The sequence below is a fragment of the Salmo salar genome, unplaced genomic scaffold, assembly GCF_965601325.2.
Source record: "Salmo salar unplaced genomic scaffold, fSalSal1 ptg000956l, whole genome shotgun sequence".
Classification (NCBI taxonomy): Eukaryota; Metazoa; Chordata; class Actinopteri; order Salmoniformes; family Salmonidae; genus Salmo; species Salmo salar.
In genome coordinates this window covers 192,947-260,636 of record NW_027675567.1, presented here as the reverse complement: position 1 = coordinate 260,636, position 67,690 = coordinate 192,947, and the positions used below count along the sequence as shown (strand labels likewise).

Here is a 67,690-nt window from a genome sequence, read left to right as displayed (position 1 = left end):
ACAATAACATAGCAAGGCAGCAACACATGACAACACAACATGGAAACAAAAAGGGTTCTTCTATGGGGACAGCGGAAGAATCCTTTTAGGTTCTAGATAGCACCTTTTTTCCTGAGAGTAGACCTATATTGCCGTGGTTTTCTGTAAAAATAAATGCAACAGGCCCTCTGGTGAATCTAGCAAGACAGCGAATCATTGCATCACCGACTAAGTATGAATATAATGAACATTTATGACTTGCACCGTTATGCAATTATTAAGAGACTAGATACAAAGAGCTAATCCTGGCAACCAATGTTCTAGCATTCATTAATGGAGGCAAGCAGATCAGAGATGTCAAGGTGGCATCCAATAATATGCTACAGTATGTGTACTGTATAGTGTACATAACAACTACCAATAGACCTTCTAAATAATAAGCATTTGGTCAATCAAATAATTACTCTGTAAAATGAGGAATGCAGTTACTCTATTTAACTAATTGGATGAAAGAATTGACACTCAAACAATTACAGTGTACTGTACATTAAATACATTATACATTACAGTATTACACAGAGTATATGACTATCACCAATAGGCTTAAACAATGTGGTAACACATGTCTTCAGTTCAGAATAGTCTCTAAGAGAAAACACAATGTGTGTCTGATACACACGAGCTTGGTAGCAAGTTCTCAAAGGTTGAACAAATTCACTGTCCTTTTAACCAAATTCAAGCAGAAACTCACGCCCAACCTGAATTAAGACTTCTTTGCACTTTGATAGTTATAACAAAAGGCAGGAAAACAGCCAGATTCGAATCTAATCAATTCAATGTAAGTAACGTTAGCTAGCAATCTAAATCCAAAAACAGCTTAAATTATTTATTCCTATTTAACAATATTTTAGAAGGCTTACATCAGCCTGCCTAGTCAGCTAGCCAGACAGTTATGTTTAGCCAACGTTAGCTAGCTAGCTAATTGTTTTTGTAGCTTTCATTTTGTATGTAACGTTAGCTTGCACTTAAATGGAATCTCTTGAGGAGATGTTATTTTATCTTTCCAACCAGGCAAAGTACTATGAAGGCACCAATGATCTCGACAAGAAGCACAACATTCGTAGGGGTCAGAAATTCACTATTCAAGGAAGGCACCAGTTCGCTTCTATTACATGACTGGAAGGATTTAGCTATGAACAACCATTTTTCAAAAACCGTTAACCCTCTAGGTTGTTGGTCATCTAGAAGTTGCTAGCTATACATTTGTCATCTTGAGGTATCTAGCTATAAGTTAACTCAGATCAATCAAATTGACAGGTTTAAGCATTTTTTTTTATTTAACCTTTATTTAAACTAGACAAGTCAGTGAACTAGGCAAGTCAGTTAAAATACCAAATTCTTATTTACAATGACGGCCTAGGAACAGTGGGTTAACTGCCTTGTTCAGGGGCAGAATGACAGATGTTTACCTTGTCAGCTCGGGGATTCAATCCACCAACCTTTCGGTTACTGGCCCAATGCTCTAACCAGTGCAGGACATTAAGCACACGGAGGAGATAATCCAGACCTTCTCAGAACCATTGTCTCCAAGCTGCCTTCAAAGCTCAGGGAGAAGTGGAGATCAGCTGTGTGGGATTTTCAGGATCAACACAGCAGAGGAACAAAGTCTGAAGACTTTGTGGAGAAGCAGGCCTGAATTGCATTGGATCCAGTATTCTTTTAAACCTTTTTTATATTCATAAGTATATAGAGTTTTTTTTTTAACACAATATACTTGCAGTGAAGCCGCTCAACAACTACATCATATTGGTCATCTAACAGACTCCCATCCAGAGCGACACACAGAGGCAACCAGGGTCAACGCCCTGCTCAAGGGCACGTTGACAGATCTCCCACAGGGTCAAAAACGGGGACCCGAACCAGCCATCCATTAGCAACTGGCCCAAGCTCCCAACCGCCAGGCCACCAGCCCTCCAAGATCCCCCCCCCCCACAGTTCCCCAAGAGCTGCCCCTCAACCATCCAAGACCCACCCACAGCCCCCCCAAAGAAAAATAAAATACTATATATATATATATTCCATTCCCCACCCCAAGATCTCCACCCCCTCATTCACCAACAACCAACAAAATGAACAAAAGAGAAAAAATAGAAAGACAAAGGAAACAGAAAACCACCAGGCAAAAAACAAAAGACATCCAGGACAACAACAATCACAACAACAAGGCAAACTGAATATGTTGTGCATGTATGGCACTATTTACATGTGTGTGTGTGTGTCTGTGTATGTGCACATGTGTGCATTTGAATGAGAGTGTGTCAGCCTCAGACAAACCAACATTAGCTGTAACAACACTGCCCCTCAGTGTCATTCAAACTGGCTTTTTGTTATGTTTATTTTGACTTTATTTTTTATACTTATATACTTATATATTTTTTATACTTTTATCTTTGACCGTCATTCTATCCCGGTACCCTGCAACTCCACTCCCACTTGTCTCAGCTTCCCTCAGCCCATCCCACCTATCTCTGCAGGCCAGCCTGTTCGGATTTCTACGCAACATATATCTTTCAATGATGATGTGATGTTTAACATTGTCACGCCCTGACCTGAGAGAGCCTTTTTATGTCTCTATTTAGGTTTGGTCAGGGTGTGATTTGGGTGGGCATTCTATGTCTGTATTTCTATGTTGGGGGATTGCTTTGTTTCGGCCGGGTATGGCTCCCAATCAGGAACAGCTGTACATCGTTGTTGCTGATTGGGAGTCATACTTAGGCAGCATGTTTTTCCTTTGGGTTTTGTGGGTAGGTGTTTTCTGTTTAGTGTGTTAGGATACCTGACAGGACTGTTTGGCTGTCGTCTGTGTTTCTTTGTGAAGTGCCTTTTTCATCTAAAATAAAAGATGAACAAATTCCACGCTGCACCTTGGTCTACTACTTCAGACAGCCGTTACAGGGATGCTGCACCTTGGTCTACTACTTCAGACAGCCGTTACAAACATACCATTTCTATCGAATATAATGTACAGAATGCGTATTGAAGATAAATACTTTTACGAGGAGTATTAGTAATTGACTGACCCGGTCTCTCCAGATCTCCTAACAGTACTATTTCTAGGCTCAATTTTAGATCAATGCTATGCATTTTCAGCCATTCCTGAACCTGAGACCAGAAACAGGCTACCTGAGGGCAATACCAAAATAAATGGTCTATTGAATATGTAGTCTCACAACAAAATCTGCAGAGCTTTGATGATTGATTTGATGATATGCCCCAAATATTCAACATTTTGTTGGTAGCAAGAATTCTAAATAATAATTTCAGCTCAAACCATGAAGTCTTGAATCTTGCGTCGTTTTATATATCAACTCATACACCTTGTACCATGGAATCGGTACATCAAAAATCTCTTCCCAACTATTTTGCAATCTGTATGGCACAACATCCTGGTCCTCAAATGAAACTGGTATACTTTCCTATTTATGCTATTTTTATTCCTCCGCCAGTTTTGATCCTTTATATTGGGCAGACAGACCAGTTCCCTACATCCTCCCACTGGCACCCGCCTCCTCCATTTTTGGGGGTAATGCTGTAATCAATTGGTTGTAATCTTGGATTGAACAGACCTTCCCAAACAATTCTGATAACTCTATGAAGGACATAACTCTACCATTCCAATTTACAATATAATTTAAAAACAGAATACCCTTTTCAAACATCTTTCCCATAAATACAGGTATTTTATCAACCAGCACATTTGAGTTCAGCCATAATATTTGTTTTATCTTTTCAGGGGTGATGACATTGAAATTGTATCCAGCTCTGTAATGCTCGTTTGAAAAAGAGATACTTTGAAAAAAGTATAATTCTCAATTAATCTAAAATGAGACATGGCAATCTGCAAAAAGGCAAAAAGGCCATTTTTAAACAATGGATGAGCTTTTCTTAGTAATCTACTGGAGAACCATTTAGGGTTCAAGTAAAACTGTTGAATAAGTGAAGCTTTTAGAGAGAGGTTTAGTGCTTTTATATTTAATCATCTCGACCCACCCAAATCATATTCATTATATAGATAGTCACGCTTTATTTTGTCTGGTTTAGCATCCCAGATAAAGAAAATATTTTTTGCTCATTGGATTTGAAAAACAAATCATCAGGAGTAGCAGGGGCATAAACCGAGATAAGACTAAGGAGTTAATCAGGGCATTTTTCCATAAATAGACTAGTATTTACCTCTCCATGGTTGCAGGATCTAATCTATTTATTTTTTCTGGTCATGTGACATTAACCTTGTTTATAGTGTTCTCTGCATGTTTGTTACAGATGATGTCTACTCTCTGCAGAATCACATGCTCTGTTGATGTAAAAAATAATAATTGTACCTTTATTTAACAAGGCAAGTCAGTTAAGAACAAATTCTTATTTACAATGACGGCCTAGGAACAGTGGGTTAACTGCCTTGTTCAGGGGCATAACAACATATTTTTACCTTGTCTGCTTGGGGATTCAATCTAGCAACCTTTCAGTTACTGGCCCTCCACTCTAACCACTAGGCTACCTGCCGTCCCTCCACTCTAACCACTAGGCTACCTGCAGCCCCCCACTCTAACAACTAGGCTACCTGCCACCCCTCCACTCTAACCACTAGGCTACCTGCCACCCCTCCACTCTAACCACTAGGCTACCTGCTGTCCCTCCACTCTAACCACTAGACTACCTGCCACCCCCTCCACTCTAACCACTAGGCTACCTGCCACCCCCTCCACTCTAACCACTAGGCTACCTGCCACCCCCTCCACTCTAACCACTAGACTACCTGCCACCCCCTCCACTCTAACCACTAGGCTACCTGTCACCCCCTCCACTCTAACCACTAGACTACCTGCCACCCCTCCACTCTAACCACTAGACTACCTGCCACCCCTCCACTCTAACCACTAGACTACCTGCCACCCCTCCACTCTAACCACTAGACTACCTGCCACCCCCAACACTCTAACCACTAGACTACCTGCCACCCCTCCACTCTAACCACTAGGCTACCTGCCACCCCCAACACTCTAACCACTAGGCTACCTGCCACCCCCTCCACTCTAACCACTAGGCTACCTGCCGCCTCTACACTCTAACCACTAGGCTACCTGCCACCCCTCCACTCTAACCACTAGGCTACCTGCCACCCCTCCACTCTAACCACTAGGCTACCTGCCACCCCCTCCACTCTAACCACTAGGCTACCTGCCGCCTCTACACTCTAACCAGTAGGCTACCTGCCACCCCTCCACTCTAACCACTAGGCTACCTGCCACCCCCTCCACTCTAACCACTAGGCTACCTGCCGTCCCTCCACTCTAACCACTAGGCTACCTGCCACCCCTCCACTCTAACCACTAGGCTACCTGCCACCCCCAACACTCTAACCACTAGGCTACCTGCCGCCCCTCCACTCTAACCACTAGACTACCTGCCACCCCTCCACTCTAACCACTAGACTACCTGCCACCCCCAACACTCTAACCACTAGGCTACCTGCCGTCCCTCCACTCTAACCACTAGGCTACCTGCCACCCCTCCACTCTAACCACTAGGCTACCTGCCGTCCCTCCACTCTAACCACTAGGCTACCTGCCACCCCTCCACTCTAACCACTAGACTACCTGCCACCCCTCCACTCTAACCACTAGGCTACCTGCCACCCCTCCACTCTAACCACTAGGCTACCTGCCACCCCCTCCACTCTAACCACTAGACTACCTGCCACCCCTCCACTCTAACCACTAGGCTACCTGCCACCATGCCCCCATCTGTGTTGGACATTGTGTTCTTCATAGAGGCTACAGTTTTTATATGATTATATTTAATAACATGACTTTAGGTCTCTTGGTTTCTCAGTGAACTGGCAAAGCAGCTTGTCACTGGGACATGGACTGAAACAACTGACCTGAACTTTATTAAAGGTAATAGTTAGCATTGAGTGTTTTTTGCATTCAATGTTATTATTTGATTTCAAATATTTAGTTGCATATTTTGTAACTGTAAGTGTTAACTCTTGAAACAGGGACTTCCTGGAACCATAAAGCAGTGATTGTGGTGTCTTTATGCTCATGGTCAGATTTCACTGTTCTAATATCATCATTTTTTACTAACATACATTTATAATGAGTAATTAACATTATGTTTTACTAACATACATTTATAATGAGTAATTAACATTATGTTTTACTAACCTACATTTATAATGAGTAATTAACATTGTGTTTTACTAACCTACATTTATAATGAGTAATTAACATTATGTTTTACTAACCTACATTTATAATGAGTAATTAACATTATGTTTTACTAACCTACATTTATAATGAGTAATTAACATTATGTTTTACTAACCTACATTTATAATGAGTAATTAACATTATGTTTTACTAACCTACATTTATAATGAGTAATTAACATTATGTTTTACTAGCCTACATTTATAATGAGTAATTAACATTATGTTTTACTAACATACATTTATAATGAGTAATTAACATTGTGTTTTACTAACCTACATTTATAATGAGTAATTAACATTATGTTTTACTAACCTACATTTATAATGAGTAATTAACATTATGTTTTACTAACCTACATTTATAATGAGTAATTAACATTATGTTTTACTAACCTACATTTATAATGAGTAATTAACATTATGTTTTACTAACCTACATTTATAATGAGTAATTAACATTATGTTTTACTAGCCTACATTTATAATGAGTAATTAACATTATGTTTTACTAACCTACATTTATAATGAGTAATTAACATTATGTTTTACTAACCTACATTTATAATGAGTAATTAACATTATGTTTAACTAACCTACATTTATAATGAGTAATTAACATTATGTTTTACTAACATACATTTATAATGAGTAATTAACATTGTTTATTCATTATTGTCATGACTTCCGCCGAAGTCGGTCCCTCTCCTTGTTCGGTGGTCGACGTCACCGGCCTTCTAGCCATCATTGATCCACTTTTCATTTTCCATTGGTTTTGTCTTGTCTTCCATCACACCTGGTTCCAATCCCATCAATGACATGTTGTGTATTTAACCCTCTGTTTCCCCTCATGTCCTTGTCGGAGATTGTTTGTTGTATGTAATGGTGCATTTATGCTCTGGTGTGCGACGGGTTTTCTACCCACTTCCTTTATTTTGTATATGTTGGTTTTCGGAATTTGCGAGCACTTATTAAACGATTCCGTTTATACCAAGTTCGTTCTCCTGCGCCTGACTTCCCTGCCACCAACACGCACGCTTTACAATATGTTTCACTAACATACATTTATAATGAGTAATTAACATTGTGTTTTATTCATTATGTGTTTTCTTTCCAGTACACATGATATTTTGCCACAGACACTCCATTTGATTACTTGATCGTAAGTGGTATTATGTCAAATGCAGAAAAGGTATTAATTTAGAATTTACAGATTCTCGAAATGAGCAATTGGAAATGCATTGTGACTGTTCTCGTCCTTCAGCCTGATATACCTGGTCTGAGGAGATGGTGGTGTGTGGTCCTTCAGCCTGGTCTGAGGAGATGGTGGTGTGTGGTCCTTCAGCCTGGTCTGAGGAGATGGTGGTGTCTGGTCCTTCAGCCTGGTCTGAGGAGATGGGGGTGTCTGGTCCTTCAGCCTGGTCTGAGGAGATGGTGGTGTCTGGTCCTTCAGCCTGGTCTGAGGAGATGGTGGTGTCTGGTCCTTCAGCCTGGTCTGAGGAGATGGTGGTGTCTGGTCCTTCAGCCTGGTCTGAGGAGATGGTGGTGTCTGGTCCTTCAGCCTGGTCTGAGGAGATGGTGGTGTCTGGTCCTTCAGCCTGGTCTGAGGAGATGGTGGTGTCTGGTCCTTCAGCCTGGTCTGAGGAGATGGTGGTGTCTGGTCCTTCTGGGGAACCTGGAGCTGGACAGGTACAATCTGTTATTTGAATAAAAGTCAATGTCTTTGGAAGATTATCCCAAGTGATATTTAATTTTGAAGTGTTGGTACTTTTTTCTGAAAATATCCAGGCATGGCAGAAGGCTTGTCCACTGGATAGACTAAGGCAAGGCTTTGTTAAGGGGGATCTCCAGCATAGATTATGAATTTAACGGAAAAAGGAGACGTGGAAGTCACCCATGTCAGTGTCATGTCATGAAGTTGGTCATTTCTGATAACGAAACCATTTGGAAAATATGACATTATGTCCTGTTCCCAAATGTACTAGTTAAAGGTTTTAGACTACAGTATGTTATACTGTAACTAAAATGGTTTTAGACTACAGTATGTTATAACTACAACTAAAATGGTGTCATGATTTTTACAAACAGCATCAAATATACACTACATGACCAAATGTATGTGGACACCTGCTCACCGACCATCTCATTCCAAAGTCAAGGGCATTAATATGGAGTTGGTCCCCCCTTTGGTGCTATAACAGCCGCCACTCTTCTGGGAAGGCTTTCCACTAGATGTTGGAACATTGCTGCGGGGACTTGATTCCATTCAGCCACAAGAGCATTAGGAAGGTCGGGCACTGATGTTGGGTGATTAGGCCTGGCTCGCAGTTGACGTTCCAATTCATCCCAAAGGTGTTCAACGGGGTTGAGGTCAGGGCTCTGTGAAAGACAGTCAATTTCTTCCACACCAATCTCGACAAACAATTTCTGTATGGACCTCGCGTTGTGCACAGGGACATTGTCAATCAGAAATAGGAATGGGCCTTCCCAAAATGTTGCCACAGTTGCCAGCACAGAATCATCTAGAATGTAATTGTATGTTGTAGCGTTACGATTTCCCTTCACTGGAACTAAGGAGACTAGCCCGAACCATGGAAAAACAGCCCCAGACCATTATTCCTCCTCCACCAAACTTTACAGTTGGCAGTATACGTTGGGGCAGGTAGGGTTCTCCTGGCATCCGCCAATCCCAGACGTGACAGTCGGACTGCCAGATGGTGAAGCGTGATTCATCACTCCAGAAAACACGCTTCAGCACTTGGCTGCCCCGTTCTGTGAGCTTGTGTGGCCTACCACTTCACGCTTGAGCCGTTGTTTCTCCAAGATGTTTCCACTCCACAATAACTGCATTTACAGTTGACCAGGGAATCTCTAGCAGGGCAGAAATGTGATGAACTGACTTTGTGGAAAGGTGGCATCCTATGATGGTGCCACGTTGAAAGTCACTGAGCATTCTACTGCTAATGTTTGTCTATGGAGATTGCATGGCTGTGTGCTCAATTTTATACACTTGTCAGCAACGGATGTGGCTGATATAGTCGAATCCACAAATTTGAAGGGGTGTCTACATACTTTTGTATATCTAGTGTGTGTGTATATATATATATATATATATATATATATATATATATTTTATTTTTTATTTTTATATATATATATATATATACACACACACTAGATATACAAAAGTATGTAGAACTGAGCATGTGCAGGCAGTCAAACCAAAGACACTCCTTCGATATAAAGTCGTTTTTGACTAAAATAATAACGTGTCAGTTTGTCTCTTTCACGAAGTTGGAGTAATAACATGTTGAAATACTTAAGACATTGGCTCCAATCTAGGTTTTGCCTTTAGATTTAGAGAAAATGTACAACTAAGGAGGAATTTTTCACTTCTGACTTCTCAAACCCCAAATCACAGCATCGGTCTACTTCCTACAGTCTGCTTCCCCAGCGGTCCCAGTAGACTCGGGATGTTGGTCTCTGGGTTTAGGAATTCTGTTATGTCATTTCCTCATGAAGTTGAAAGGAAGTTCGTGGGCTAATGCACGTACGAAATGGATGTTGAAACTGTGGCGCACATTTCTCGGCAACAGAAGTCGGGTAAAAGTATTGATTTGAAGGAAAGACGAGCAGACTGGTAAGTCTAGAAGCTACTTACACACTATTATAAAGTTAGGTCGTAGTCAGACATTTAATAGTCAAGAGTAGGTTTGATCTATGATCTCTTATCACCATGGGTGTAGTGCTGAGGAGCGCGAGGGAGCACTTTCAATTTGAGAATACAATAAACATTATTCTGATCAATTCTAAATAAATTATATTTAATTACCAGGTAAATGGTAACGTTACTGTTACAAAAAAAAAACTGATTTCTAATAAGATTTTAGCACGGTTAGCTGAAGCTGAATAGTCAGAAAAAATTGGAGGATGGATTTCATGCATCTTTTAAAACAGGGCTCCCGATCCTGTTCCTGGAGAGATACCATCCTGTAGGTTTTCATTCCTATTCAAAACTAGTCACCTGATTAAAATAATTATTTGGTTTATAAGATAAATCAGGTTAGTTACAGCTGTGGTTGGAGTGTAACCCTACCGGAGGGTAGTGCTCCAGGAACAGGGTTGGAGTGAGACCCTACCGGAGGGTAGCGCTCCAGGATCAAAGATCCCCCTCAGATCAATCATGTCCGTTTTAGCCCTTCTGTCTACATTCTCAGATACATTTAGAAAATAACAGATTGAAAGACAATAAATAGTCTACTGTTAGTGAATACAAATAATTGTGAGACATGGCCTTGTGTTGCTGTACTGTCTATAACTACCTTAACAAACAGTGACTTATTATTATTATTATTATTATTATTATTATTATTATTATTGTTGTTGTTCTGTCTATAACTACCTTAACAAACAGTGATTTATTATTATTATTATTATTGTTGTTGCTGTACTGTCTATAACTACCTTAACAAACAGTGACTTATTATTATTATTATTATTATTATTGTTGCTGCACTGTCTATAACTACCTTAACAAACAGTGACTTATTATTATTGTTATTATTATTATTATTATTATTATTATTGTTGTTGTTCTGTCTATAACTACCTTAACAAACAGTTACTTATTATTATTATTATTATTATTATTATTATTATTATTATTATTATTATTATTATTATTATTATTGTTGTTGTACTGTCTATAACTACCTTAACAAACAGTGACTTATTATTATTATTATTATTATTATTATTATTATTGTTGCTGCTGTACTGTCTATAACTACCTTAACAAACAGTGACTTATTATTATTATTATTATTATTATTGTTATTGTTGCTGTACTGTCTATAACTACCTTAACAAACAGTGACTTATTATTATTATTATTATTATTATTATTATTATTATTATTATTATTATTATTATTATTATTATTATTATTATTATTATTATTATTATTATTATTGCTGCTGTACTGTCTATAACTACCTTAACAAACAGTGACTTATTATTATTATTATTATTATTATTATTGTTATTGTTGCTGTACTGTCTAGAACTACTTTAACAAACAGTGACTTATTATTATTATTGACAGTTACCATGGAGATGTCATTTCACAACTACATGTTCACTTGATGCATTAAATCACCTGACTGTTTCTATGTCTGTTAGGAAATGTTTTATAGGAGATAATTAATTAATGATAACAATTGACATTAAAGAATTACTGTGTTGACCACAACCAACATGTTGGATCTCTGTTTAGTTGTCACTGTGTTAACCACAACCAACATGCTGGATCTCTGTTTAGTTGTCACTGTGTTAACCACAACCAACATGCTGGATCTCTGTTTAGTTGTCACTGTGTTAATCACAACCAACATGTTGGATCTCTGTTTAGTTGTTACTGTGTTAACCACAACCAACATGCTGGATCTCTGTTTAGTTGTCACTGTGTTAACCACAACCAACATGCTGGATCTCTGTTTAGTTGTCACTGTGTTAACCACAACCAACATGCTGGATCTCTGTTTAGTTGTCACTGTGTTAACCACAACCAACATGCTGGATCTCTGTTTAGTTGTCACTGTGTTAACCACAACCAACATGTTGGATCTCTGTTTAGTTGTCACTGTGTTAACTACAACCAACATGCTGGATCTCTGTTTAGTTGTCACTGTGTTAACCACAACCAACATGCTGGATCTCTGTTTAGTTGTCACTGTGTTGACCACAACCAACATGCCGGATCTCTGTTTAGTTGTCACTGTGTTAACCACAACCAACATGCTGGATCTCTGTTTAGTTGTCACTGTGTTGACCACAACCAACATGCTGGATCGCTGTTTAGTTGTCACTGTGTTAACCACAACCAACATGCTGGATCTCAGTTTAGTTGTCACTGTGTTAACCACAACCAACATGCTGGATCTCTGTTTAGTTGTCCCTGTGTTGACCACAACCAACATGCTGGATCTCTGTTTAGTTGTCACTGTGTTAACCACAACCATCATGCTGGATCTCTGTTTAGTTGTTACTGTGTTAACCACAACCAACATGTTGGATCTCTGTTTAGTTGTCACTGTGTTGACCACAACCAACATGCTGGATCTCTGTTTAGTTGTCACTGTGTTAACCACAACCAACATGCTGGATCTCTGTTTAGTTGTTACTGTGTTAACCACAACCATCATGCTGGATCTCTGTTTACAGGGGACAGTGCTCTAAAATGAGTCTCTCTGGGGAGAGAGAGGAGGGGGGCCCTGCCTCTAAAATGAGTCTCTCTGGGGAGAGAGTGGAGGGGGGCCCTGCCTCTAAAAGGAGTCTCTCTGGGGAGAGAGAGGAGGGGGGCCCTGCCTCTAAAAGGAGTCTCTCTGGGGAGAGAGAGGAGGGGGGCCCTGCCTCTAAAATGAGACTCTCTAGGGAACATGACACCAAAGCCAAGAGGTGAGATGACAATTTTTGAAATAATTATTAAGAGTTTATTTCCAAAATATTCACATTTGTTTTTTAATCAGAAATGGTTGTTTATGGGTACCTTCAATATTACTGTTCTCAGATTTTCAACTAATAGATTTTTGATGGGTATATATTTTTGTAATTATTATTATTATTATTATTACTGCATGTCCTCTTTTTGTTGTGATGTGATGTGGCCCATTTAAACAGCCAAAATGCTATTTTTAAAATTAGATTTTTTTTTTTACGACATCTTGTTTCTAAATGGCTGCTTGAAATTTGATATGCATCGAAATCTTCATTTGTAGGCATCGAATTGAGTGATTGCTGCTCAGGTTCACTGAGTTGCAAACCAAATGGACAGGTCTAGCTCATTGATTTGTAGATCTGAAGCAGTTGCTACCTCAGATTATGAGCCAAGAAGGTGTCATGAATGAGTTATGTAGAACCCACAGAAGGACACAGGGGTAAGAGAGCTATAAACCCAGAATGTTTTATACCTTTAAAACCCGAAACCTAACAATCAATCTAATGTATTTATGAAGACCTTTTTACATCAGCAGATGTCACAAAGTGCTGTACAGAAACTCTAACCCTACGTATAACCTATTTTAGCCTTAACCCCTAACCCTGTTTCTAGGGTAGCGTAGAACACTTCTAGAAACTATTATAGTACTAAATAGCATTTTGATTATTTTGTTATTCAAAACCTGTATAAGCATTTTGCTTTTATTGTTTTGTTATTTTATTACATTTATTATTTATTATAAACAAGCCACATTCGTTTTATTTTTCAAAAATGTGGTTTGAACTGGGTGACCTAGTAATCTCTATTTGAAAGTGCAACAATTGGTGTAGGATAGGTGGGGCAGGTTTGAGACTGATCTAAGGAATTAATGGGAAAAATACACTTTATTTCTCAGCTGCCTCACCAATGTCCTTACGTGAATTAATAACTTTTAATTGGTAAATATTTCCAATAGATGGCAGCATAAGACCACGAAGCATCAGTTATAGGCTACAAGCAGCAATATGATTGACATAAAATAGCATGCAACCACTGACTATGTGTCCCATGATTTTCTAAAATGGTCACTCATTACTTTAGTTAGTTATATATCTCGTGTTAGGGCTGTGTTGCTTTTGGGAGAGCAACAAATAGTGATTATAGCAGGTATTGAACCCTGGGTAAATAATTACTAGTCAGACCCTCAACCTTAGTATAACATTACATGCATTATAAAAAGTAATCTTAATATCTGATATTGCGAGTAAACAACCTCGGAATAGAAAAGACAAGAGTGCATCTTCCAGCCCTCCAATCAATTACATCATTCAACCCTCCCGGTTAGTAAATTTACCTCAACATTTTACCTTTATATTAAATTTACCTCAACATTTGACCTTTAAATTAAATTTACCTCAACATGCCCATTGGCTGCGCGAGAAGACAAAGCAGGTCGATGCTGGTTGATGAATTAGAGAATGAATGTACTGGGAAAATATGTTTTTCTCGACCAGAGGTGACTGAATTAATGTTCAGGCTTAATGATAATCGTTATATTAATGAAGTGTAAAACATGAGCATAAAACAGGTCATAATAAACATGAATCATCGTTATATTACTTCACAGTAATGTGTTAAATGTTTTTTCAGTCCTTCCTCTTGTGTTAGCAGTGTGGAAAGGGACAGAAAGAAGCGCAGGGAGTGGTGGTGTATCCAGGGAGAAAACTAAACTAACCTTCTGAAATGTCATTGTGGTCTTATGCTTCCATCTATTGGAATTATTTAGCAACTGCAGTAGTACTGAAAAATGTGTTATTCCTTACTAAAGTAGTAATTACTCAGAATTACTAGTTAATTTTATCACTTACAATCATAAAATAACAACTTATACCATAACAAACAATTAAACTGACATAAACCAAAATCACTATATATGTAGTTATTTAGTTAATTACCAAATTGAGCCGGTCGGTCACATTTGAGAGTGAGGGAGATATATAGCATTTTGCATAAAAAAACATGATTTTTGTCTCTGAAATGAAACCATCAAGTGATAGATTTTAAACAAATCCTTGTCTGTGAGAGATGTAATAATTAATACATAATTTCTTTAAACAATAAAAGCTGCTTTCTGTAAAGTGATATATAGCGTTTTGTAATGAAACCAGTGACCAGTCTATGGATCCTCTTATAGACTTTAGAGAGGGAGACTTTTCTACTGAACAAAGGTAAGAAGAACTCATGGGTCATGGTCAGTGAGTTAAACAACACTGTCTCTAGTCATTTCTCCTCTCCCATTTTCACATTTCTTTTGGTTGTTTTCATAATCCATAGGCTAATCCTTTTGTCCATTTTCATAGTCCTAAAACAATATTAAACAAACACAATATTCCCTCCCTGTGTGTGTGTGTGTGTGTGTGTGTGTGTGTGTGTGTGGGTGTGTGTGTGTGTGTGTGTGTGTGTGTGTGTGTGTGTGTGTGTGTGTGTGTGTGTGTGTGTGTGTGTGTGTGTGTGTGTGTGTGTGTGTGTGTGTGTGTGCGCACTCCCTGGATGAAGAGATATAATCTCTATCCTGATTGCCTAGTCACTTTTACCCCTACCTACATGTACATATTACCTCAACTACCTGGTACCCCTGCACATTGACTCAGTACTGGTACTCCTTATAGCCTCATTATTACCTCAACTACCTGGTACCCCTGCACATTGACTCAGTACTGGTCCTCCTTATAGTCTCATTAATACCTCAACTACCTGGTACCCCTGCACATTGACTCAGTACTGGTACTCCTTATAGTCTCATTATTACCACAACTACCTGGTACCCCTGCACATTGACTCAGTACTGGTACTCCTTATAGTCTCATTATTATCTCAACTACCTGGTACCCCTGCACATTGACTCAGTACTGGTACTCCTTATAGTCTCATTATTACCTCAACTACCTGGTACCCCTGCACATTGACTCAGTACTGGTCCTCCTTATAGTCTCATTATTACCTCAACTACCTGGTACCCCTGCATATTGACTCAGTACTGGTACTCCTTATAGCCTCATACCTCTAACTATCCGTATAGCCTGATCTCTGAGAGTGAGACAGAAATATACTATTATTACTGTGTTAAACCTAGCAGTACTACTGATTTCTCTGACAGTGAGGCATATATATTATTACTGTATTAAACCTAGCAGTACTACTGATTTCTCTGAGAGGCAGATATATATTATTACTGTATTATACCTAGCAGTACTACTGATTTCTCTGAGAGGCAGATATATATTATTACTGTATTAAACCTAGCAGTACTACTGATTTCTCTGAGAGTGAGACAGATATATATTATTACTGTGTTAAACCTAGCAGTACTACTGATTTCTCTGAGAGGCAGATATATATTATTACTGTATTAAACCTAGCAGTATTACTGATTTCTCTGAGAGGCAGATATATATTATTACTGTGTTAAACCTAGCAGTACTACTGATTTCTCTGAGAGGCAGATATATATTATTACTGTATTAAACCTAGCAGTACTACTGATTTCTCTGAGAGGCAGATATATATTATTACTGTATTAAACCTAGCAGTACTACTGATTTCTCTGAGAGTGAGACAGATATATATTATTACTGTATTAAACCTAGCAGTACTACTGATTTCTCTGAGAGTGAGACAGATATATATTATTACTGTGTTAAACCTAGCAGTACTACTGATTTCTCTGAGAGGCAGATATATATTATTACTGTATTAAACCTAGCAGTACTACTGATTTCTCTGAGAGGCAGATATATATTATTACTGTGTTAAACCTAGCAGTACTACTGATTTCTCTGAGAGGCAGATATATATTATTACTGTATTAAACCTAGCAGTACTACTGATTTCTCTGAGAGGCAGATATATATTATTACTGTATTAAACCTAGCAGTACTACTGATTTCTCTGAGAGGCAGATATATATTATTACTGTATTAAACCTAGCAGTACTACTGATTTCTCTGAGAGGCAGATATATATTATTACTGTATTAAACCTAGCAGTACTACTGATTTCTCTGAGAGTGAGGCAGATATATATTATTACTGTATTAAACCTAGCAGTACTACTGATTTCTCTGAGAGTGAGGCAGATACATAGCATTATGCACAAAAAAGCATTTGTTTCTTAAATGAAACCATCAAGTGATAGATTTTAAACAAATAAATGTCTGTCATTGAACAACCCCATGCCATGATTAGATAGTGAAAAAACACACCAATCTCTTTCATAATGTCTTTAAGACATAAAAGCTAATTTCCGAACATTTCTGTAAAGTGATATGTTGCGTTTTGGAATGAAACTCTTCTTATGTTTCCCCATCTGAGATCAGAGTAGATGAGAGATGTAATGTTTTTCTCTGTTGTGTTGAAGTCCAATCAAGCAGGAGAGACCAGCCTCCCCTGTACCCAGCTGTGTGTCCATGAAGAGTGACCAGTCCATGGGTCATCCTATACATTTTAGGGAGGGAGACTTTTCTACTGAACAAAGGTAAGAAGAACTCATGGGTCATGGTCAGTGAGTTAAACAACACTGTCTCTAGTCATTTCTCCTCTCCCATTTTCCCATTTATTTTTGTTGTTTTCATAATCCACAGGCTAATACTTTAGTCCATTTTCATAGTCCTAAAACAATATTAAACAAACACAACATTCCCTCAGTGTGTGTGTGTGTGTGTGTGTGTGTGTGTGTGTGTGTGTGTGTGTGTGTGTGTGTGTGTGTGTGTGTGTGTGTGTGTGTGTGTGTGTGTGTGTGTGTGTGTGTGTGTGTGTGTGTGTGTGTGTGTGTGAATCTCATGTTTTGTCCACAGAAACCAACAGGAGAGATCAGAGTCAGAGATTCTCAGTGGTCAGTCTTCCCAGAGTCATCAAACAGACCTGGACTCTATATTCAGTGTATGTGGTCCTGTTATGTACATTTGTTTTTGTTTACCTCAAGTAAAGTTGATCTGTCAATTATTCATTATTGTGTTAATGAGAAAGCATTTCTTCTCTTGCTTAACTTATTTACTTGATTTATTTCAGTTGCTTGAAGAGAAAATGATGACATTTGTGAAGAACGAGCTGAAGATGTTCAAGAGGATTCTTAGTCCAGAACTCCCAGAAGGCTTTGAGAGTCAGAAGCAGGATGAGGAAGTGGTGGACGCTGAAGATGAGAAGCAGGAGAGCAGTGCCAGAGAGGGGGCTCTGAAGATCACACTGCACGTCCTGAGGAAAATGAACCAGAAGGAGCTTGCTGACACACTGGAGAAATGTAAGATCTGTCTGCCTCATGTTGAATGCTGTTTTATAACATTTAAAAGCTGTGGCTAAAGTACAGCTAAAGTAGCTGTGTAACTCAATGATATTGTAGCAGCCTTAACACAACACCTAGTGGCCTCAACAAGTAGCAGAAGGGATGTGTTGTGGTGATTAATTTAGAGAGAGAGACAGAGACAGAGAGAGAGAGAGAGAGACAACATTAATAATACCATCAATAACACCAATAATAATACAATCAGTCACACCAGTCTGTAATGCATTATGAAAACATTTACACATTTATACAGACAGTTAAGAGAATAAATGATTATAATTTCAAATGTTATAACAGTCCTACAATACTGTAGGCATTAAAACAGACGTAATATTAATATCTTCTGTGTTATTTCTAGATTCAGATGAGCTTGCTGTGATTTGCCAACGTGAACTCAAATCTAATCTAAAGAAGAAGTTTCAATGTGTATATGAGGGGATCGCTAAACAAGGAAACCCAACACTTCTCAATAAGATCTACACAGAGCTCTACATCACAGAGGGTGGAACAGGAGAGGTCAATAATGAACATGAGCTGAGACAGATTGAGACAACAACCAGGAAACAAGCAAGACCAGAGACTGCAATCAAATGTAACGACATCTTCAAACCCTTAACTGGACAAGACAAACTTATCAGAACTGTGCTGACAAAGGGAGTCGCTGGCATTGGAAAAACAGTCTCTGTGCAGAAGTTCATTCTGGACTGGGCTGAAGGAAAAGCAAATCAGGATGTTCAATTTGTATTTTCATTCCCTTTTCGGGAGCTGAATTTGATGAAAGGGGACAAACACACTTTCATTGAACTTCTTAATCACTTCTCAATGGAAACCAAACAATCAAGAATCTCCATCTACAACAAGTACAAAGTTCTGTTCATCTTTGATGGTCTGGATGAGTGTCGACTGCCCCTAGACTTCCAGAAGAACAAGATCTGTTGTGACGTCACAGAGTCAACCTCACTGGATGTTCTGCTGACAAATCTCATCAAGGGAAATCTGCTTCCCTCTGCTCTCCTCTGGATAACTACCCGACCTGCAGCAGCCAATAGGATCCCTTCAGGGTGTGTTGACCAGGTAACAGAGGTACGAGGGTTCAATGACCCACAGAAGGAGGAGTACTTCAGAAAGAGATTCAGTGATGAGGACCTGGCCAGCAGAATCCTCTCACACATAAAGACATCAAGGAGCCTCCACATCATGTGCCACATTCCAGTCTTCTGTTGGATTTCTGCAACAGTCCTCAAACACATGCTGAAACATAAGAGAGAAGAGATGCCCAAGACTCTGACTGAGATGTACACACACCTTGTGGTGTTTCATACCAAACAGAAGAATGAAAAGTATCTTGGGAAAGAAGAGACAGGTCCACACTGGAATAAAGAGAGCATTCTGTCACTGGGAAAACTGGCTTTTCAACAGCTAGTGAAGGGCAATCTGATTTTCTATGAAGAAGACCTGAAAGAGGCTGGCATTGATGTCATTGAAGCCTCAGTGTACTCAGGATTGTGCACACAGTTCTTTAAAGAGGAATGTGTTCTGTACCAGAACAAGGTGTACTGCTTCGTTCATCTGAGCATTCAGGAGTTTCTGGCTGCTGTCTATGTGTTCCTCTCATTCATCAACAACAATGAGAATCTAATGGACAAACTGCAAACAAAAGACAAGCCTGAAGTTACTGTCTACAAGAGTGCTGTGGATAAAGCCTTACAAAGTGAGACAGGAAACCTGGACCTTTTCCTCCGCTTCCTTCTGGGCCTCTCACTGGAGTCCAATCAGAAGCACTTACGAGGTCTACTGACAAAGACAAGAAGCAGCTCACAGAGCCATGAAAAAACAGTCAAGTACATCAAGGAGAAGATCAGGGAGAATCCCTCTCCAGAGAGGTGCATCAATCTGTTCCACTGTCTGAATGAACTGAATGACCATTCTCTAGTGGAGGAGATCCAAAGCTACCTGAGATCAGGAAGTCTCTCAAAACCCAACCTGTCACCTGCACAGTGGTCAGCTCTGGTCTTTGTGTTGCTGACTTCAGAAAAGGAGCTGGATGTGTTTGACCTGAAGAAATACTCCAGATCAGAGGAAGGTCTTCTGAGGCTGCTGCCAGTGGTCAAAGCCTCCAGAGCTGCTCTGTGAGTACATAAAATGACATATAAGAATTAATCATCAGGAAGAAATATTCAGTTTAGAGAATAATACGTATTATAATTTGTATATAATATTATGTTTAAAAACATATTGAATAAATGCATTGATTTTCCCATTAGTATAACAGAATGACCACACAATTCTAGGAGACAGAAGATTAATCTATATGTTGTTAGAGAGATTAAACCAAATGCATTTTCCTTTGTCCTTCTATGCTACCGGTGTTAAATTAGCAGTGTGTCTGTGAAGTCATGATGATCTCTTTGTCAGGATGTCAGGCTGTCTAGTCACAGAGGAAGGCTGTGCTTCGCTGGCCTCAGCTCTGAAGTCAAACCCCTCACACCTGAGAGAGCTGGACCTGAGCTACAATCACCCAGGAGACTCAGGAGTCAGACTGCTCTCTGCTGGACTGGAGGATCCACACTGCAGACTGGAGAAACTCAAGTATGTAGAGGGTTTATGTCTGGAGACTCTGAAGTCAGTATTCCTGTAGTTGGTCAACAAGTGATAACTGTTCACCAGATCCACATGTGTTTACCAGGCACACAAAGTCCACACCATATGTGTTTGGACAGTGAAGCTTACAGTTTTACATTTGGTGCTATGCTCCAGCATTTTAGATTTCAGATAGAATGTTTCATATTAGGTGAATATACAGAATGTCACATTTTATTTGAGGTTAATGGTGAGAGGTTAGTACAGTGAGGGAAAAAAGTATTTGATCCCCTGCTGATTTTGTATGTTTGCCCACTGACAAAGAAATGATCAGTCTATAATTTTAATGGTAGGTTTATTTGAACAGTGAGAGACAGAATAACAACAAAGAAATCCAGAAAAACGCATGTCAAAAATGTTATAAAATGATTTGCATTTTAATGATGGAAATAAGTATTTGACCCCTCTGCAAAACATGACTTAGTACTTGGTGGCAAAACCCTTGTTGGCAATCACAGAGGTCAGACTTTTCTTGTAGTTGACCACCAGGTTTGCACACATCTCAGGAGGGATTTTGTCCCACTCCTCTTTGCAGATCTTCTCCAAGTCATTAATTTTTCGAGGCTGATGTTTGGCAACTCGAACCTTCAGCTCCCTCCACAGATTTTCTATGGGATTAAGATCTGGAGACTGGCTAGGCCACTCCAGGACCTTAATGTGCTTCTTCTTGAGCCACTCCTTTGTTGCCTTGGCCGTGTGTTTTGGGTCATTGTCATGCTGGAATACCCATCCACGACCCATTTTCAATGCCCTGGCTGAGGGAAGGAGGTTCTCACCCAGGATTTGACGATACATGGCCCCGTCCATCGTCCCTTTGATGCGGTGAAGTTGTCCTGTCCCCTCAGCAGTAAAACACACCCAAAGCATAAAGCATAATGTTTCCACCTCCATGTTTGACAGTGGGGATGGTGTTCTTGGGGTCATAGGCAGCTTTCCTCCTCCAAACACGGCGAGTTGAGTTGATGCCAAAGAGCTCCATTTTGGTCTCATCTGACCACAACACTTTCACCCAGTTGTCCTCTGAATCATTCAGATGTTCATTGGCAAACTTCAGACGGGCATGTATATGTGCTTTCTTGAGCAGGGGGACCTTGCGGGCGCTGCAGGATTTCAGTCCTTCACGGCGTAGTGTGTTACCAATTGTTTTCTTAGTGACTATCGTCCCAGCTGCCTTGAGATAATTGACAAGATCCTCCCGTGTAGTTCTGGGCTGATTCCTCACCGTTCTCATGATCATTGCAACTCCATGAGGTGAGATCTTGCATGGAGCCCCAGGCCGAGGGAGATTGACAGTTCTTTTGTGTTTCTTCCATTTGCGAATAATCGCACCAACTGTTGTCACCTTCTCACCAAGCTGCTTGGCGATGGTCTTGTAGCCCATTCCAGCCTTGTGTAGGTCTACAACCTTGTCCCTGACATCCTTGGAGAGCTCTTTGGTCTTGGCCATGGTGGAGAGTTTGGAATCTGATTGATTGATTGCTTCTGTGGACAGGTGTCCTTTTTTTTTACAGGTAACAAGTTGCGGTTAGGAGCACTCCCTTTAAGAGTGTCCTCCTAATCTCAGCTCGTTACCTGTATAAAAGACACCTGGGAGCCAGAAATCTTTCTGATTGAGAGGGGGTCAAATACTTATTTCCCTCATTAAAATGCAAATCAATTTATAACATTTTTGACATGTGTTTTTCAGGATTTTTTTGTTATTGTTTCTCTCACTGTTCAAATAAACCTACCATTAAAATTATAGACTGATTATTTCTTTGTCAGTGTGCAAAAGTACAAAATCAGCAGGGGATCAAATACTTTTTTCCCCCACTGTATATGGGGCTTTGGTGACAAAATGGATGGCACTGTGATAGACTGCATCCAGTTTATTGAGTACGGTATTGGAAGCTATTTTGTAAATGACATCGCCGAAGTCGAGGATCGGTAGGATGGTCAGTTTTACGAGGGTATGATTGGCAGCATGAGTGAAGGATGCTATGTTGCGAAATAGGAAGCCAATTCTAGATTTAACTTTGGATTGGAGATGCTTATAGTGAGTCTGGAAGGAGATTTTACAGTCTTGTTGTAGCCTCTGTAACATTTCTCACTCATTATTATTCATGATCTTTCTCAATCATGGCAGTCACAGGCTTGATGTAGTAGTTGTGTTCAAAAAATATGGGACCAAATACTAAATCTGATACCTCACTGTCTGTCTTTTGACTGATACTGCTTTTAAACTGGTCTGGTCAGTCTACTCAAGTAATATTATGATAATTTATAATAATAATAATAAGTTAATTTATGAATAGATATGGCAGATTTCAGGACACTGATATATCTGAATATGTTGAAAAAATATACTGCCACTATTTTCACAACCAAAGAATAGCAGTGTGATTTTAATATGATTTTACTCTTTGCAGGCTGTCAGGTTGTCTAGTCACAGAGGAAGGCTGTGCTTCTCTGGTCTCAGTTCTCAGTTCAAACCCCTCACACCTGAGAGAGCTGGATCTGAGTAACAATGACCTGAAGGATTCAGGAGTGGAGCTGCTCTCTGCTGGACTGGAGAATCCCCACTGCAGACTGGAGACTCTGAGGTCAGTATTGCTGTAGTTGGTCAACAAGTGATAACTGTTCACCAGATCCACATGTGTTTACCAGACACACATAGTCCACACCATATGTGTTTGGACAGTGAAGCTTACAGTTTTAAATGTGGTGCTATGCACCAGCATTTTGGATTTGAGATAGAATGTTTCATATCAGGCAACAGTGCAGAATGTCACCTTTTATTTGAGGGTATTTTCATACATAGCTGTGTTACTGATAAGAAATGAAAGCAAATCATGTATGTAGTTCTCCCATTTGAAGAAGTCTTAATTATTTGGACAAATTCACTTATATTGTATTAAAGTAGTCATAAGTTTAGTATTTTGTCCCATGTTCCATGCCTGCAGTGATTACATCAAGCTTGTGATTCTACTAACTTGTTGAATTCATTTGCAGTTTGTCTTGGTTGTGTTTTGGATGATGTTTTTCCTAATAGAAACTGAATGGTGAATAATGTCCTGTCATTTTGGAGTCACTTCACTTGTATTGTCAGTAAGAATAGAAGATGTTTCTGAACACTTCTACATTCATGTGGATGCTACCATGATTATGAATAATCATGAAATGATGAATGAGAAAGTTATAGAGGCACAAGGATCAGAAAAAAACCTTCTGTTATTGGTTCTTAAACATTTTTTTTACCCCTTTTATGGTATCCAAAAAATCTCATCGCTGAAACTCCTGTACGGACTCGAGAGAGGCAAAGGTCAAGAGCCGTGTGTCCTCCAAAATACAACCCAGCCAAGCCACACTGCTTCTTGATGCAATGCCCACTTAACCCAGAAGCCAGCTGCACCAATGTGTCGGAGGAAACCTCATTCACCTGGCAACCGTGTCAGCATGGACTGCACCCGGCCCGCCACAGAAACCTCTAGAGCACAATGGGACAGGGACATCCCTGCTGGCCCCTTATCCAGGACAATGCTGGGCCAATTGTGCGCCGCCCCATGGGTCTCCCGGTCGCGGCCTCCTGCGACAGATTCTGGACTCAAACCCAGAATCTGTAGTGGCACAGCTAGCACTGTGATGCAGTGCCTTAGACCACTGCGCCACTCGAGAGGCCCGAATAACAAAGTTATAGAGGAACAAAGATCAGATAAAATGCTAACCTCCTCTGTTATTGGTAATGGTGAGAGGTTAGCATGTTTTGTTGTAGCCTCTGTTATTGGTAATGGTGAGAGGTTAGCATGTTTTGTTGTATCCTCTGTTATTGGTAATGGTGAGAGGTTAGCATGTTTTGTTGTATCCTCTGTTATTGGTAATGGTGAGAGGTTAGCATGTTTTGTTGTATCCTCTGTTATTGGTAATGGTGAGAGGTTAGCATGTTTTGTTGTATCCTCTGTTATTGGTAATGGTGAGAGGTTAACAAGTTTTGTTGTAGCCTCTGTTATTGGTAATGGTGAGAGGTTAGCATGTTTTGATGTAGACTCTGTTATTGGTAATGGTGAGAGGTTAGCATGTTTTGTTGTAGCCTCTGTTATTGGTAATGGTGAGAGGTTAGCATATTTTGTTGTAGCCTCTGTTATTGGTAATGGTGAGAGGTTAGCATGTTTTGTTGTAGCCTCTGTTATTGATAATGGTGAGAGGTTAGCATGTTCTGTTGTAGCCTCTGTTATTGATAATGGTGAGAGGTTAGCATTTTTTGATGTATCCTCTGTTATTGGTAATGGTGAGAGGTTAGCATATTTTGTTGTAGCCTCTGTTATTGGTAATGGTGAGAGGTTAGCATGTTTTGTTGTAGCCTCTGTTATTGGTAATGGTGAGAGGTTAGCATGTTTTGTTGTAGCCTCTGTTATTGGTAATGGTGAGAGGTTAGTATGTTTTGTTGTAGCCTCTGTTATTGGTCATGCTGAGAGGTTAGCATGTTTTGTTGTAGTCTCTGTTATTGGTAATGGTGAGAGGTTAGCATGTTTTGTTGTAGCCTCTGTTATTGGTAATGGTGAGAGGTTAGCATGTTTTGTTGTAGCCTCTGTTATTGGTAATGGTGTAAGGTTAGCATGTTTTGTTGTTGCCTCTGTTATTGGTAATGGTGAGAGGTTAGCATGTTCTGTTGTAGCCTCTGTTATTGGTAATGGTGAAAGATTAGCATGTTCTGTTGTAGCCTCTGTTATTGGTAATGGTGAGAGGTTAGCATGTTCTGTTGTAGCCTCTGGTTTTGGTAATGGTGAGAGGTTAGCATGTTTTGTTGTATCCTCTGTTATTGGTAATGGTGAGAGGTTAGCATGTTTTGTTGTATCCTCTGTTATTGGTAATGGTGAGAGGTTAGCATGTTTTGTTGTAGCCTCTGTAACTTTCTCATCATTATTATTCATGATTCATTCATGATTTGTATTAATCATGTTATCATCAGAATTAATTTTGTAGTGTTTAGAAACATGTTATCTACTCACTTAGACATAAAATTACTCCAGTATTCATCCAATATTCAGTTACTATTGGGCAAAACATAACCCAAAACAAACAGCAAATGCAACCAATGAGTGTACAACAAAGTACTCTACTTTTGACTATTTTAATACTGAATTGGTCTGAATACTTATGACTTCTTCAAATAGGGGGTCTGGATAAATAAAGTGCTATTATTTTTCTAAATGGTGAAACAGATATGTATGAAAATATCCTCAAATAAAATGGTGACATTATATACTGTCACCTCATATGAAACATTTGATCTGAAATCCAAAATGTTGGAGTTTAGAGCCACATTTAAAATGTTATCTTCACTGTCAAAATAGATATGGTGTGGACTGTATACTCAATACAATCTAAATCTGATACCTCACTGTCTGTCTTTTGACTGATACTGCATTTAAACTGGTCTGGTCAGTCTACTCAAATATTTGTACTATACATGTTTCTATCTACAAGCAATACTTTGATAATTTGTCATTTCTAATAATGATACATTAATGTATTTATGAATAGATATGGAAGGTTTCATGACTGATATATCTGAATATGTTGAGAAAATATACTGCCACTATTTTCAACACCAAAGAACAGCAGTGTGGTTTTAATATGATTTTACTCTTTGCAGGCTGTCAGGCTGTCTAGTCACAGAGGAAGGCTGTGCTTCTCTGGTCTCAGCTCTGAGGTCAAACCCCTCACACCTGAGAGAGCTGGACCTGAGCTACAATCACCCAGGAGACTCAGGAGTCAGACTGCTCTCTGCTGGACTGGAGGATCCACACTGTAAACTGGAGACTCTGAGGTCAGTATTCCTGTAGTTGGTCAACAAGTGATAACTGTTCACCAGATCCACATGTGTTTACCCGGCACACATAGTCCACACCATATGTGTTTGGACAGTGAAGCTTACAGTTTTAAAGTTGGTGCTATGCTCCAACATTTAGGATTTGAGATAAGAGTGCTAGGCAGGTATCCTAGTGGTTAGAGCGTTGGACTAGTAACCGTAAGGTTGCTGGATCGAATCCCCGAGCTGACGATGTAAACATCTGTTGTTCTTCCCTTGACCAAGGCAGTTAACCCACTGTTCCTAGTCTGTCGTTGAAAATAAGAATTTGTCCTTAACTGACTTGCCTAGTTAAATAAAGGTAAAAGATAAATATTAGGTGACTGTACAGAATGTCACCTTTTATTTGAGTGTATTTTCATATTTATCTGTGTTACCATTTAGAAATGAAAGCACTTTATGTATCTAGTTCTCCCATTTGAAGAAGTCTTACATATTTGGACATATTCACTGATATTGTATTAAAGTAGTCATAAGTTTAGTATAGGTCCCATATTCCATGTCTGCAGTGATTACATCAAGCTTGTGATTCTACAAATCACAACCAAAACAAACTGCAAATGCAACCAATGAGTTTACAACCTTGAGTAGAGTCACAGGCTTGATGTTGTCATTGCGTTCAAGGAATATCAGACCAAATACTAAACTTTTGACTACTTTAATACAATATAAGTCTGGACCCATACAAATCAGCCGGGCGAGACAATCTGGACCCTCTCTTTCTAATATTATCTGCCGAAATTGTTGCAACCCGTATTAGTAGCCTGTTAAACCTCTCTTTCGTATTGTCTGAGATCCCCAAAGATTGGAAAGCTGAAACGGTCACCCCCCTCTTCAAAGGGGGGGACACTCTAGACCCGAACTGCTACAGACCTATATCTATTCTACCCTGTCTTTCTAAGGTCTTTGAAAGTCAAGTTAACAAACAGATTACCGACCATTTTGAATCCCACCGTACCTTCTCCGCTATGCAATCTGGTTTCCGAGCTGGTCATGGGTACACCTCAGCCACGCTCAAGGTCCTAAATGACATCATAACCGCCATCGAACAGAGACATTACTGTGCAGCCGTATTCATCGACCTGGCAAAGGCTTTCGACTCTGTCAATCACCACATTCTTATTGGCTGACTCGACAGCCTTGGTTTCTCAAATGACTGCCTCGCCTGGTTCACCAACTAGTTCTCTGATAGAGTTCAGTGTGTCAAATCGGAGGGCCTGTTTTCCGGACCTCTGGCAGTCTCTATGGCTGTGCCAAAGGGTTCAATTCTCGGGCTGACTCTTTTCTCTGTATACATCAATGATGTTGCTCTTGCTGCTGGTGAGTCTCTGATCCACCTCTACGCAGACGACACCATTCTGTGTACTTCTGGAACTTCTTTGGACACTGCGTTAACAACCCTCCAGACGAGCTTCAATGCCATACAACTCTCCTTCCGTGGCCTCCAACTGCTCTTAAACGCAAGTAAAATTAAATGAATGCTCTTCAACCGATCGCTGCCCGCACCTGCCTGCCCGTCCAGCATCACTACTCTGGACGGCTCTGACTTAGAATACGTGGACAACTACAAATACCTAGGTGTCTGGTTAGACTGTAAACTCTCCTTCCAGACTCACATTAAGCATCTCCAATCCAAAAGTAAATCTAGAATCGGATTCCTATATCGCAACATAGCATCCTTCACTCATGCTGCCAAACATACCCTCGTAAAACTGACCATCCTACCAATCCTCGACTTCGGCGATGTCATTTACAAAATAGCTTCCAATACCCTACTCAACAAGCTGGATGCAGTCTATCACAGTGCCATCCGTTTTGTCACCAAAGCCCCATATACTACCCACCACTGCGACCTGTACGCTCTCGTTGGCTGGCCCTCGCTTCATACTCGTCGCCAAACCCACTGGCTCCAGGTCATCTACAAGTCTCTGCTAGGTAAAACACCGCCTGGTCTCAGCTCACTGGTCACCATAGCAGCACCCACATGTAGCACGTGCTCCAGCAGGTATATCTCACTGGTCACCCCCAAAGCCAATTCCTCCTTTGGTCATCTTTCCTTCCAGTTCTCTGCTGCCAATGACTGGAACAAACTGCAAAAATCTCTGATGCTGGAGACTCATATCTCCCTCACTAGCTTTAAGCACCAGCTGTCAGAGCAGCACACAGATCACTGCACCTGTACATAGCCCATCTGTAAACAGCCCATCAAATCTACCTACCTCATCCCCATACTGTATTTATTTATTTATCTTGCTCCTTTGCACCCCAGTATTCAGTGTTTAATTGCTATATTGTAATTACTTCGCCACCATGGCCTATTTATTGCCTTAACTTACCTCATTTGCACTCACTGTATATAGACATTATGTTTTCTTTTGTTCTACTGTATTATTGACTGTATGTTTTGTTTATTCCATGTGTAACTCTGTGTTGTTGTATGTGTCAAATTGCTATGCTTTATCTTGGCCAGGTCGTAGTTGAAAATGAGAACTTTTTCTCAACTAGCCTACCTGGTTAAATAAAGATGAAATAAAGGTGAAATTAATAAATAAAAATAATTGAATTGGTCAGAAAACATATGACTTCTTCAAATAGAGGGACTAGATCCATAAAGTGCTTTCATTTCTAAACGGTGAAACAGATATGTATTAAAATAACCTCAAATAAAAGGTGACATTATATACTGTCACCTCATATGAAACATTTGATCTGAAATCCAAAATATTGGAGTATAGAGCCACATTTAAAATGTTATCTTCACTGTCAAAATAGATATGGTGTGGACTGTATACTCAATACAATCTAAATCTGATACCTCACTGTCTGTCTTTTGACTGATACTGCTTTTTAAACTGGTCTGGTCAGTGCTCAAATATTTGTACTATACATTTTCTCTCTACAAGTAATATTATGATCATTTATAATAATGAAACATCCATTTATGAATATATATGGCAGGTTTCAGGACACTGATATATCTGAATATGTTGAAAAAATATACTGCCATAAAACAACACATTTCACTGCACCTATCATACTACTATGGCTGACCCTGTAAAACAACACCTATCATACTACTATGGCTGACCCTGTAAAACAACACCTATCATACTACTATGGCTGACCCTGTAAAACAACACCTATCATACTACTATGGCTGACCCTGTAAAACAACACCTATCATACTACTATGGCTGACCCTGTAAAACAACACCTATCATACTACTATGGCTGACCCTGTACAACAACACCTATCATACTACTATGGCTGACCCTGTAAAACAACATATTAAACAACACCTATCATACTACTATGGCTGACCCTGTAAAACAACAGCTATCATACTACTATGGCTGACCCTGTAAAACAACACCTATCATACTACTATGGCTGACCCTGTAAAACAACACCTATCATACTACTATGGCTGACCCTGTAAAACAACACATTACACTGCACCTATCATACTACTATGGCTGACCCTGTACAACAACACATTACACTGCACCTATCATACTACTATGGCTGACCCTGTAAAACAACACCTATCATACTACTATGGCTGACCCTGTAAAACAACATATTACACAACACCTATCATACTACTATGGCTGACCCTGTATAACAACACATTTCACTGCATCTATCATACTACTATGGCTGACCCTGTAAAACAACACATTACACTGCACCTATCATACTACTATGGCTGACCCTGTAAAACAACACCTATCATACTACTATGGCTGACCCTGTAAAACAACAGCTATCATACTACTATGGCTGACCCTGTAAAACAACACATTTCACTGCATCTATCCGCTGTCTGTGACAATAAAACATTTTAAAAGCAAGCTAACATAGAAAATGACAGCATTGTTTTTTTTTAAATATGACAACAGTTAATTTAACAATGCTGGTTATAAATCTTGTTGACATACATCCAAGAACAGCTTGACTTGCATTACACACTCACTGCAGAAAAATATTCTCATGAAATCACATTTCATTTCTAGTTAGAGAAAAGGATTCCTGTAAACACGGCCTGCTACAAGCAGGAAACAAGTTATGGACGAACCAGAAATGTAACATATATGTTTGACAGTAACCCTGGATGATGAATGTGTGAACTATCTTGTCATCTTTTTGGGTAACCACAATGGAACATTCTAGTCTTTAAGGACATGAACTGGCAGAACAGGTTTCAGCAAAGCATGGAGTCATTGTTTTCAGGAAGGTGTACCCATGGCCAGTGGTGTAAAGTACTTCAGTAAAAATACTATAAAGTACTACATAAGTCGTTTTTTGGGGTATCTGTACTTTACTTTTGAATTTATATTTTTGCTAATTTTACATCACTACATTCCCAAAGAAAATAATGTACTTTTTAATCTATACATTTTACCTGACACCCAAAAGTACTCGTTACATTTTGAATGCTTAGACAGGACAGGAAAATGGTCTAATTCACTTATCAAGACAACACATGGTCATCTCTACTGCCTCTGATCTGGCGGAGTCAGGAAACACAAATGCATCTTTTGTAAATTACGTCTTCGTTTTGGTATGTGCCCCTGGCTATCCATACATTTTAAAAAACAAGATAATGGTGATGCCTGCTTTGCTTAATAGAAGGAATTTGAAACTATTTATACTTTTAATTTGACTTTTCATACTTAAGCATATATAGAACCAAATATTTTTTTACTTTTACTCAGGTATGACAATTGGGTACCTTTTCCACAACTGTCTATGATGATAGGAGAGACAGGAGGCAGACTAAGAGCAAGGGCAGCCACACCTGAACTACTGCCCTAGAAAAAACAAGGAGCAGTCTACACACACAGCCACCTGAACTACTGCCCTAGAAAAGACAAGGAGCAGTCTACACAAACAGCCACCTGAACTACTGCCCTAGAAAAGACAAGGAGCAGTCTACACAAACAGCCACCTGAACTACTGCCCTAGAAAAGACAAGGAGCAGTCTACACAAACAGTGAATCTGAGAAAAATGGTTTCAAGTTTGTTTTTTAGTCCATGCATATCAACCATGACCACTGATCTGACCTATGACCCCTAAAACGCAAAAGAAAAGTGCAGTATCTAGAAATCTGAATGTGTTTATCCAGCTTTCTTGTTGTTTTTCTGTTTGATGGAACTAGTTGAGAGTTCTGTGTTATTTCTTATTTTATGTACCTTTATTTAACCAGGTGGCCAGTTGAGAACAAGTTCTCATTTACAACTGCGACCTGGCCAAGATAAAGCAAAGCAGTGTGACAGAAAAAACACAGAGTTACACATGGGATAAATGTCACGTCCTGACCAGTAAAAGGGGTTATTTGTTATTGTAGTTTGGTCAGGGCGTGGCAGGGGGTGTTTGTTTTGTGTGTTTCGGGGTTTTGATGTATGTTCTATATTTTCTATTTCTATGTTTATTCTAGGTTTCTCTTTCTATGTTGTATTTTTTCAATGACCTTCAGTGATTTTTGCAGTTCGTTCCAGTCATTGGCAGCAGGGAACTGGAAGGAAAGGCGGCCAAAGGAGGAATTGGCTTTGGGGGTGACCAGTGAAATATACCTGCTGGAGCGCGTGCTACTGGTGGGTGTTGCTATTGTGACCAGTGAGCTGAGATAAGGCGTGGCTTTACCTAGCAAAGGCTTATAGATGACCTGGAGCCAGTGGGTTTGGCGACAAATATGAAGCGAGGGCCAGCCAACGAGAGCATACAGGTCGCAGTGATGGGTAGTATATGGGGCTTTGGTGACAAAACGGATGGCACTGTGATAGACTACATCCAATTTGCTGAGTAGAGTGTTGGAGGATATTTTGTAAATGACATCACCGAAGTCAAGGATCGGTAGGATAGTCAGTTTTACAAGGGTATGTTTGGCAGCATGAGTGAAGGATAATTTGTTGCAGAGTTGTATGGCATTGAAGGTCGTTTGGAGGGTTGTTAACACGGTGTCCAAAGAAGGGCCAGATGTATACAGAATGGTGTCGTCTGCGTAGAGGTGGATCAGAGAATCACCAGCAGCAAGAGCGACATCATTGATGTATATAGAGAAAAGAGTTGGCCCGAGAATTGAACCCTGTTGCACCCCCATAGAGACCGCCAGAGGTCCGGACAACAGGCCCTCCGATTTCACACACTGAACTCTATCTGAAAAGTAGTTGGTGAACCAGGCGAGGCAATCATTTGAGAAACCAAGGCTGTTAAGTCTGCTGATAAGAATGCGGTGATTGACAGAGTTGAAAGCCTTGGCCAGGTCGATGAAGACGGCTGCACAGTATTGTCTTTTATCGATGGCGGTTATGATATCGTTAAGGACCATGAGCGTGGCTGAGGTGCACCCATGGTCAGCTCTGAAACCAGATTGCATAGCGGAGAGGGTACGGTGGGATTCGAGATGGTCGGTGATCTGTTTATTAACTTGGCTTTCGAAGACTTTAGAAAGGTAGGGTAGGATAGATATAGGTCTTTAACAGTTTGGGTCTAGAGTGTCACCCCCTTTGAAGAGGGGGATGACCGCGGCATCTTTCCAATCTTTAGCGATCTCAGACGATACGAAAGAGAGGTTGGACAGACTATTTATGTAGTTGTGTTTTCATGTTTTGAATGTTGTATTGTAGTAGGCCTAACCCTCACCAATTATTCTGGTGATGGAGAGAGACACCAGACAAGACACAGAGACAGCAACAGAAGAATAGGATATGATGGAGAGAGATACCAGACAAGACACAGAGACAGCAACAGAAGAATAGGATATGATGGAGAGAGACACCAGACAAGACACAGAGACAGCAACAGAAGAATAGGATATGATGGAGAGAGACACCAGACAAGACATAGAGACAGCAACAGACGGCACAGAGAAAGTGATGGAGAGAGAAAGAGGAGGGGAGAGTGTAGCGGGTTTCTTATGCACCACAGGAGAACCAAGAAATGAAGAGCAACACCACGGCTGTCTTTTAGGCTTTTATGTCGATCTGCAATAGTATTATGAAAAGACAGGACAGGAACACATCAGTCTCCAATGCACCACCTGACAAGTTGTTCTTTCTCTCTCAGTGTTTTCTCAGACTCTCACAATCACACTCATACATAAAGCCATAATGTATAGTATAAAATAATAACCAGTCCTTAATACAAAGAATGTATAATCTTAATTCTTAGACAATAGAACCATACCTGCAATAGTATTATGAAAAGACAGGACAGGAACACATCAGTCTCCAATGCACCACCTGACAAGTTGTTCTACACAGGAGCATGAAGAAAGGTAAAACACATATCCTGTCTCACATCCCCAATACATTGCTAGGTGCTTTCAGTGTTGATAGTAGCAAAATACAACAACTCATGTACAAAACCACTGCAACACAAACAAGTTACAACATAAAATCGCCTTAGAGGGCAAAACTACATCCCCCATAATGCAACACCATCACTAGTCGGCAGCTCAGCTAGCCGTCTGCATCACAGAAAGAAAGTCATACTAGCTAGCAACACTTTTAGCACTCTGTAACTATATTAATAACAACAATAAAACTCTGAAAGTTACGTGTTTCGATAGTCTCACATCCCCTTATAACAATATCTACAGCATTAACCTTGGGACGTTTATTTATTTCACGTTACGGACTTCTACAAAGGAGTAATCTGCAACCCGTACCTTTCTCTCTCAGTGTTTTCTCAGACTGAGGAGAGCGGGATCTATGGGTAGTACCAGGGTGTCAGTAGGTGACGTAAGCACCCAGATAAAATAAAATACATTTAATGAAACAAAACCTGAAGATGTTAACATCATTCAGCTACTGTAGCTGCCTACCTAACATCAACAGGCATCACCAGTAGCGCAACAATTAAAATTAGAAACCAAAAGTAAAGTTCCTGGCGATCTGACTCCCCCCTTCTGTCTGAACTTGGAACATTCCTGTTCGCGGGCTTTTGGCCACTGACCCTCAACCTGATTGTTCTGTTCTGCGTTGTGTACTATTCTAATAATTTGAAGTTTGCTGGAATAACCATTTTAACTCTACTACACTCACCCCTTCTTGATTTCAGCAAACTTCAAGACATAAGGTAAGACTTCTTCCTCCACAGGGGTAACCTTGACCAAGAGTCGTCCAGAAGGACAGCAAAGAGACTTTGCCAGGTAGAAATATGCCCATATACATACAACCTATGACCCCCTAATAAAGTATTTCTCATTTCCTTAATCTATCTTCTGGCTTCTGTGTCACTGGGGTACTGTCACTTCAACAAAAGTTGATAAGGCTTGAATCAGGGCGGCTAGATGCTCTCTTTTGTCCGGCTCAGCAATCACTTGACTCATTGACTCTAAAAGTCTTCTGACAGGCTTCACAACTCTTCCAGTTCGAGTTCTCAAAGTGCCTTCACTTGGTCTCAGGACTGTATCAGTGAGCTCAGATGTCTGGCTGTTTCTGCGCTCTACCTCTCTCTGGTTACTCATTCTCTTCTTAGTAGATCTTATGCATACAGAGCCGCTGACTGATGAACTTCTACTGCTGATGCCATCTAGACTGCTCACTGACGTTGCTTCTCTACTTGTGTCATCTTCAGAAGGATCACTTGAATCATCACCAGGCATCATTGAGGAGCTTCCTGTGCTTGATTTAGCTGCTTGTCCTGAGATCATGTCCTTCGCTGGGCATTGAGGAGCAGCTTCTCTCATGTTCACGCCATCTTCCGGTCCCGAAGATTTTTGACCTTCAGCTTCCGTGGGCCCCTCAGGGTTCTGGCCCTCGAGAATCCAGACAGCAGTCCTTCGATCCTCTGAATCCTCATCCACATCGAATACCGGTCTTTCGTCACCGCTGTCTCCGTTTATGTCCTCCTCTGAAGCAGTAGAGGCTACTGTGGACATCTCGTCTGTCTGTCCCACCGGCAGGAAGTTCACTGGCAGTATGAAGTTTCGATGAACTACTTTACTCTTCTTGGTAGTAGGATCTTCGACTCTGTAGATGTGCACAGACGGGTCTTTCCATGTGATCACATAGACCGTTGAATCCCACAAGTCGGCAAGTTTACCTTTTCCTCTTTCCTTTCGGTTTGCCAAGAGAACTCGGTCCCCAATCTCCAGGGCAGTACCCTTCACTCTCTTGTTATACTGCCTGGCTTGCTTTTTCTGAGCTTCAGTGGTGTTGGCCTGAGCGATCCTGACAGCCTCTCGCAGGTCCTTTTGGAACGAGTCAACATACTCGTCATGAGTCAACACGTCTTCGTTTTTCAGGGTACTTCCAAACATGATGTCCACTGGCAGCCGTGGAATTCGGCCGAACATTAGGAAGAACGGTGCGAATCCTGTCGTTTCGTGTGTGGTACAGTTGTACGAGAAGGTGAGCGTCTGTATCATCTGGGGCCATCTTTCTTTTGCTCTCGCTGGCAATGATCGGACCATGTTTCCGAGCGTGCGGTTGAATCTTTCCGTCTGACCGTTGCCCATAGGATGATATGGAGTGGTATGGGACTTTTTGACTCCTGAGACTTGTAGCAATTCTGCGATTAAGTGACTCTCAAAGTTTGCTCCTTTGTCAGAGTGTATCCGCTGGGGAAACCCATAGACACAGAAGAACTGGTTCCATAACTTCTGGGCAACCACCTTTGCTGTCTGGTTCGGGCAAGGAAACGCATGTGCCAGCTTCGTAAAATGATCTGTGATGACGAGTACATCAACGCTATCTCCATCCCTTCCTTCTGCTGACCAGAAGTCTATGCACACCAGTTCCAACGCTGTGCTGGTCTGAATAGATTCCAACGGTGCCCTAGCCTCTGGCTCCATTGTCTTGCCAACCACACAGCGCTTACAGTAGGAGACATACTTCTTCACTTCCCCTTCCATTCCAGTCCAGAAGAACCTTTGACGTACCAAATGGAGTGTTCTAGTCTGGCCTTGGTGGCCGGCTTCATCATGGGTTCCCCTCAGAACGATGGCTTTAAGGGAGTCTGGCACCACCAGCTGGTACCTCTTCTTGACAACTCTGTCCTTAGATCTTCGGTAGAGGATCTCATCCTTGATTTCGAGTTTATCCCAATGCTTCAGCATTCTCAACACTTGGGCAGTCTCATGAGCCCTCTCTCTCCGCGAAGGTCTCCTCCTCCTCTCAACAAAGTACGCCACTCGGGCCAGCACCTGATCCGCCTTCTGTTTTCTCCGTATCACATCAGGAGAAAGGACTGGAAGAGTAGCCACTCCCCCTTCATGCTGAGGGATGCTGGCCGAATACTGGGCTAATTGGAATGTGCGCACTGGCACACTCGCATCCCACTCCAGACAGGACTCCAAAACTGCTTTCACCCCTTCAGAAGAGACTTGAGCCAGGATCTCACCACCTTGGATATTGACTGACAGTTTGAATGCGTCCTGGATGGACTCTGAAGTCACATACTCTGGGAACTCACTTGCCTTCCTAGCTCCAACGAATGGCTGTCGACTAAGCAGGTCTGCTGGGACATTCTGGGGCCCGGGGATGTACTTCAAGTCAAAGTCGAAGGGGGCCAGTTTAGAGACCCACCGCTGCTCACAGGCATCTAGCTTTGGTTTCGTCATTATATATGTCAGGGGGTTGTTATCTGTTAGGACTGTGAATCTATTCCCCTTCAGCCAATGGGTGAACTTATCACACACAGCCCACTTAAGAGCGAAGAACTCTAATCTGTGTGCTGGGTAACGGGACTGGGACCTCGACAGAGTCTTGCTTGCAAAAGCTACTGGTCTGGGCCTACTCTCACCCTCAAATGTCTGGCTAAGTACTGCACCTAAGCCATCCATTGATGCATCAGTTGATAGGAGAAATGGTCTGTTAAAGTCTGGGTGAGCCAGCACGGCTTTTTGGGAGACAGCAGCTTTTAGCTTCTCCAGCGCCTCCCCACATTCAGAAGTCCAGTCTTCAGGTTTCAGACGTTTATGGGCCATGCCATGAGGTTTTCCTTTTTCTCCTTTCTGCTTACTTTTCTGTCCTGCAATCAGACGAAACAGTGGTTTGGCTAAACCTGAGAAACTCGCAATGAAGTGGGAATAATAGTTTGCCATACCAAGAAATGATCTGACCTTGGTGGGTGAAGGTGTTTTCCCATCATTTTCCATCAGGTCAGCTGCTGTGATGTCGTTGATTGCAGACACTTTTCCTGGGTCGGTTGCAATGCCCTCTGCCGTGACGATATGGCCTAAAAACTTGACAGATTTTCTGAGGAGGTAACATTTTTTTTGCGCTAGCTTCAGGTTGTGTTCCTTAAGGCGGGAGAACACCATTTCGAGACGGTCCAGGGCTTCCTGCTCAGTCTTCCCGAAAACCAGGAGATCATCCAAGTAGCACAGGAGGGACAAGTAGTTCTGGTCGCCGAAGATCGAGGTCATCATTCTGGCGAATGTTGCTGGGCTGTTACATAACCCCTGAGCCATTCTGTTGTACTCAAATAAACCCGTGGGTGTTGTGCACGCTGTGTACTTGCGGTCATCTTCATGTATGGGGATGTTGTAGAATCCCGAAGTCAAATCCATAGTACTGAAGAAGCAGTTCCCCCCCAAAGCAGCGAGAGCATCGGCTTGATGGGGCAATGGGTATGCATCTTTCTCTGTCCTCTGGTTCAACCATCTGAAATCAGTGCAAATTCTCAACTCTCCTGACGGCTTCCAAACCAGGACAAGGGGGGAGGCCCACTCACTACTGGACTTTCGGATGATGCCCCGCTCCTCCATTTCCTCCAGCGTCTGTCTCAGTTTCTGGTAGTCGGATGGAGAGACCCTCCTGTACGGCAGCCGGAAAGGCTTTTCATCTTTGAGTCGGATACGGTGGATGACGTTCTTCGCTTCTCCACAGTCAAGTCGGTCCCTGGAGAAGATGCCTTCATACTGAGAAATAAGGTCCACTAGTTTTCCTTTCCACATGTCAGACACTTCACAGGACTCTATGTCAACTTCTTTTAAGCCCAACTCTTCCAACTTTTGTAGATACTCTTTCTTTGCCCTTTTTCCACCAAATGAACATCCTTCCCCAGCTTGGGTGACATTCTGAAGGGCAGACTGGACCTTACTGGGGTTCTCAGCATGGCTGGCATAGAGCTCTAGGTCTTCTAGGGCTAGGCATGGGTGCACATCGGCCAACTTGGTGTTACGGCGGAGAATAATAGGGTGGTTCAACATGTTGATCACTTTCATGGGGACCCACTTGTCACCCCTCAAAGGACATACAGTGCGTCCTACTAGGACATTTCTTGGTGCAGATCGTGCTGTAGTGGCCTCTATGACTACAGTACTACCGACTGATAGCGGTACCTTTTCTTTCAGTTTTCCCCAGACCAAATGTTCATGTTGAGGCATGAGAGTCACACTCTGCTTGAGCATTACAGTTCCCACTTTGTCTGGTATTTTGTCACCGTGCCAACGGTTCACGTTGGCTAGCATGCTGAGTAAAAGTCCATGTGAATCTCCTTTGGCAGGTTTGGAGAGGCTGTCCCAATACCACTTTGTTTTCTTAACCTGTTGCATTATGTGTTTTATGGCGTTCGATCCAACTATCATGTCATCTGTCTGTCCAGGTACAACTAAAACAGACACTGCCATCTTGCAATCTAAAAGATCAATGTTCAAGTCATATTCATACTTAGGCTGTGCCTGGTTGCCCCCACAGCCTACAAGAACTACTTGAGTTGGCTTTCTAGACTCTGGTTTTATCACATTACATCTCAGAAGTGTGTCTTCAGCTGACTCACTTAACGTGCAGGTCATAGACCCACTATCTATCAGAGCTTGAAGTTCTACAATTTCTTGCACCATTACTGGAACATAGAAAAGACTGTCATTACTCTCTATTTTTGGATAAATCACCTCGGTTTTCATTGTGTTTCCAGTCCTTATATCTGTAGTGTTCTGTGGAGGTGTAACATGTTCGCCCACACCGCCCCCCTCTTGGTGTGAGCATGTTAGTTTAAAGCGGGGCCAGGGGGAGCCTCGGCGGTTGCCTCTCCAACTTGTTTTCTTGCTGGACATTCAAAGCCTCTGTGGCCTGTCCTGTGACACTTGAAACATAACCCCTCCTTAAAGCAGTGCGACTGAGTTGAATGGTCTGAGGCCTTACAAATTCTACAGGGACCAGCAGCAGTATTAGTTTGTGGTGTTCTGGCTGAAGTTCTCCTTTGATTTTGTTCCTGGGTTGACAGGAGCTTTTCCAGGAGAGAAATCACTTTGTTCAATGGAGCCTGATCGCTGTTAGTGGGCGTGGCTGAATTATTTTGACCGACTGCTTGTTGTTGAGTCATACACCAAGCGTCGGGGGTCATCACAACTTCTACCTTGGCAGTACTTTGCGCCCTGTGTCTGGCTGATTGTTTGTCTTGGTGATGGCTGTCAATCATTGCCTGCAAATCTCCAACGGTCCAATTTTCAATAGGCCTGCACCTAAGAGCGGCATACAGTGCCGGATCAGGGCAGTGCTTAACAAACATCATGGTCACCTCGTGACCTGGATCATCCACTCTTTTTCCCTGTCTTTGCAAGCACTCATTGGCAAGGTCAATTGCTTTGTTCAGTCTAACCCAATAATCCAAGCAGCTCTCTGACTGTCTTGGTAAGGTTTCATAGAAGTATCCTAATGGGATTGTTGATGAGATTGCCTCTCCAAAGTGCTGCCTCAAGATATTGTATATGGCTTCAGGATCTCTGCTTATGTTAACAAGGGGGTTTCCACGGAGCCCAATTCTGACTATGTCTTTAGCCCGCCCCATTAGTCTGTCCTGTATTTCTTGCCCCTGTTCTGATATACTGCATCCCTTCTTTTTCAAGTAAGCTTGCATAAGTTCTTGCCATTCAGTCACTGTGCACCGGTCTGTGCTATCACCCCGGAAGTGGGGTGGTTCTCTGACGTCTGACTTCAGAATTAGGTTGACCTTTGACCAATCAGGTATTTCTACTATTGGTTGGGGAGGGGAAGTGCTTGGACCAGCCCCTGCTAGACTAGCGGCAACTTGATTACCTATTTCACTGCCCAGTTGTTTGACTAACTCTGCTAGGGCTTGCAATTGGGTTCGGTTCTCATTTTCACCCCCTATGGCCTTCTGGGACTCTTCACTGTCATCGTTGCCTGGTTGGCTACTGCTAACATGCTCTGGTTGGCTACTACTGACACTTGGCACTCTAGTGTCGACTGCTGGGTATCTAAGAGGACTGGCTCTAGCACTATGTTCCCCCATACTGGCCAACTGAGCCCCCCGCCCCACCCCAGTGGCCATACCTTGTGAACCTCTCACAGTAACACCAACCGGAGTAACATGTACATTGTTATCACCAACACCTGATATGTCTTCTCTCTCCTGTTCTGTAATCTCACACAACTGAGGCATATGCAACATATTGTCCAAAGTTCACCTTGCCCTCAAATGTTTTAAACGTGTGATGTCGATCCAGTTCTGTTTAGGGGTCCCCCGGCGATCTGCTGCAGCTGATCTGTTGATCCGGGTCAGGGCACCAATCTGTAGCGGGTTTCTTATGCACCACAGGAGAACCAAGAAATGAAGAGCAACACCACGGCTGTCTTTTAGGCTTTTATGTCGATCTGCAATAGTATTATGAAAAGACAGGACAGGAACACATCAGTCTCCAATGCACCACCTGACAAGTTGTTCTACACAGGAGCATGAAGAAAGGTAAAACACATATCCTGTCTCACATCCCCAATACATTGCTAGGTGCTTTCAGTGTTGATAGTAGCAAAATACAACAACTCATGTACAAAACCACTGCAACACAAACAAGTTACAACATAAAATCGCCTTAGAGGGCAAAACTACATCCCCCATAATGCAACACCATCACTAGTCGGCAGCTCAGCTAGCCGTCTGCATCACAGAAAGAAAGTCATACTAGCTAGCAACACTTTTAGCACTCTGTAACTATATTAATAACAACAATAAAACTCTGAAAGTTACGTGTTTCGATAGTCTCACATCCCCTTATAACAATATCTACAGCATTAACCTTGGGACGTTTATTTATTTCACGTTACGGACTTCTACAAAGGAGTAATCTGCAACCCGTACCTTTCTCTCTCAGTGTTTTCTCAGACTGAGGAGAGCGGGATCTATGGGTAGTACCAGGGTGTCAGTAGGTGACGTAAGCACCCAGATAAAATAAAATACATTTAATGAAACAAAACCTGAAGATGTTAACATCATTCAGCTACTGTAGCTGCCTACCTAACATCAACAGGCATCACCAGTAGCGCAACAATTAAAATTAGAAACCAAAAGTAAAGTTCCTGGCGATCTGACTCCCCCCTTCTGTCTGAACTTGGAACATTCCTGTTCGCGGGCTTTTGGCCACTGACCCTCAACCTGATTGTTCTGTTCTGCGTTGTGTACTATTCTAATAATTTGAAGTTTGCTGGAATAACCATTTTAACTCTACTACAAGAGCACACAGCAGACTGTATCAGTAAGCTGCTATAGGGATTCTGATTACTGCATTGTGTGTGTGTGTGAGTGAGTGAGAGTGAGAGTGAGAGTGAGAGAGAGAGAGAGAGAGAGAGAGAGAGAGAGAGAGGGTGATTTGGTACTGTGGGATTCTTTAATCAGTTTGGCTCATTAGACAGGTCAGAGTCTATGTTTGAAGTGGTGGAGTGGGTTTTGGCAATACAATTTAGATGTATTCATGGATTTAGCTGTTGAAATTCTGTCCCAGACCCCCCTACTGGCTGTAGGCTAAGCCACCAATGTCTTCAAATCCTAGGGGAGAGAGGAGCTGCTACCCCTGGGGGGAGAGAGGAGCTGCTACCCCTGGGGAGAGAGGAGCTGCTACCCCTGGGGAGAGAGAGGAGCTGCTACCCCTGGGGAGAGAGGAGCTGCTACCCCTGGGGAGAGAGAGGAGCTGCTACCCCTGGGGAGAGAGGAGGTGCTACCCCTGGGGAGAGAGGAGCTGCAACCCCTGGGGAGAGAGGAGCTGCTACCACTGGGGAGAGAGAAGCTGCTACCCCTGGGGAGAGAGGAGCTGCTACCCCTGGGGAGAGAGGAGCTGCTACCCCTGGGGAGAGAGGAGCTGCAACCCCTGGGGAGAGTGGAGCTGCTACCCCTGGGGAGAGAGGAGCTGCTACCCCTGGGGAGAGAGGAGCTGCAACCAGGAGAGACTGTGACCCTGCTCTATAAGAGCTTAACGATTGGTGATTGTTGGGGCACGTTTGTCAGGAGCTTCAGTGATGAAGACTGCTGCACTTGCTGATGTTTCACAATATGCCACGGCCGTCTCAGTCACCAGGTCTCAACACAATAGAACACCACCATCCCTCCAATAGACTTCCAGACAGTTGTAGAATGTTTGCCAAGGCTCATTGTAAGAGCTGTTAAGAGAGAGGGACTCGGAGAGAGAACAGGTAGAACCTGATATGTAAATGTGCAGAGCAAACGAATGTAACTTTCGACGACCGAATGATCATTCAGACTCTGTTTCTATTGAGAGATAAAAGGTAAGACGACGATTGTCATGTGTATTAATATAGTTGATGATATTGTTGTGTGTATTAATATAGTTGATGATATTGTTGTGTGTATTCATATAGGTGATGATATTGTTATGTGTATTAATATAGTTGATGATATTGTTATGTGTATTCATATAGTTGATGATATTGTCATGTGTATTAATATAGTTGATGATATTGTTATGTGTATTAATATAGTTAATGATATTGTTATGTGTATTCATATAGTTAATGATATTGTTGTGTGTATTAATATAGTTGGTGATATTGTTGTGTGTATTAATATAGTTGATGATATTGTTATGTGTATTAATATAGTTGATGATATTGTTGTGTGTATTCATATAGTTGATGATATTTTTGGGGGACAGTGTTATAATAGTCCTACTCTCCTTAAAATGTTTTGATATAAATTAGATGCGTGGGGTGAATTCGTTCTGTGCCCATCTGTGTGCCCCAGGGTGATCGCTCCTACACTATCTACAATCTGAAAGGGTTCTTTGGCTGTCCCCATAGTAGAACCCTTTGTAGAACCCTTTTTTTGGTACTAGGTAGAACACTTTTGGGTTCCGTGAAGAACCCTTTCCACAGAGGGTTCTACATGGAAGCCAGAAGGGTTCTACCTGGAACCCAAAAGCGTTCTCCTATGGGGACGGCAGGAGGACCCGTTTGGAACCCTTTATTCTAAGAGTGTACTGTATCATAGGTCTATAGACTTGTCTTCTCAAAACAGGCTTAAAACACAACAAGTAACAAACAAACATGTTCTCTTTATAATCTACAGTTAACTCCTTTCACTCAGGAAGGTATGTTGTGTGAAAGAGAGACTAATAAATATTGTTCGAGAGACTAACAACAACTTACACTTCCTAAAAACAGGTTGTGTGTATTCATTAGTGCCCACCGTAGCAAAACTTTTCGCAACAGAAACCGTTTAGGTCACGTTGTACAGCGTTTAGAGTAAACGGTTTATGTTTTATTTAACATCTTAAAACTGTTGGCTGTGGAGTAAACTAATGAATACAACCCAGGTTGTTGCCTACAACTCGACATGTTGATACCTGCCTCTTGCTGAAACCTGAACGTAGCCTGAGGGGTATACTATGATACAGGCTTGATATACTGGTTTTCTAAAGCTAGCCAGCTTCAGTTAGCTTCACATTCCAGCTCAGGCCTCACCCATCACAATATACACAACAGAACAGAAAATAATCGCAATGAAGTTTCAAGGTGAGAATCCTGCCAGGGATTATTGTAAAGTGTGTAGATAAATTAAATGTAATGTTAGTACAGTGAATGACAGTAAAACACTCCTAACAGTCTACTACTACTGAGACAGGTTGGTGTAATGTTAGTATAGTGAATGACAGTAAAACACTCCTAACAGTCTACTACTACTGAGACAGAAAACTCAAGTCTGAAATTTCTAAGTGGAAATTACAAACTTCAGAAGCCTTTTTAAACCTAAAATTCACTACAAGTTTTACATTTCCTGCATTGCTGGAAAGTTATTCTGCAGTGGGGGGTGATCAAATTAAGATCCTACATCTGTACACATAATTGTACATGGGGATATGTATGGGGGTCTATAACATCCAATCACAGAGGTTTACATCAGCTGACAGTTGCAATGTTATTGCTAATAACTCAAACTGCCCTTTTCAGATAAAGACATAAACTCTGTACAGATGTAGGATCTTAATTTGATCACCCTGTTGCAGAAAAACTAAACTTGTAGTGTATTTGAGTGTAATTAAACTTTAGAAAAGGTTTCTGAAGATGATAAATTCCACATTTCCATTTTAAAACTGTTCATTAATTATAATCCACACAATAATTCAAATGTCCTGTTTCTGCAGGATTATTTTCCAGGTGTAGCAAACTGGCTCAAATTAAGATCCAACATCTGCAGCAATATACCTCTCTCTAATGTATATGGCTCTATTGAGATTCACTTTTGACCATTTGACATCTTGTATTTACTGTTGTTTAGGCTGGTTGAATGAGCTGCCTGTGAAAGCTACTTCATCTGCAAGAAAACAGGCGGCTGCACCAGTGACTGTCAGAAGTTTTGTGATTTCCTCATATGAACGTGAAAGTAAGTGTGTAGTCTACGCAGTTACAAAATGGCTGTTGAAACTGTGGCACATATTTCTCAGTAACATTGAATAAATGTGTTGGTATGTAGGAAAGACGGGCAGACTCTCGTACTGTTGGTCTAGACTACCTACAAACTATTATAAGGCTATGATCACTTATCATGCCGACAAACCTGATGGTCTCTGTGAACTGATCTGAACAGGTTTAGACTGGTCATCTATGATATGTAGGTTATATACAGTACATTCTCTGTCCTGCAACTGGTAGGACTATAACATTATGTTGATCTGAACAGGTTTAGACTGGTCATCTATGATATGTAGGTTATATACAGTACATTCTCTGTCCTGCTACTGGTAGGACTATAACATTATGTTGATCTGAACAGGTTTAGACTGGTCATCTATGATATGTAGGTTATATACAGTACATTCTCTGTCCTGCTACTGGTAGGACTATAACATTATGTTGATCTGAACAGGTTTAGACTGGTCATCTATGATATGTAGGTTATATACAGTACATTCTCTGTCCTGCTACTGGTAGGACTATAACATTATGTTGATCTGAACAGGTTTAGACTGGTCATCTATGATATGTAGGTTATATACAGTACATTCTCTGTCCTGCTACTGGTAGGACTATAACATTATGTTGATCTGAACAGGTTTAGACTGGTCATCTATGATATGTAGGTTATATACAGTACATTCTCTGTCCTGCTACTGGTAGGACTATAACATTATGTTGATCTGAACAGGTTTAGACTGGTCATCTATGATATGTAGGTTATATACAGTACATTCTCTGTCCTGCTACTGGTAGGACTATAACATTATGTTGATCTGACCAGTTTTAGACTGGTCATCTATGATATGTAGGTTATATACAGTACATTCTCTGTCCTGCTACTGGTAGGACTATAACATTATGTTGATCTGAACAGGTTTAGACTGGTCATCTATGATATGTAGGTTATATACAGTACATTCTCTGTCCTGCTACTGGTAGGACTATAACATTATGTTGATCTGAACAGGTTTAGACTGGTCATCTATGATATGTAGGCTATAGCCGAGGTATAGACCTTGATCTGCATATCACTAACAAACTGCTATTATGCATTATAACCTAGTCTACTTTACATAATATAACCTCTCTCACTTGATGCAAAAAACCTTTCTGAAAGGATCAACAATTTCCTCCTCGGATCAATCATGTCTGTTTTAGCCCTTCTGTCTACATTCTCAGATACGTTTAGAAAAGAACAGATTGAAAGACAATAAATAGTCAACTGTTAGTGAATACAAATACGTGTGAGACATGGCCTTGTGTTGCTGTACTGTCTATAACTACCGTAACAAACAGTGACTTATTATTATTATTATTACTATTATTATTATTATTATTATTATTATTATTATTATTATTATTATTATTATTATTATTATTATTATTATTGTTATTGTTGCTGTACTGTCTATAACTACCTTAACAAACAGTGACTTATTATTATTATTATTATTATTATTATTATTATCATTATTGTTGCTGTTCTGTCTATAACTACCTTAACAAACAGTGACTTATTATTATTATTATTATTATTATTATTATTATTGTTATTGTTGCTGTACTGTCTATAACTACCTTAACAAACAGTGACTTATTATTATTATTATTATTATTATTATTATTATTATTATTATTATTATTATTATTATTATTATTATTGTTGCTGTACTGTCTATAACTACCTTAACAAACAGTGAATTATTATTATTATTATTATTATTATTATTACTATTATTATTATTGTTGTTGTTCTGTGTATAACTACCTTAACAAACAGTGACTTATTATTATTATTGACAGTTACCATGGAGATGAAATGTCACAACAACATGTTAATGTGATGCATTAAATCACCTGACTGTTTCTATGTCTGTTAGTAAATGTTTTATTTCTCTAAGAGATAATGAATACATGAGAACAATTGACAATCAATAATTAGTTGTCACTGTGTTAACCACAACCAACATGCTGGATCTCTGTTTAGTTGTCACTGTGTTAACCACAACCAACATGCTGGATCTCTGTTTAGTTGTCACTGTGTTAACCACAACCAACATGTTGGATCTCTGTTCAGGGGTCCTGTCTCTAAAATGAGTCTCTCTGGGGAGAGGAAGGAGGGGGACCCTGCCTCTAAAATGAGTCTCTCTGGGGAACATGACACCAAATCTAAGAGGTGAGATGACAATTTTGTTTAAGAATTATTAATAGTTTATTTCAAAAATGATATTTCCAAAAATGTTCACGTTTGTTTTTAAATCAGAAATGGTTGCTAATGGGTACCTTCAATATTACTGTTCTCAGATTTTTAATTAATAGCTTAGGATTGTGTATAATATTTTTGTATTGCAAAACGCTATACATCCATTGTTTAGCTGGAACACCCGAGATGCCTAATTTAGGATAATTTTTTAACAACGTGATGTTGCGCTCCAAAGAGATAACTTGAAATAACATGATGTAGAAAATTAAATAATCAAATGTTTATGTGTTTATTATACACTCTTAGAAAAGAAGGTTCCTTATAGAACCAAAAAGGCTTCTATCACTTCCTTAATATATGGAATCACTAAAAGTTATATATATTTTTGGGTTCAGTGAAGAAGAATCTCTAGAGTTCTGATCAACGAATGGTGATTGTTTTGAGGATGTGAACCCAGCAGCCCTCCAGTGGTCAGATCAATTCCACCTGTTTATTTCAGCACTCGGCCCAGGATTCGAACCAGCCACCTTTCAAACACAGGTTCAAATCCCGCCACAGCTCCAACTCCTTAGCCTCTGGGTGAAAACCAGAGATAATCTTCAGAAATAAGCATGAGTTAATCTGCCAAAATGAAGACAAAATGCTATGCAGACATACATGGTATCACTTGTGATACATAAATATTATACATACATATTATACATAAATATTACACATAAATATCATACATAAATATTATACATAAATATTATAAATAAATATTACACATACATATTATTCATAAATAATTTCCAAAAGCACAAGACATACTGTTGCATGTAGGTCTATATTATTAATGGATTGATCATATAGAAATAGAAAACAATATTTTTACTACCCCAAAGTATTTACATGTGGTGCAGGAACCACTGACTCGCTGCATTATTCTATAGTATTATCAAGACACCTGCTGTTAACTCTTAACTACTTAGGACAGCTCACGAGGTGTCCTAAATATCTGCTGACTAGGTGGGAGTAGAGACTTCATGCATAGCTTTAATTTATACCCAGAAGTGTAAAATGTCTGTATTCTCAGCACTTATACGACCAATTTTCTACTCTGAGACGCTTTGTGGATATGGGCCCAGATCTCAAAATATTGTTGCAATAAATGTTTGTTTAACATAGAGAAAAATGAATATTACTAATGTAACCCACTGTAAAGACTGGGTTTAGTTGATTGTGTGGCACTGCTCTTGTCCGCGTTCTGGAACTGTCCCCGTCCCCGTACAGAACTGTCCACGTCCCCATACTGTGTGGCGCCAAACATATTGTCAGGTTACGTGCAGAGTTGGCTGAGGTGATCTTGGGGAATAATGACAGAGTTTGTTACAGTGTTGAGACACCGAAGTTTATTGTTCAATTTGCTTTTGGTTTACGGTCAGGGACAGTATGAGTGTAGCCAGATCCTTTTCACTCTCTATCCTTGTTTCATTTTGTGGTTCACCGGATTCGTCATCATCATCGAGACAAACGACAGATGAACGTCCTGCTAGCTAGCCAAGCTAGTCGGTACAGCTAGGTATGCTAGCTAGCTACTCTACCAGCAGCATCATAGTTATCCTAGCTAGTCGGTACAGCTAGGTAAGCTAGCTAGCTACTCTACCAGCAGCATCCTAGTTATCCTCGCTAGTCGGTACAGCTAGGTAAGCTAGCTAGCTACTCTACCAGCAGCATCCTAGTTATCCAAGCTAGTCGGTACAGCTGGGTAAGCTAGCTAGCTACTCTACCAGCAGCATCCTAGTTATCCTAGCTAGTCGGTACAGCTAGGTAAGCTAGCTAGCTACTATACCAGCAGCATCCTAGTTATCCTAGCTAGCCGGTACAGCTAGGTAAGCTAGCTAGCTACTCTACCAGCAGCATCCTAGTTATCCTCGCTAGTCGGTACAGCTAGGTAAGCTAGCTAGCTACTCTACCAGCAGCATCCTAGTTATCCTAGCTAGTCGGTACAGCAGGTAAACTAGCTAGCTACTCTACCAGCAGCATCCTAGTTATCCTATCCTCCCTCTCTCGTTGACGGATGCTGGCTACCTCTGTCCGGTTCTCCTCTCTTCACTAGATGGACGGTAACTTTAGTGTTTAACCCCTCTGTATCCAATGACTAAACTTTTGAATATTATTTTCGGGGCGCCTCAAGTAGGCTGGACACATTCCATTTTTTTTTTTAATTCTCAGCTGCCTCACCAACGTCTGAATGTGCATTAATAACTTTTAATTGCTAAATATTTCCAATAGATGGCAGCATAAGACCACAAAGCATCAGTTATAGGCTACAAGCAGCAGTATGATTGACATAAAATAGCATGCAACCACAGACTATATGTCCCATGATTTTCTAAAATGGTCACTCATTAACATGACTTTAGTTAGCTATATATCTCGTTTTAGGGCTGTGTTGCTTTTGGGAGAGCAAAATAATAGTGACTATAGCAGGTATTGAACCCCGGGTAAATTATCACTAGTCAGAACCTCAACCTCAGTATACATGCATTATAAAAAGTAATCTTAATATCTGATATTGCGAGTAAACAACCTCGGAATAGAAAAGACAAGAGTGCGCCTTCCAGCCCACCAATAAATTACATAATTCAACCCTCTCGGTTAGTAAATTTACCTCAACATGCCCCTGGAGAAGGCAGAGCGACGACACCAGCTTTTTACCGGGGCTGAGTTGACTACTAGAGAGAGAAGGCAGAGTGACGACACCAGCTTTTTACCGGGGCTGAGTTGACTACTAGAGAGAGAAGGCAGAGTGAAGACACCAGCTTTTTACCGGGGCTGAGTTGACTACTAGAGAGAGAAGGCAGAGTGAAGACACCAGCTTTTTACTGGGGCTGAGTTGACTACTAGAGAGAGAAGACAGAGTGGCTCGATGGTGGTTGATGAATTTGACAATGAATGTACCAGGAAAATACGTTTTTCTCAACCAGAGGTGTCTGAATTAATGTTCAGGCTTATTGATAATCGTTATAGTAATGAAGTATAATTTCAAACATGAGCATAAAAACAGGTAATAATAAACATGAATCATCATTATATTACTTCACAGTAATCTGTTAAATGCTTTTTCAGTCCTTCCTCTTGCATTAGCAGTGTGGAATGGGACAGAAAGAAGCTCACACAGGAGTTTTCCTGTGAGGGGGAGTGGTGGTGTATCCAGGGAGAAAACTAAACTAATATTCTGAAATATCATTTGTGGTCTTATGCTGCCATCTATTGGAATTATGTAGCAACTGCAGTAGTACTGAATAATGTGTAATTCTTTACTAAAGTAGTAATTACTGAGAATTGCAAAATATAACATTTTCTAGTTCCTTTTACCACTTATAATAAAATAAAATGTTTATAGCATAACAAAATTAAACTGACATAAAACAAAAACACCATACATTTAGTTAATTATATATATACCAACTATTTATTTAGATGGGTGACATTATCTGCCAAAGTAACAGCCCTGTAGACAAAGAAGAGCTCTCCAGTAGGTACCAAAACATTCAAAGGACATTCTCTCAAAAGTGATGTTACAAGTTGATCATCATTCAAAGCAGAATGACTTTTCCATTGTTCCTCAACTGTAGTGTCTGATATACCATTTTCTAGCTCTGAGTCTCTACTTTTATCCAACATAAAAACACAATTAATATTTGTCTCTCTGAAATGAAATCATTAAGTGATAGATGTCTGTCATTGATCAACCCCATGTCATGATTAGATAGTGAAAAACACACCAATCTCATTAATAATTTCTTTAAACAATAAAAGCTAATTTACCAACATTTCTGAAAATGGATATGTAGCGTTTTGGAATTAAACTCTTCTTATGTTTCCCATCTGAGATCAGAGTAGATGAGAGATGTAATGTTTGTCTCTGTTGTGTTGAAGACCAATCAAGCAAGAGAGACCAGCCTCCCCCTTGTCCATTTTCATAGTCCTAAAACAATATTAAACAAACACAATATTCCCTCCTTGTGTGTGTGTCTCTCTGTCTGTCTCTTTGCCTGTCTCTCTGTCTGTGTGTATTTTGCTGTCTGTCTGTCTGTCTGTCTGTCTGTCTGTCTGTCTGTCTGTCTGTCTGTCTGTCTGTCTGTCTGTCTGTCTGTCTGTCTGTCTGTCTGTCTGTCTGTCTGTCTGTCTGTCTGTCTGTCTGTCTGTCTGTCTGTCTGTCTGTCTGTCTGATCCAGAGCTCTTCTTATGTTTCCCAACTGAGATCAGAGTAGATGAGAGATGTAATGTTTGTCTCTGTTGTGTTGAAGTCCAATCAAGCAGGAGAGACCAGCCTCCCCTGTACCCAGCTGTGTGTCCATGAAGAGTGACCGGTCTTTGCGTCAACCTATAGAGTTTAGAGAGGGAGACTTTTCTACTGAACAAAGGTAAGAAGAACTCATGGGTCATGGTCAGTGAGTTAAACAACACTGTCTCTAGTCATTTCTCCTCTCCCATTTTCACATTTCTTTTGGTTGTTTTCATAATCCATAGGCTAAAACTTTTGTCCATTTTCATAGTCCTAAAACAATATTAAACAAACACAATATTCCCTCCGTGTGTGTGTGTGTCTCTCTGTCTGTCTATCTATCTGTCTGTCTCTTTGCCTGTCTCTCTGTCTGTGTGTATTTTGCTGTCTGTCTGTCTGTCTGTCTGTCTGTCTGTCTGTCTGTCTGTCTGTCTGTCTGTCTGTCTATCTATCTCCGTCTGTCTGTGTATCTGTCTGTCTGTCTGTCTGTCTGTCTGTCTGTCTGTCTGTCTGTCTGTCTGTCTGTCTGTCTGTCTGTCTGTCTGTCTGTCTGTCTGTCTGTCTGATCCAGAGCTCTTCTTATGTTTCCCCATCTGAGCTCAGAGTAGATGAGAGATGTAATGTTTGTCTCTGTTGTGTTGAAGTCCAATCAAGCAGGAGAGACCAGCCTCCCCTGTTCCCAGCTGTGTGTCCATGAAGAGTGACCGGTCTTTGCGTCAACCTATAGAGTTTAGAGAGGGAGACTTTTCTACTGAACAAAGGTAAGAAGAACTCATGGGTCATGGTCAGTGAGTTAAACAACACTGTCTCTAGTCATTTCTCCTCTCCCATTTTCCCATTTTCTTTTTGTAGTTTTCATAATCCATAGGCTAATCCTTTCGTCCATTTTCATAGTCCTAAAACAATATTAAACAAACACAATATTCCCTCCTTGTGTGTGTGTCTCTCTGTCTGTCTGTCTATCTGTCTGTCTGTCTCTTTGCCTGTCTCTCTGTCTGTGTGTATTTTGCTGTCTGTCTGTCTGTCTGTCTGTCTGTCTGTCTGTCTGTCTGTCTGTCTGTCTGTCTGTCTGTCTGTCTGTCTGTCTGTCTATCTATCTCCGTCTGTCTGTGTATCTATCTCCGTCTGTCTGTGTATCTATCTCTGTCTGTGTATCTATCTCCGTCTGTCTGTGTATCTGTCTGTCTGTCTGTCTGTCTGTCTGTCTGTCTGTCTGTCTGTCTGTCTGTCTGTCTGTCTGTCTGTCTGTCTGTCTGTCTGTCTGTCTGTCTGTCTGTCTGTCTGTCTGTGTATCTATCTCCGTCTGTCTGTGTATCTGTCTGTCTGTCTGTCTGTCTGTCTGTCTGTCTGTCTGTCTGTCTGATCCAGAGCTCTTCTTATGTTTCCCCATCTGAGATCAGAGTAGATGAGAGATGTAATGTTTGTCTCTGTTGTGTTGAAGTCCAATCAAGCAGGAGAGACCAGCCTCCCCTGTTCCCAGCTGTGTGTCCATGAAGAGTGACCGGTCTTTGCGTCAACCTATAGAGTTTAGAGAGGGAGACTTTTCTACTGAACAAAGGTAAGAAGAACTCATGGGTCATGGTCAGTGAGTTAAACAACACTGTCTCTAGTCATTTCTCCTCTCACATTTTCACATTTCTTTTGGTTGTTTTCATAATCCATAGGCTAATCCTTTAGTCCATTTTCATGGTCCTAAAACAATATTAAACAAACACAATATTCCCTCCCTGTGTGTGTGTGTGTCTCTCTGTCTGTGTATCTGTCTGTCTGTCTGTCTGTCTGTCTCTTTGCCTGTCTCTCTGTCTGTGTGTATTTCGCTGTCTGTCTCTGTCTGTCTGTGTGTATTTCTCTGTCTGTCTATCTGTCTCTCTGTCTCTTTGCCTGTCTCTCTGTCTGTGTGTATTTCGCTGTCTGTCTCTGTCTGTCTGTGTGTCTTTCTCTGTCTGTCTGTCTGTCTGTCTGTCTGTCTGTCTGTCTGTCTGTCTCACTGTCTCTGTGTCTGTCTGTGTGTGTCTCTGTGTCTCTCTGTGTCTGTTTCTGTCTGTGTGTCTGACTCTGTCTCTGCCTGTCTGTGTGTCTCTGTCTCACTGTCTCTCTGTGTCTGTCTCTGTCTGTCTCTCTGTCGGTGTGTCTGTTTCTGTGTGTCTGTATGTCTCTGTGTCTGTCTGTCTGTCTCTGTCTGTCTGTGTGTCTTTCGCTGTCTGTGTGTCTGTCTATCCGTCTCACTGTCTCTGTGTCTCTCTCTGTGTCTGTCTCTCTCTGTCTGTCTCTCTGTCTCTGTGTCTGTCTCTGTCTGTGTCTGTCTCTCTGTCTGTGTGTCTTCGCTGTCTGTGTGTCTGTCTGTCTCTGTCTGTCTGTCTCACTGTCTCTGTCTCTGTCTGTCTGTCTATGTATGTGTGTATGTCTCTGTGTCTGTCTGTCTCTGTGTCTTTCTGTCTGTTTGTCTGTCTCTGTCTGTGTGTCTGTCTCTGTGTCTTTCTGTCTGTGTGTCTGTCTCTGTCTGTGTCTGCCTTTCTGTGTGTGTCTGTCTCTGTCCGTCTGTGTGTCTGTCTATCTGTCTCTGTGTCTGGCTGTGTGTCTGTGTCTGCCTGTCTGTCTGTCTGTCTGTCTGTCTGTCTGTCTGTCTGTCTGTCTGTCTGTCTGTCTGTCTGTCTGTCTGTCTGTCTGTCTGTCTGTCTGTCTGTTCCTGTGTCTGCATGTCTGTGTCTGTGTGTCTGTGTCTCTGAGTCTCACTGTGTCTGTCTCTGTCTGTGTGTCTGTTGTCTGTCTGTGTGTCTGTCTCTGTCTGTCTCTGTTTTTCTGTCTGTCTGTGTGTCTTTCTCTGTCGGTGTGTCTGTTTCTGTGTGTCTGTTTCTGTGTGTCTGTCTATCTGTCTCTGTGTCTGGCTGTGTGTCTCTGTCTGTCTGTCTGTCTGTCTGTCTGTCTGTCTGTCTGTCTGTCTGTCTGTCTGTCTGTCTGTCTGTCTGTCTGTCTGTCTGTCTGTCTCTCTGTTTCAGTGTCTGTCTCTGTCTTTCTATGTGTCTTTCTAATTTCTGTCTGTCTCTGTCTGTGTGTCTTTCTCTGTCTGTCTTTGTCTGTCTCTGTCTGTCTTTGCCTGTCTCTGACTGTCTGTCCCGCTTTCTGTCTGTTTGTCTCTCTTTGTCTGTATGTTTGTGTCTGTCTGTCTGTCTCTGTCTCTGTCTGTCTCTGTCTATCTCTGTTTGTCTGTCTGTCTGTCTGTGTCTCTGTCTGTCTCTTTCTGTCTGTCTGTCTCTGACTGTCTGTCCCGCTTTCTGTCTATGTCTGTCTGTTTGTCTGTCCGTACTCACTCACTCCCTGGATGAGGAGATGTAATCTCATGTTTTGTGCACAGAAACCAACAGGAGAGATCAGAGTCAGACATTCTCAGTGGTCAGTCTTCCCAGAGTCATCAAACAGACCTGGCCTCCATATTCAGTGTATGTGGTCCTGTTATGAACATTTGTTTTTGTTGACCTCAAGTAAAGTTGATCTGTCAATCATTCATTAATGTGTTAATGAGAAAGCATTTATTCTCTTGCTTAACTTATTTACTTGATTTATTTCAGTTGCTTGAAGAGAATATTATTACATTTGTGAAGAACGAGCTGAAGATGTTCAAGAGGATTCTTAGTCCAGAACTCCCAGAAGGCTTTGAGAGTCAGAAGCAGGATGAGGAAGTGGTGGATGCTGAAGATGAGAAGCAGGAGAGCAGTGCCAGAGAGGGGGCTCTGAAGATCACACTGCACGTCCTGAGGAAAATGAACCAGAAGGAGCTCGCTGACACACTGGAGAAATGTAAGATCTGTCTGCCTCATGTTGAATGCTGTTTTATAACATTTAAAAGCTGTAGCTAAAGTACAGCTAAAGTAGCTGTGTAACTCAATGATATTGTAGCAGCCTTAACACAACACCTAGTGGCCTCAACAAGTAGCAGCAGGGATGTGTTGTGTTGATTAATTTAGAGAGACAGAGAGTGAGACAACATTAATAATACCATCAATAATACCAATAATAATATAATCAGTCACACCAGTCTGTAATGCATTATGAAAACATTTATACAGTCAGTTAAGAGAATAAATTATGATAATTTAAATCTTTATAACAGTCCTACAATACTGTAGACATTAAAACAGATGTAATATTAATATCCTCTGTGTTATTTCTAGATTCAGATGATCCTGCTGTCATTTGCCAACGTGAACTCAAATCTAATCTAAAGAAGAAGTTTCAATGTGTATTTGAGGGGATCGCTCAACAAGGAAACCCAAAACTTCTCAATAAGATCTACACAGAGCTCTACATCACAGAGGGTGGAACAGGACAGGTCAATAATGAACATGAGCTGAGACAGATTGAGATAACAACCAGGAAACAAGCAAGACCAGAGACTGCAATCAAATGTAACGACATCTTCAAACCCTTAACTGGACAAGACAAACGTATCAGAACTGTGCTGACAAAGGGAGTCGCTGGCATTGGAAAAACAGTCTCTGTGCAGAAGTTCATTCTGGACTGGGCTGAAGGAAAAGCAAATCAGGATGTCCAATTTGTATTTTCATTCCCTTTCCGGGAGCTGAATTTGATGAAAGGGGACAAAAACACTTTGATTGAACTTCTCAATCACTTCTCAATGGAAACCAAACAATCAAGAATCTCCAACTACAACAAGTACAAAGTTCTGTTAATCTTTGATGGTCTGGATGAGTGCCGACTGCCCCTAGACTTCCAGAAGAACAAGATCTGTTGTGACGTCACAGAGTCAACCTCAGTGGATGTTCTGCTGACAAATCTCATCAAGGGAAATCTGCTTCCCTCTGCTCTCCTCTGGATAACTACCCGACCAGCAGCAGCCAATAAGATCCCTTCATGGTGTGTTGACCAGGTGACGGAGGTACGAGGGTTCAATGACCCACAGAAGGAGGAGTACTTCAGAAAGAGATTCAGTGATGAGGACTTGGCCAGCAGAATCATCTCACACATAAAGACATCAAGGAGCCTCCACATCATGTGCCACATTCCAGTCTTCTGTTGGATTTCTGCAACAGTCCTTGAACACATGCTGAAACATAAGACAGAAGAGATGCCCAAGACTCTGACTGAGATGTACACACACCTTGTGGTGTTTCATACCAAACAGAAGAATGAAAAGTATCTTGGGAAAGAAGAGACAGGTTCACACTGGAATAAAAAGAGTATTCTGTCACTGGGAAAACTGGCTTTTCAACAGCTTGTGAAGGGCAATCTGATTTTCTATGAAGAAGACCTGAAAGAGGCTGGCATTGATGTCAATGAAGCCTTTGTGTACTCAGGATTGTGCACACAGCTCTTTAAAGAGGAATGTGTTCTGTACCAGGACAAGGTGTACTGCTTTGTGCATCTGAGCATTCAGGAGTTTCTGGCTGCTGTATATGTGTTCCTCTCATTCATCAACAACAATGAGAATCTAATTGACACACTGCAAACAAAAGACGAGTCTGAAGTTACTTTCTACAAGAGTGCTGTGGATAAAGCCTTACAAAGTGAGACAGGAAACCTGGACCTGTTCCTCCGCTTCCTTCTGGGCCTCTCACTGGAATCCAATCAGAAGCACTTACGAGGTCTACTGACAAAGACAAGAAGCAGCTCACTGAGCCATGATGAAACTGTCAAGTACATCAAGGAGAAGATCAGGGAGAATCCCTCTCCAGAGAGGAGCATCAATCTGTTCCACTGTCTGAATGAACTGAATGACCATTCTCTAGTGGAGGAGATCCAAAGCTACCTGAGATCAGGAAGTCTCTCAAAAACCTACCTGTCACCTGCACAGTGGTCAGCTCTGGTCTTTGTGTTGCTGACTTCAGAAAAGGAGCTGGATGTGTTTGACCTGAAGAAATACTCCAGATCAGAGGAAGGTCTTCTGAGGCTGCTGCCAGTGGTCAAAGTCTCCAGAGCTGCTCTGTGAGTAAATAAAATGACATATAAGAAGTATTCATCAGGAAGAAATATTATGTTTAGAGAAAATATGTATTATAATATGTATATAATATTATATTGAATAACATATTGAATCAGATATTCAATCTAGTATTACAATATGACCATACAATTCTAGGAGACAGAAGATGAATCTATATGTTGTTTGAGAGAATAAACCAAATGCCATTGTCCTTCTACACTTCTGGTGTTAAATAAACAGTGTGTTTGGGAAGTCATGATGATCTCGTTGCAGGCTGTCAGGTTGTGGAGTCACAGAGGAAGGCTGTGCTTCTCTGGTCTCAGCTCTGAAGTCAAACCCCTCACACCTGAGAGAGCTGGACCTGAGTAACAATGACCTGAAGGATTCAGGAGTGAAGCTGCTCTCTGCTGGACTGGGGAATCCCCACTGTAAACTGGAGACTCTGAGGTCAGTATTCCTGTAGTTGGTCAACAAGTGATAACTGTTCACCAGATCCACATGTGTTTACCAGACACACATAGTCCACACCATATGTGTTTGGACAGTGAAGCTTGCAGTTTTAAATGTGGTGCTATGCACCAGCATTTTGGATTTGACTTAGAATGCTTCATATTAGGTGACAGTACAGAATGTCACCTTTTATTTGAGGGTATTTTCATACATAGCTGTGTTACTGTTAAGAAAGGAAAGCACTTTATGTATTTAGTTCTCCCATTTGAAAAATTGGAACATATTTGGACAAATTCACTTATGTTGTATTAAAGTTGTCATAAGTTTAGTATTTAGTCCCATGTTCCATGCCTGCAGTGATAACATCAAGCTTGTGATTCTACAAACTTGTTGAATTCATTTGCAGTTTGTCTTGGTTGTGTTTTGGATTATGTTTTTCCTAATAGAAACTGAATGGTGAATAATGTCCTGTCATTTTGGAGTCACTTCACTTGTATTGTCAGTAAGAATAAGAATGAATGGAGAATGATGATGAATGAGAAAGTTACAGAGGCACAAGGATCATACCCCCACTGTTATTGGTAATGGTGAGAGGTTAGCGTGTTTTGTTGTATCCTCTGTTATTGGTAATGGTGAGAGGTTAGCATGTTTTGTTGTAGCCTCTATTGGTAATGGTGAGAGGTTAGCATGTTTTGTTGTAGTCTCTGTTATTGGTAATGGTGAGAGGTTAGCATGTTTTGTTGTAGCCCCTGTTATTGGTAATGGTTAGAGGTTAGCATGTTTTGTTGTATCCTCTGTTATTGGTAATGGTGAGAGGTTAGCATGTTTTGTTTTAGCCTCTGTTATTGGTAAAGGTGAGAGTTTAGCATGTTTTGTTGTAACCTCTGTTATTGGTAATGGTGAGAGGTTAGCATGTTTTGTTGTAGCCTCTGTTATTGGTAATGGTGAGAGGTTAGCTGTTTTGTTGTAACCTCTGTTATTGGTAATGGTGAGAGGTTAGCATGTTTTGTTGTAGCCTCTGTTATTGGTAATGGTGAGAGGTTAGCTGTTTTGTTGTAGCCTCTGTTATTGGTAATGGTGAGAGGTTAGCATGTTTTGTTGTAGCCTCTGTAATTGGTAATGGTGAGAGGTTAGCTGTTTTGTTGTAGCCTCTGTTATTGGTAATGGTGAGAGGTTAGCATGTTCTGTTGTGGCCTCTGTAACTTTCTCACTCATTCTGATTCATGATTTATTCATGATTTTTCTTAATCATGGCATCATCAGAATTTAATTTTTAATCGTCAATCACATACAGTTGAAGTCGGAAGTGTACATACACTTAGGTTGGAGTCATTAAAACGTGTTTTTGAACCTCTCCACAAATGTCTTGTTAACAAACTATATAGTTTTGGCAAGTCGGTTAGGACATCTACTTTGTGCATGACACAAGTAATTTTTGAAACAATTGTTTACAGTCAGATTATTTCACTTATAATTCACTGTATCACAATTCCAGTGGGTCAGAAGTTTACATACACTAAGTTGACTGTGCCTTTAAACAGCATGGAAAATTCCAGAAAATCATGTTATGGCTTTAGAAGCATCTGTAGGCTAATTGACATAATTTGGATGTATTTCAAGGCCTACCTTCAAACTCAGTGCCTCTTTGCTTGACATCAGTTTTACCGTTTAGAAATTAAAGCACTTTCTGTACGTAGTTCTCCCATTTGAAGAAGTCTTAATTATTTGGACAAATGTACTTATATTGTATTAAAGTTGTCATAAGTTTAGTATTTAGTCCCATGTTCCATGCCTGCAGTGATTACATCAAGCTTGTGATTCTACTAACTTGTTGAATTCATTTTTCAGTTTGTTTTGGTTGTGTTTTGGATGATGTTTTTCCTAATAGAAACTGAATGGTGAATAATGTCCTGTCATTTTGGAGTCACTTCACTTGTATTGTCAGTAAGAATAGAAGATGTTTCTGAACACTTCTACATTCATGTTGATGCTACCATGATTATGAATAATCATGAATGAATCGTGAATAATGATAAATGAGAAAGTTACAGAGGCACAAAGATCAGACCCCCTCTGTTATTGGTGTTATTCTGTATACTTCTGGCCCTTCTTTGGACACTGTATTAACTAACCTCTAGACGAGCTTCAATGCCATACAGCTCTCCTTCCGTGGCCTCCAACTGCTCTTAAATACAAGTAAAACTAAATGCATGCTCTTCAACCGATCGCTGCCTGCACCTGCCCGCCTGTCCAGCATCACTACTCTGGATGGTTCTGACTTAGAATATGTGGACAACTACAAATACCTAGGTGTCTGGTTAGACTGAAAACTCTCCTTCCAGACTCACTATAAGCATCTCCAATCCAAAGTTAAATCTAGAATTGGCTTCCTATTTCGCAACATAGCATCCTTCACTCATGCTGCCAAACATACCCTTATAAAACTGACCATCCTACCGATCCTCGACTTCGGCGATGTCAATTACAAAATAGCCTCCAATACCCTACTCAATGAATTGGATGCAGTCTGTCACAGTGCCATCCGTTTTGTCACCAAAGCCCCATATACAGTGGGGGAAACATATTTGATCCCCTGCTGATTTTGTACGTTTGCCCACTGACAAAGAAAGGATCAGTCTATAATTTTAATGGTTTATTTGAACAGTGAGAGACAGAATAACAACAAAAACATCCAGAAAAACGCATGTCAGAAATGTTATAAATTGATTTGCATTTTAATGAGGGAAAAAGTATTTGACCCCCTCTCAATCAGAAAGATTTCTGGCTCCCAGGTGTCTTTTATACAGGTAACAAGCTGAGATTAGGAGCACACTCTTAAAGGGAGTGCTCCTAACCGCAACTTGTTACCTGTAAAAAAAGACACCTGTCCACAGAAGCAATCAATCAATCAGATTCCAAACTCTCCACCATGGCCAAGACCAAAGAGCTCTCCAAGGATGTCAGGGACAAGATTGTAGACCTACACAAGGCTGGAATGGGCTGCACGACCATCGCCAAGCAGCTTGGTGAGAAGGTGACAACATTTGGTGCGATTATTCGCAAATGGAAGAAACACAAAAGAACTGTCAATATCCCTCGGCCTGGGTCTCCATGCAAAGATCTCACCTCGTGGAGTTGCAATGATCATGAGAACGGTGAGGAATCAGCCCAGAACTACACGGGAGGATCTTGTCAATGATCTTAAGGCAGCTGGGACCATAGTCACCAAGAAAACAATTGGTAACACACTACGCCGTGAAGGACTGAAATCCTGCAGCGCCCGCAAGGTCCCCCTGCTCAAGAATACATATACATGCCCATCTGAAGTTTGCCAATGAACATCTGAATGACTCAGAGGACAACTGGTGAAAGTGTTGTGGTCAGATGAGACCAAATTAGAGCTCTTTGACATCAACTCAACTCGTCGTGTTTGGAGGAAGAGGAATGCTGCCTATGACCCCAAGAACACCATCCCCACCGTCGAACATGGAGGTGGAAACATTATGCTTTGGAGGTGTTTTTCTGCTAAGGGGACAGGACAACTTCACTGCATCAAAGGGACGATGGGACGGGGCCATGTATCGTCAAATCTTGGGTGAGAACCTCCTTCCCTCAGCCAGGGCATTGAAAATGGGTTGTGGATGGGTATTCCAGCATGACAATGACCCAAAACACACGGCCAAGGCAACACAGGAGTGGCTCAAGAAGAAGCACATTAAGGTCCTGGAGTGGCCTAGCCAGTCTCCAGACCTTAATCCCATAGAAAATCTGTGGAGGGAGATGAAGGTTCAAGTTGCCAAACATCAGCCTGGAAACCTTAATGACTTGGAGAAGATCTGCAAAGAGGAGTGGGACAAAATCCCTCCTGAGATGTGTGCAAACCTGGTGGCCAACTACAAGAAACGTCTGACCTCTGTGATTGCTAACAAGGGTTTTGCCACCAGGTACTAAGTCATGTTTTGCAGAGGGGTCAAATACTTATTTCCCTCATTAAAATGCAAATAATTGTATAACATTTTTGACATGCGTTTTTTCTGTATTTTTTTGCTGTTATTCTGTCTCTCACTGTTCAAATAAACCTACCATTAAAATTATAGACTGATCATTTCTTTGTAAGTGGGCAAACGTACAAAATCAGCAGGGGATGAAATACTTTCCCCCCCACTGTACTACCCACCACTGCGACCTGTACGCTCTCATTGTCTGTCCCTCGCTTCATACTCGTCGCCAAACCCACTGGCTCCAGGTCATCTACAAGACCCTGCTAGGTAAAGTCCCCCCTTATCTCCGCTCACTGGTTACCATAACAGCACCCAACGGTAGCACGCGCTCCAGCAGGTATATCTCTCTGGTCACCCCCAAAGCCAATTCGTCTTTCGGCCGCCTCTTCTTCCAGTTCTCTGCTGCCAATGACTGGAACGAACTACAAAAATCTCTAAAACTGGAAACACTTATCTCCCTCACTAGCTTTAAGCACCAGCTGTCAGAGCAGCTCACAGATTACTGCACCTGTACATAGCCCATCTATAATTTAGCCCAACTACCTCTTCCCCTACTGTATTTATTTATTTAGCTCCTTTGCTCCCCATTATTTCTACTTTGCACTTTCTTCCACTGCATATCTACCATTCCAGTGTTTTACTTGCTATATTGTATTTACTTTGCCACCATGGCCTTTTTTTGCCTTTACCTCCCTTATTTAACTTCATTTGCTCACATTGTATATAGACTTATTTTTCTCCTGTATTATTGACTGTATGTTTGTGTAATACCCTTGTTTGAACCAAGTATTGAGTTTATTTGTTATAATTAATTGGTATTATATTTAAAAGATGATTGAATTGCTCCTAAACTGTAATGTTGTTAATGCATTATGCTTTTTGAAGAAATATTTATTTAATGTATAAGTGAATAGTTTGTTTTACTTTGAAGTTTACGTTTTGACCAATAAGGTCGCTTGTTAAGTTGTGGCCAATGGGAGTTGACCTGGTTAACGGGAGGGAAAAAGACGTTGATGAAAGGATGGACGTTTTACCTCAGGACGGTTGGTGAAGAAAAATTATAAAAGAAGACGACAGAACTACAACAAAACCCATAGCTACTAAGACATGAAGGGAAATACATGTTTTATTTAATAAAAGAGTTGTTATAATTTAGTTAAAACTTAGTAAAGACTGAAGCTACCGTCTCGTCGTGGAGGTATTAGCCAGCCTTGAGGTTAGCCTAGCATCGTGTGACACCGGGAGATAATTGCTTGGGAAGCTAAACGAGTTCGTGTTGCCATGGGGATATCAGTTACGGCTAAGGAGTACTGTCTGCATGGGTAGCTGTGTTGCCATGGGGATATCGGTTACAGCTAAGGAGTACTGTCTGCATGGGTAGCTGTGCTGCCTTGGACTTGGTGAGGAAACCTGCATGGAACTGCCATACTTCGCTGAGGGAATATCTACCATGTAGTGAGTAACCACAATGTGAGGTGCTTATAAATAAATACATTGGTAATGGTGAGAGGTTAGCATGTTTTGTTGTAGCATCTGTTATTGATAATGGTGAGAGGTTAGCATGTTTTGTTGTAGCCTCTGGTATTGGTAATGGTGAGAGGTTAGCATGTTTTGTTGTAGCCTCTGTTATTGGTAATGGTGAGAGGTTAGCATGTTTTGTTGTAGCCTCTGTTATTGGTAATGGTGAGAGGTTAGCATGTTTTGTTGTATCCTCTGTTATTGGTAATGGTGAGAGGTTAGCATGTTTTGTTGTAGTCTCTGTTATTGGTAATGGTGAGAGGTTAGCATGTTTTGTTGTAGCCTCTGTAACTTTCTCACTCATTATTATTCATGATTCATTCATGATTTTTCTTATTCATGGAATCATCAGGATTCATTTAGTAGTGTTTAGAAACATGTTATCTACTCACTTAGACAGAAAATTATCCAGTCATCATCCACCATTTTAATATTGGACAAAACACAACCCAAAACACAACGATAACAAACTGCAAAATCAATCAACGAGTTTGAGTCACAAGCTTGATGTAGTCGCTGCGTTCAAGGAATATCGGATCAAATACTCAACTTGTGACTACTTTAAGCCACTATGAGTGAATTGGTCAGAAAACATATGACTTCTTTAAATAGGGGACTAGATACATGAAGTCCTTTCATTTTTTCTAAATGGTGGAACAGATATGTATGAAAATATCCTCAAATAAAAGGTGACATTATATACTGTCACCTCATATGAAACATTTGATCTGAAATCCAAAATGTTGGAGTTTAGAGCCACATTTAAATTGTTATCTTCACTGTCAAAATAGATATGGTGTGGACTGTATACTCAATACAATCTATATCTGATACCTCACTGTCTGTCTTTTGACTGATACTGTTTTTAAACTGGTCTGGTCAGTCTACTCAAATATTTGTACTATACATGTTTCTATCTGCAGGCAAAACGTTGATAATTTGTAATTTATAATATGATACATTAATTTATGAATAGATATGGAAGGTTTCATATGTTGAAGAAATATACTGCCACTATTTTCACCACCAAAGAATAGCAGTGTGATTTTAATATGATTTGACTCTTTGCAGGCTGTCAGGCTGTCTAGTTACAGAGGAAGGCTGTGCTTCTCTGGTCTCAGCTCTGAGGTCAAACCCCTCACACCTGAAAGAGCTGGACCTGAGCTACAATCACCCAGGAGACTCAGGAATCAGACTGCTCTCTGCTGGACTGGAGGATCCACACTGCAGACTGGAGAAACTCAAGTATGTAGAGGGTTTATGTCAATGTTCATATCAGACATGTTTGACTTATCAGGCTAGTTAAGACAAACATTCTTACCACCACTTGGACAAAGTTATATGCTGACTGTGTGTGTGCGTGTGCGTGTGCGTGTGCGTGTGTGTGTGTGTGTGTGTGTGTGTTCAGGTGTATCCCTCAATGACTGTCTGTTTTTCTGCTTACCGCTACAGTGTGGAACATGGTGGAGAGAACAGAATGAAACCTGGACTTAGAAAATGTGAGTGTTGACTGCTGTGAAGAATATGACTAAGAATAAGTCTTAATTCAAGTTAAGTCAAAGACCACCATCATTACTGACTTGGTCATATTAAATATCATCTGTAGTTCTACAGAAGCAGAAATCAGGGACACCAACGTTTACAAAGACTTGATTTGACAGTGTGTGTGTGTGTGTGGTGCGTTTGTGTTATATTAGAAATTATATTAGAAATGTGTGATTGTGTTCATGATGCATACAGGTGTGTAGTTAACTTCGAAATCGTCCCACCTACGTAACAGCCAGTGGAATCCTGTGGCGCGTTATTCAAATACCTTAGAAATGCTATTACTTCAATTTCTCAAACATATGACTATTTTACACCATTTTAAAGACAAGACTCTCGTTAATCTAACCAAACTGTCCGATTTCAAAAAGGCTTTACAACGAAAGCAAAACATTAGATTATGTCAGCAGAGTACCCAGGCAGAAATAATCAGACACCCATTTTTCAAGCTAGCATATAATGTCACAAAAACCCAAACCACAGCTAAATGCAGCACTAACCTTTAATGATCTTCATCAGATGACACACCTAGGACATTATGTTATACAATACATGCATGTTTTGTTCAATCAAGTTCATATTTATATCAAAAAACAGCTTTTTACATTAGCATGTGACGTTCAGAACTAGCATACCCCTCGCCAACTTCCGGTGAATTTACTAAATTACTCACGATAAACGTTCACAAAAAGCATAACAATTATTTTAAGAATTATAGATACAGAACTCCTCTATGCACTCGATATGTCCGATTTTAAAATAGCTTTTCAGTGAAAGCACATTTTGCAATATTCTGAGTAGATAGCCCGGCTTCACAGGGCTAGCTATTTAGACACCCAGCAAGTTTAGCATTCACCAAAGTCAGATTTACTATAAGAAAAATGTTATTACCTTTGCTGTCTTCGTCAGAATGCACTCCCAGGACTTCTACTTCAATAACAAATGTTGGTTTGGTTCCAAATAATCCATTGTTATATCCAAATAGAGGCGTTTTGTTCGTGCGTTCAAGACACTATCCGAAAGGGTAAAGAAGGGTGACGAGCATGGCGCATTTCGTGACAAAAAAATTCTAAATATTCCATTACCGTACTTCGAAGCATGTCAACCGCTGTTTAAAATCCATTTTTATGCCATTTTTCTCGTAAAAAAGCGATAATATTCCGACCGGGAATCTGCATTTAGGTAAACAGACGAAAGAAAATAAAGCATGGGGTCGACTCGGGCACGCGCCTAAGCCCATTGTCCTCTGATCGGCCACTTGTCAAAAGCGATAATGTGTTTCAGCCTGGGGCTGCCTCGATATTGTTCAGCTTTTTCCCGGGCTCTGAGAACCTATGGGAGCCGTAGGAAGTGTCACGTTACAGCAAAGATCCTCAGTCTTCAATAAAAAGAGCCAAGATGAACAACAACTTGTCAGACAGGCCACTTCCTGTTCAGAATCCTCTCAGGTTTTTGCCTGCCATATGAGTTCTGTTATACTCACAGACACCATTCAAACAGTTTTAGAAACTTTAGGGTGTTTTCTATCCAAAGCCAATAATTATATGCATATTCTAGTTACTGGGCAGGAGTAGTAACCAGATTAAATCGGGTACGTTTTTTATCCGGCCGTGTCAATACTGCCCTCTACCCCCAACAGGTTAATGGGAATAAGTGTGTTTTATATGAATAATATGACTAAGAATAAGTCTTAATTCAAGTTAAGTCAAAGACCACCATCATTACTGACTTGGTCATATTAAATATCATCTGTAGTTCTACAGAAGCACAAATCAGGGACACCAACGTTTACAAAGAGTTGCTTTGACAACGTGTGTGTGTGTGTGTGTGTGTGTGTGTGTGTGTGTGTGTGTGTGTGTGTGTGTGTGTGTGTGTGTGTGTGTGTGTGTGTGTGTGTGTGTGTGTGTGTGTGTGTGTGTGTGTGTGTGTAATTATTGTGAATAAGTGTGTTTTATATTACCGTACATAATAACATATGATCATTCAACAAGTCTCCAGTTACCTTAACTTCTCCTTTTGATACCTAGAAACATCTACATTAAATTAATTAGTGAAAAGTGAGTTATTAACATTCTAATGTGAATGATGATGATTTCTAATATTGTGTCTGGTTTCATCCATCAGATGTCTGTGATCTCACACTGGACCTAAACACAGTAAACAGACTCCTCTCTCTGTCTGAGGAGAACAGAAAGGTGACATGTAGGATAGAGGAGCAGCCGTATCCTGATCACCCAGAGAGATTTGAGGACCTTAAACAGGTGCTGTGTAGAGAGGGTCTGACTGGGCGCTGTTACTGGGAGGTAGAGTGGAGTGGGATAATGGGGGCTGGTATAGGAGTGACATATAAAGAAATCAGCAGGGGAGGATGGGGTGATGACTGTTGGCTTGGATTCAATGACAAGTCCTGGTGTCTGTTCTGCTCTGACAACAGTTACTCTGCCTGGCATAATAATAATCTCACTACCATAGCCGTCCGCCCCTCCAGGTCCCACAGAGTAGGAGTGTATCTGGACTGGCCAGCCGGCACTCTGTCCTTCTATAGAGCCTC

General features: G+C 40.8%; 2 protein-coding genes and 2 long non-coding RNA genes across 4 annotated transcripts in view; all 4 read left to right on the top strand.

The window, feature by feature from the left end:
• The first annotated feature begins 9,690 nt into the window (after nt 1-9,690).
• On the top strand, nt 9,691-17,681 carry LOC145877349 (uncharacterized). Its single transcript, XR_014391659.1, has 4 exons — nt 9,691-9,890; nt 12,473-12,706; nt 17,142-17,258; nt 17,578-17,681. It is a non-coding gene; the product is annotated as an uncharacterized LOC145877349 (long non-coding RNA).
• A 42-nt stretch (nt 17,682-17,723) lies between these two features.
• LOC145877348 (NLR family CARD domain-containing protein 3-like) lies at nt 17,724-21,035 on the top strand. Its single transcript, XM_082972666.1, has 3 exons — nt 17,724-18,020; nt 18,421-20,191; nt 20,478-21,035. Exons 1-3 carry the CDS (start codon nt 17,741-17,743, stop codon nt 20,698-20,700), a joined length of 2,274 nt encoding a protein of 757 aa, XP_082828792.1. The 5' UTR covers nt 17,724-17,740; the 3' UTR covers nt 20,701-21,035.
• Nucleotides 21,036-54,717: 33,682 nt separating this feature from the next.
• Nucleotides 54,718-58,088, top strand: LOC145877346 (NLR family CARD domain-containing protein 3-like). Its single transcript, XM_082972665.1, has 4 exons — nt 54,718-55,124; nt 55,254-55,482; nt 55,857-57,627; nt 57,899-58,088. Exons 2-4 carry the CDS (start codon nt 55,299-55,301, stop codon nt 58,086-58,088), a joined length of 2,145 nt encoding a protein of 714 aa, XP_082828791.1. The 5' UTR covers nt 54,718-55,124; nt 55,254-55,298.
• Nucleotides 58,089-63,082: 4,994 nt separating this feature from the next.
• The window catches only part of LOC145877347 (uncharacterized), a 5,859-nt gene continuing 1,251 nt past the window's right edge, over nt 63,083-67,690 (top strand). Inside the window, exons 1-4 of the long non-coding RNA XR_014391658.1 lie at nt 63,083-63,531; nt 64,666-64,839; nt 65,047-65,093; nt 67,264-67,690. The exon at nt 67,264-67,690 is cut by the window's right edge and continues 1,251 nt beyond it. This is a non-coding gene — a long non-coding RNA (uncharacterized LOC145877347). The remainder of the gene's footprint in view (nt 63,532-64,665; nt 64,840-65,046; nt 65,094-67,263) is intronic.

Bases quoted from the DNA above. Each gene is read 5' to 3' on its own strand.
- LOC145877348 (XM_082972666.1), top strand. From the start codon at position 17,741: ATGAGAAAGCATTTCTTCTCTTGCTTAACTTATTTACTTGATTTATTT. The intron at 18,021-18,420 runs GTAAGATCTGTC...TGTTATTTCTAG, and splicing joins TGCTGACACACTGGAGAAAT to ATTCAGATGAGCTTGCTGTG. The intron at 20,192-20,477 runs GTGAGTACATAA...TCTCTTTGTCAG, and splicing joins AAAGCCTCCAGAGCTGCTCT to GATGTCAGGCTGTCTAGTCA.
- LOC145877346 (XM_082972665.1), top strand. From the start codon at position 55,299: ATGTTCAAGAGGATTCTTAGTCCAGAACTCCCAGAAGGCTTTGAGAGT. The intron at 55,483-55,856 runs GTAAGATCTGTC...TGTTATTTCTAG, and splicing joins CGCTGACACACTGGAGAAAT to ATTCAGATGATCCTGCTGTC. The intron at 57,628-57,898 runs GTGAGTAAATAA...ATCTCGTTGCAG, and splicing joins AAAGTCTCCAGAGCTGCTCT to GCTGTCAGGTTGTGGAGTCA.